Source organism: Chenopodium quinoa, unplaced genomic scaffold, assembly GCF_001683475.1.
Source record: "Chenopodium quinoa cultivar QQ74 unplaced genomic scaffold, ASM168347v1, whole genome shotgun sequence".
NCBI classification, from domain to species: Eukaryota; Viridiplantae; Streptophyta; class Magnoliopsida; order Caryophyllales; family Amaranthaceae; genus Chenopodium; species Chenopodium quinoa.
Window position 1 is genome coordinate 4,135,594 of NW_018742651.1, and position 62,513 is coordinate 4,198,106.

Sequence of the window (62,513 nt, forward strand, 5' to 3'; positions counted from 1 at the left end):
GGTAAGGAAGGTACCGGAGTTAATTATGGAGGAAGGGCCTCGTTTTGGGTTACATCTAAATGTAGAAAAAACTGAAGTTTTCTAGCCTTTAGAGGACCCTCGAAGTAGGCTTGTGGGTATCTTTCCACCTCATATTGCTCGACATTCACATGGTGTTAAGTTGCTTGGTGGTCTCGCTAGTTCGGATCTCGGTTTTGGAGGTGACCTTCTGATGTAGAGGGTGACCAAGACCATTTCTCTAACGGATAGGGTTCTAGAGGCGTCGCTCAAAGTGCGCCTACGTTAAAGCATGTGTGAATATGCTTGGAAATCATAGGAAGTGGGAATTGACATTACGATTAGGGACAAAGCAAAGTAGGGAGCCGCCAAAAAGTTTTTTAAGGAGCTTGTAAACCGTTCACGGATCATAAAAGGCAACCTTGATAAAGGGACAACGAAGGCAACAACGATTGACCCGTGAAGGTTACACCCCATTCATAATCCATGAGATTACTAACTCCATATGGTTTGGAACCACAAAAGGAGGATCGGGGATGATGGTACGAAGTGAGTCATGGAGTCACATTCGCCCGTATTGGCCTCTATTCGATTCTTATAGTGAAAAATGATTCCTGCGATCTCAAAGGCATACAAACAAAGATTCAATTTGCTCCAAACTATTATTAGGCTAAATTGGTTGAATATTAATGCAACACATAATGCTAAAATATTGTGATCACTTGAATTAATAACAAGATTAAAAAGGAACCTAAACCGGTTGTCCAAATTATCTTATTAGGCGTGATTTTCAATTACATATTCCCTTTAACATGCAATATGGTGATCAATAAAAAATATAATAGAATTATTAGTAATATTGGAAGCAATTTAACAATAAATAGCGTTAGTCAAATCAAATATAAATAATAACCCTAATCATGATACTAGCAATATAAAAATAAAATAAGAGTAATTAAATTAATTAATTACTCACATTCCGCGCGTTTCTTTAAATTGCTACATCATGAATAAATTGTTAGTAACTTCAATAAAAAAATATAAAGCAAATGAAAATTAAACTAAATAAAAGTAGAGTTAATTTGGTCCAAACCCTCAGTTATTTGTACCTTTCACGCCTTGGTTTAAGGACGGAATCTCGGGTTAAGTACGGACTCCTTGGAGCGCTTAGGGGAATTATTATGGAAGAATAAGGAGGCTAGAAATTAGGTTAAAGAGGGAGAAGAGAATGATTTTTGGTGTAAGGTGAGAGAGAATGATTATTGGTGCCAAAGAGAGAAGAGAGAAGGATTTGATGCCCCCGAACTGCAAAAAGGGGGGTCCTATTTATAGGGAAAATGAGTAGAGGGAACACAACGGAACCCTAAAAAGATAAAAACCCTAAAAAATAACACCGCAACACGGCAGAGAACACCGTGACACGGTGTCAGGCACCGTCAGACGGGGGAAGGCACTGTCATTCGGGGGAAAATCCCGTGACGCGGTGGACAACTAGAGTGACGCGGGAAATATTTGACCTACGGGAAGTGAAAACGCGTGAAGGATTTACGCGGAAAAGACACGAGAAAATTCCGTGACACGGCAATTTCCACCGTGGCACAGTACAGTACACCATGTCAAGGTATGGGAAAACGCGGAAATTACACGGAAAAAGCACCGTGACACGGTGGGAAATACCGTGTCACAACAGCGGGTACCGTGTCACGGCAATAGGTACCGTGCCACGGTGGAATTTGACGCGAAAGAGCTTCAAAAATGGAACCGTGACACGATGTGCAGTACCGTGTCACGGAACAAGGCACCGTCGGACGGGGGAAGGCACCGTCAGACGGGGCAAACTCCCGTCTGCGCGGTGATTCCAGTTTTTTCCCGTTTTTAAAATCATTATAACTTTTGATCCGTAAATTGGAATAAGGCATATAATATATAATTGGAAAGCTTATCAAGTCTACTTTCCAACCCAATTAGAATCAGGTAAAAATGATTTGTATATTTTAATATATGGCCGTTTTAGTGGAAGGTTGTTGGTTTTAGGCCGAGTTTAGTGTTTTGCTCATATCTTTTTCGTTATAGCTCGAAATTGGGATTATGATATATGGTTGGAAAGCTTATTTAAATTCCTATGCAATAAAATAATAATTTGATCAAGATTTTATAGCCATAAAATCAGTTTCTCTCGGTTTTGTGATGTGGACACGAAAAGTGGAAAATAGGTTATGGTTTAGGGAAATGAGCTAGAAATTGGATTGGTTCATGAAATATATTGGATAGAACATGGATTTAAGCACTCCAAAGATTAAATACTAAACCCGATCAATAACGGCGGTGAAAGGTGTTTATCAACGGGTTTGGTTTTGGAGAGACATTTTTAGGTGTCTACAGGTTCCTAAACTCGACGATCCCCAGTGTGAGTTGTTGTTGTTGAGGGCATATACCGGAGTTTCTAAACTCTACTTTGCTTGCGTACTTGTCCTACTAGTACTTTTGAGGTGGCTCAGCGCACTTTTAATGAGGCTCTTTGTAGACACCTAAAAATGTCTCCCCAAAACCAAACTCGATGAGGAACAACCTTTCACCGCCATTATTGGTCGGGTTGAGTATCTAATATTTGGAGTGCTTAGATCCATATTAAATCCATGTACATTTCATAAACAACCCAATTCCTAGATCATTTCTCCAAACCATAACTTATTTTCCTCTTTTTGTGCCTTTAAATCTAAAATAATTCATTTCGTGTCCTTTAAAATCATTCATTTTGTTTCCTTTTTATAAAAACATTAGTTCAGTTTATTTTGGTCTATAATCTGGGTCCAATGATTGAATAGTTGGACGAGGCTTGAAAAGAACTTTCCAATGATATATTATAAGCCCAAATCCGAGTTATAACGAATAAGTTGTGGCCAAAATAATAAATTGAGCCCAAACCGAACCTATGATCATGCAGAGGGTCCAAAAGCTTTAATCTCATTCCTAAACTAATTAGGATTAATTGGAAGCTTCTATAAGTTTCTACAATATCTTAATTATCCGTTTTGAAAAGATAAGATTAAAGAGTTTGAAATTGAATAAAACTTTTCCTTTTGAAAGTCCTAAATCTATTCTAATTGAAAGATTTTCAAAGATAGTCATATATTATTTTCGTGTATGTAGACACCCATTTGTGTCTCCCCAAAACCAAACCCGGTGACGAATACCTTTCGCGTCGAATCATAATCGAATGAAGTGAAAGTGTGGAGAGTCTAATGTTGTGGTTAGTTTTTATTTAAAATCTCTCTTTCTGTTTTCGAAAACCTACTCTATTTTATGAAAATAGCCAACCTAGTTTATTTTGGTCCATGATAAGGGTCCAATAATGGTATAATTGGGTAGGCTCGAAAAGAGATTTCCAACGATATATTATAAGCCCAATTTCGATGAATAATGAGGAAGTTATGGCCAAATTACTAAACTGGGCTCGGTTTCGTTTTTATATGCGGCCCAATGATCTAGAGGAGGGCCTATTATGAATTATCATTCCTAATGCAATTAGGATTGATTAGAGTCTTCTAGAATCTTCTAGAAGGTTCTTTTGAATCCTAATCCCATTAGGATTGATAATTATGTTTTATGAGTTTTATTTGGAATAAAAGAAGTGTTTTAAAAGAAATTACGATTTTACCCTTCGTACAGACTTTACGACTTGATTTTATCAAAAAATAGATTATGCGTTGAAAACGCGTGGAAAACCTTCTGCATCGCCAAACGACAGGTTGCGACAAGCTCTGTCGTTGGCGACAGAAGGATGTTTTATTCCTTTTCAAACTCTGATTCGTTTTTATCGATTTCGGAATATTTTCTTAGAAATAGGGTCTCTGGACCTCCGTTTTTTATCAACTCTCAACCAGAATTCTCTAATTCTACTCTTCTCTCTCTTAAGCAATATAGCTTATTCTCTCTCTCCCTCTTTATAAGCCAAGCCTTTTACAAACACAATTCCTCATACATTAGCAATCGACACACCTAGCCAAGTTCGAAGTTGCCTTCGCCCTAGACTTGAAAGAAAGAGAACGAGGCATCCAAGTAAGTACTTTAATTGTTTAATTGATCTTTTGATGTAGAAATTATGCTTAGATTATTATTTTGATTCCTAGTATCATGTTAGGATGTTTTATTGCTTCCTAGTATCATGTTTAGGGTAATAACTAAAATTTCTAATATCAATTAAGATTTCTATGATGCTTCCTATTTTCTTTCCTAACATCATGTTAGTATCATGTTAGGGCTAAAGCTTTGATTTTTATTACTTGGTGACATGCTAGGGTTTGTTATTAATCTTGTTAGTATCATGCATAGGATCTTGCTAATATTATTATGCTTTAACATGATTATTATTATGATTTTGATTATCATGTTGCTTGATTATATTTATTGTTATTGCTTGATCACGCCTTTTATGCATGTTTAAAGGGAATTGGCACTACTAAAATTCGTCCAAATTACGACCGCCTCTAACGGTCGCAAAAAATAGCAAAAACGGCCGCTAAGAATGATTGCGACCGTCAACGTTCGTAAAGGGGTGTTGTTATTTACTTGGTTGCAAAAAAGTCAAAATTGCGGTCGTAATTTACTTGGAATAGCAAAATTTACCATTTGCGATGGCTTAAGGCGGTCGCAAAAATTAAAAAAAATAGTCGAAACACCCAGCAAATCGAGCAGGCAGCAGCACCCTCAAGCCTCAACCACCTGTAACACCCATCGAAACCCAGCATACATTCACACCCTAAACCCCCTGTACCACCACCGCTGCCAACCGCCTTCCCTAAACCCCGTCAAACCGCCACCAACGCCAACTGCCTTCCCTAAACCCCGTCAACTCGCCACCACCGCCAACCGCCTTAATCCAAAATACACCAAAAAATTAATCCCACAAATTAAACCCAAATTACCAAAAATTAAACACCAGAAAAAAAAAAAAAAAAAAAAAAAAAAAAAAAACCCATAAAAAAATATAACCCACAAAATTAAACCCAAAATAAAAGAAAATTAAACCCATAAAAAATATAACCCACAAAAATATATCCACAAAATTAGTCACAAAAAACGAACCACAATACAAACCCAAATTCAAAACGAAAATCAAACCCAAACATGACAAATATCAAACCCAAAAATTTTTTTTAAAAAAAAAAAAAGAAATCGAAAATCAATCCCAAAACGAACAAAATCAAACAAAAAAAAAATCAACATTCGTGGAAATTCGAACAAGAAATGCAAAAAAAATTCGGAAAAAAAAAAAATCAAACAAATTAGTATAAACACGATAATATACCTTAAACCCCAAATAGACTTCGAATTTCATCTCAAAGTTGGTTTAGAAGGCCAAATTGGACCATAAAAAGTCTAGATCTAGGCTTTGTATGGTCCAATTTGAGCTTAAAAACCGTTAACATGTTAAACCATAAGATTATGAAGGTGGAGATCGGGGTGGTGGGCTAGTGATTGTAACGGTGGAGGTCGTGGTAGTGACGCGGTTGAAGGTCAAGGTGGCTTAATGAAGAAAGGAGATGAAGAGATGAGAAAGAAAGAGGAGATGAAGAGAAAGGAGGGCGTGAGAATGGAGAAGGAAAGAGAAGATGGAGAAAGTAAGGAGAGAGAAAATAATAGGTTGGGGGTGAGAAAAACGGCTGCTTCCAACTAAGAATAGGGTTAGGGTGGGTTATGCACCACTTTTATACTCCATTTTATTTAAAAAAATCATAACTTTATTACGACCGCTTTTTAGCGGTCGCAAATGGTCGCACATTGTGACCGTTTCAATAACGATCGTAATGGTCGCAATTTGCGACCGTTTTTGGCGGTCGCAAATGGTCTCAAATTGCGGTTGTTTCTATAACAGTCGTAATGGTCGCAATTTGCGACCGTTTTTGACGGTCGCAATAGAATTATTTTTATTTAGAATTATTTTAACATGTGTATTATTTTTAAATACTTTTCCGACCGTTAAATAGCCTAAAAACGGTCGCAAATCTGCAACCGCCTTAAAACGGTCGCAAATCTGCGACCGCCTTAAAAACGGTCGCAAATATTATATTTTGCAACCGTTTTAATGTCGTAAAAAAACAGTCGTAATTTGACCGAATTTTAGTAGTGTGGTACTTGTAATCATGCTTAATAAGATAATTAATAATCTTGTTTAGGGTTAATATGATTATAAATCAAGTGATCGCCAATAATAGATTTATTTGTGCATCAATATTCAACCAACATAGATTAAACAAGTTTAGGGTAAACCTAATGATTGCATGTTAGTCAGATTGCGCACATGAATACGAGTAGAATAAAGTAGAGACCTATTATTAGGGCGAGTTCTTTCTCTTTTAGATTGGATTTTGTACCTTTATCCCCGAACTTCCAGTCTTGGTTCCAGAACTATTGGAGTTAACAATCTCATGGATCGTTAAGGGGTGTAACCTTCACCCTGTGAACGGTTTACAAGTTCCTAAAATTTGTTGGCGACTCTTTTGCTCTAGCTTCCTTCCCTTTGGACGCCACCATGCTTTAGTGTATGATCACAGTGGGGTTCAAGTTTGGGATAATGCTTGAAATATTCCCTACAGTACCTCATATTTTTTTTATCCAAATATTATATGGTTGGATAGCCCTTGAAACTTTCTTTCCAATGATATATTATAATACTAATTCCGAGGTATAACGAAAAAGATATGATTGAAATACCAAACTCTATCCAAAACTGACACCGTTTCACTATTTCGGCCATATCTTTTATTATAAAAAATATTTTAATTGGGTTAAAAATTAGACTTCAACATCTTTCCAATGACATATTATTTATCCTATTCCGATTTTTATTTATCAAAAGATATGATAAAAAACAAAAACCGCAAAAACTACTATCTATCGGGTTTTATTCTGATTCGAATTCAATCTTTATCTTAATTCTTCATCCCTTCTTTTTTCAGTATAAATAGAGGTCATATCACCCCTTTTTCAATCATCATCAAGCTTGATCATCAAATCATTCTCTTTTCCCTCTTTAGCCTAAACATTAGCCTCTCTATTCTTCCATAATACTTACCCTAAGCACTCCAAGGAGTCCATACCTAACCCGAGGTTCCGTCCTTAAACCAAGGCGTGAAAGGTATAATTAACTGAGGATTTGGACCAAATCAATTCTACTTTTTATTTAATTTAATTGTTTCAATTCGATTTATATTTTTATTGAACTTACTAACAGCTTATTCATGAAGTAGCAATTCAAGGAAATGCGGAAAGTGAGTAATTAATCACTTAATTACTCTTATTTTTATTCTTGTTGCTAGTATCATGATTAGGTTTATTCTTATTTGATTTGACTAACGATATTATGGTTGAATTGCTTCCAATATTAATGTTTATTCTATTATTATTTTTTATCACTATATTGCATGTTTAAAGAGAATATGTAATTGAAAATCACGCCTAATAAGATAATTTGGACGAACAGTTTAGGTTCCTTTTTAAATCTTGCTGTTTAATCAAGTGATCACGATATTTTAGAATTATATATTGCATTAATATTTAACCAATTTAGTCTAATGATAGTTTGGAGCAAATTGAATCTTTGTTTGCATGCCTTTGAGATCGCAGGAATCACTTTTCACTATAAGAATCGAGTAGAGGCCAATACGGACGAATGTGACTCCATGACTCATTTCGTACCATCATCCTCAATCCTCCTTTCGTGGTTCCAAACCATATGGAGTTAGTGATCTCATGGATTATGAATGGGGTGTAACCTTCACGGGTCAATTGTTGTTGCCTATTGTTGTCCCTTTATTCGTGGTTGCCTTTTATGATCCGTAAACGGTTTACAAGTTCCTTCAAAACTTGTTGGCGGCTCCCTACTTTCCTTTTCTCTAATAGTATTATGTCAATTCCCACTTCCTATGTGTGCCAAGCATATTCACACATGCTTTTACGTAGACGCACTTCAAACGACGCCTACACTCTTCAATCTTCCTTGGAGCGTATCGCTACTGCTTTGGGGCTTGGGTTTGGCGATTGGTAGTGGAGGCTTGCCACCTTACCATTTGCATTTTGCAGACTTGGTGTTTATTTAGCAGGCGATGCTTGTCATTATGCCTTTCTTGCCTCTTGGTTATAGCCTGTTGGGTTGCAGACAAAGCTTCTATGGCATGCTGACGTTATTGGCTTTGGTCGAGCCTTCGCGGATGCGTTGTTTCTGTATAATGGAACGGTTGAGTCTGACATTTTGAGTAATCCTAGTGAGGTCGCTGCCCCTAAACTCATGAAGAAATTGGCATATATGTACTTCACCAAGGTTACTGCTTCTGTAGAATCCACCTTCTCTTTATCTCCTCGACAATCAGCATTGTGGAAATTGCAGCAGGGAGATCACACCTTCGCTTGGCTTCGAGGCAGTTCCTATTTCAGGGTTGTATGAGATGATGAGCGCAAAGATTTACCGATGTGTGTTATGCTACCGATTGGGTGTTCCATTGTTCTTTGTCTTGACGTCGTGCTCTACTTGTTCGAGGGTTTTCACATGGGAAATTTTCGGTGATCACACGGTGTCGTGTGATGGTATGTGTAGGGAATTATAGGTACTACGCAGCAGAAAAACATGAATCATATTCATACGGTACCTAATCCCAAGATCTAATGCATAACACATAAAGAACATATAATCGTACCTTTGAAGCGTGATTCCACGTGCGATCGAGCAAGAACAATGGGAGATAAAGAACCTCAAGCGTGATTCCTCTACTTGGTCCACAGGAATAGATTAAGTCCTCCACTAATGCTAGTTAGTTGCAATCAAACACTTCAATTGACCTTCTATGGAGTAGAACGAGCAACGAACAAATCACGAACCACCACGAAGGGAGGGGATAGGCGTGTGGTACAGAGAGAGAGAGGTTTTGGATGACTGGTTGCTTGGTGCACAATTAACTGTTAATTGTGTTGTCTCATACAACCCTAGACATGGACTTTATTTATAGATCTCATCTCTAAATAAGAGTCCATGACAAAGCCCAAATCCTAACTCTAATCTAACTATACTAGCCCAATCCAATTCATGATTGGTTACTTGTTCATGAGGCCCATAAATAGGCCTCTAACTTGCTTAACCCAATACCTTTGTTGTGTGACCTCATAGGATCCATTCTAGTGGGCTTTGGACTATTTGACTAGCCCAAAGATCAATGATCATAGTCTAGCAACAGAGAATGACGACCCAAAAGAACGAACTTTTTATCTCCATAATAGTGATCCTTTATATATCTAGTAATTGCACTTATCGAAGACAAAACTCCTTCAATCTCCCACTTTTCTGAGACAAGTGCACAATATTCAAATTCCTTAAGTCAATGTGTGTCGATTTGATAATATCATTGCATCTCATGTCGTGATCATATTAGTCTACAAATCTTTTCTTGAAAAACTGAGTTAGATTCACAGAACAAATGATTACTATGTAATGCATTTGAGCACAGACATGCATTTTCTGAATTCTCCCTCTTCAAGGGGCCAAGTCACATTCCTAATTAAATAGGTAGACTCTATCCAATCTTGTGTTAACCAATATTGCATAAGGATCATCACTCAAAACCTTAATTTCATCAACCTTTCTCAAAGTATTGAATCATTAAGTAATGTGCCATGTTACATGGGATTGAAACTCCTTTAAATATAATGTTGAACCTTATAAGAATCTTATCAATTTAAGCTTCTTAACCAAACTCAAACATCCTTCGAGACCTATCTCTATAGATCTTGAATCCCAAATGTACTCATCATCCTCTTCAAGGTTTTTCATACAAAATGCACTACCCATCACTTGACTCTTCAAGCAGTGAATAATTTTCTCTTTATACTAGACCAAGAAGACTTCATAGCTCCCACTAAAAATCTTGTATACACAAGGACTTTTCTTCATTTTATGAGAACATCATACGATTTGATTAACTCATAAAATCAAGAGCAACAACTCCATGATGCTTACTTCCATCCATTAATGAATCTTTTATGCATTCTTAGGATTATTGGATTCTCTTATTATATCACATATAAATCTTATTTCATGAACAATTTCAAGAAAGTGTTTTGAAATCCATCTACTAAATCTCATAAGGTAGTAATCACTAAAATATCTGTAATAGATCTTTGCAACATGACTAATGTAAAGTTTTCGTCGTAGTCATAGTCATACTATGAATTAGTTGAATCATTTAACAAGTCTTTGCTTACTTAGAAAACATGTTTCTTTCTTGTCTGTTTTTCTTATAATGGGTCTCACCCAATTAGGCAAATTATTCAAGTGTCATACACTTGCTTACAGATTTAGAATCTATTTCAGATTTCCTGGTTTTTAAACCACTTGGAGTTATAACTTGTCAAATCATCTTTGATACTTGCATAATCATCATGTTCCAAAATAAATATTTTAGAACTCTTAGTCAATATGAAATCATATTTCTTTGGCTAAGTTTTACATATGCTAGTCATCATTGTGGGTTTTTGTGGAACAATTGAAACTCATACAACAACTTTGTTTAGCTTTCAATGAGAAACGACAATAGAGGATGTGCACTTGGAATGTACTACCTTCGACACATGGTTACTATTCCCATTACACTTAATGAGACCACGCGTTGTCATTTGTAACATGAGGTGAATCATGCTCATATTGTTGCTTTGATTCGATTACTTCTTAAATTTCTTCAAGATTTTCGAAATCACTTTTCTTGAACTCTTTCAAGGCTCTCAAACTCTTCGAGATTCTTATACTCCCACTTGCCTTTTTGAGGAGGCATATTTAGCATAGGGTGAACCAACCATGGTTTAAGCCATGTTCGTTTGTTGCTTTTTCTCGAACTCTTTCGAGATTTATACTACTCCCACTTGACCTTTTGGAACAATTTCCATCAGGGCACCTAGTTGAGCAACAAACATTTTGTGCTAAGTATGATTTGTGTAGTAGTGCCCCGTGCTCTGTATAAGAATTGATCGTGCATTAAACGATTTAATACAACATTTATTCCTTGCTTTGTAGAAAGATTTAATAAGAACTTTTCTTATCCATATCACATATGAAGCCTTTGCTACATTTTGATTTGACCTATTGTGGGGAATAATTTCAAGCGTTAACCCCTAGCTTGAACCCCACTGTGATCATACACTAAAGTACAGTGGCGTCCAAAAGGGAAGAAGATAGAGTAAAAGAGTCGCCAATTAGTTTTAGGAACTTGTAAACCGTTCACGAGGTGAAGGTTACACCCCTTAACGATCCAAGAGATCGTCAACTCCATAAGGTCTAGAACCAAATAAGGGTTCGAGGATGAAGGTACAAATCCAACCTAAAAGAGATTGAACCTGCCCTAATAATAGGCCTCTACTTTATTCTGATCGTATTCATGTGCGCTTTCTGACTAACATGCAATCAATAGGATTAAACCCTAAACCTGTTTATCTATGTTGGTTGAATTTAATGCACAAATAAAACTATTATTGGCGATCACTTGAATTATAATCACATTAACCCTAAACAAGATTATTAAATATCTTATTAAGCGCGATTACAAATACAAATTCCCTTTAAACATGCAATAAAAGGCGTGATCAAGCAATAAATAATAAAACATCAAGCAACATAATATTAAATCATGATAATAACAATCATATTAATCATCATAATAATCATGATAATAAAATTATAACAATCAAAATAATAATAATAATGATCATCACAATAACAATTATAATAAATATTATAATCATAAAATCATAATCATAGCAATCATAATTAATAATAATTATAATAATCATAATAATAATTATAATAATATTCATGTTAAAGCATAATAAAATAGCAAGACCCTAGGCATGATACTAACAAGATTAATAACAAACCCTAACATGTCACTAAGCAACAAAAATCAAAGCTTTAGCCCTAACATGATACTAACATGAATAAACATTAGGAAGAAAATAGGAAGCATCATAACAATCATATTTAATATTAAAATTACCCTAGACATGATACTAGGAATATCATAATCACAATATAAACATGATATCTACATCATAACATCAATAAAAACCATTAAAGTACTTACTTTGATGCCTCGTACCTCTTTCTAATAACAAAATACACACGTTAGTAACTTCAAGGAAAATAATAAACAAACAATTAAATTAAATAATTGAAATAAAGATTTGGGACCAAACTCTCATAAATTAAACCTTTCACGTCTAGGGCGAAGGCAACTTCGAATATGGCTAGGTATTTCTTGGTCTTGTGAATGCAGAATTTTTTTTTGAAAATCAATTTTAGAGAAAGATGAATTGATTAAGGAAATCTTGATGAGAATTAGCGAATGAAAACTGATTGTAGGTGAATCTAATTGAAAAGCTGGTTGTTGACGAATGAAAACGGAGTTTTTAATACGTTATTTATAGAGAAATCAGCCAAAAAGATAAAATTAACAAAATAGAGTCTGGCGCACGCGAAACAGAGCTGGCGCCAACCCTGGCTAACTGGCGCCAGGCACCAACACTAGCGTCAGGCGCCAATGGCTAGCGCCAGGCGCCAATGCCTGGAGTTAGGCGCCAGGCCTGTTTTTGACGCGTTTTCGAAAATCAGATAAATTTGCTGCACTGGAGGATAAAATCGTATATTTTCCTCGAAAATGCTTTTTGATTTTAATTAAAACTCTGAAAAGTCAACAAAAGTCAATTTATCAATGCTAATTGAATTAGGAATGAAAAAGAACCTTCTAAAAGAATCTAGAAGACTAAAATCATTCCTAATTGCATTAGGAATGATAAATCATATTAGGCCCTCCCCTAGATCATTGGGCCGCACATAAGGCTCAAACCGGCCCAGTTTGGTAAATTGGCCATAACTTCCTCAATATTCATCGGAATTGGGCTTATAATATATCGTTGGAAAGCTCTTGTCAAGCCCCATCCAACTAAACTATTATTGGTCCCATATCATGGACCAACAAAACTGGATTGGCTGTTTTCTTAAAATAAGTTTTCAAAAACAGAGAGAAGAGAAAAGAAATTAAAACTATCCGCAACACTAAACTTTCCACACTTTCGCTTCATTAGATTATGATTCGACGTGAAAGGTACTCATCACTGGGTTTGGTTTTGGGGAGACACAAATGGGTGTCTACACCTATGTAGTTTGTTTAGTTTTATAGCTTATCTTAAAAGTATATCCCCTGAATAATGGTTGGAAGATAGGTAATTTTCATCCATTATCAAACTATATCTTATATAGATTGATAGCTCCCTTCATAAACACTTCACAAGGTTTTCTTTCGGAGTTTGTCGTAAAACGATTTTACAACTCTTGGATGTTTATCAAGGTCTTGGCTTAAATTCTCATTATTACGATCATATCGCAATACTTTGAATGTGTTGCCATGTATATGTCTTGACTTAAATTTTCACAATTACAATCATATTGTAATGTAATTATTATCTTGTCAAGTTGATATTGAACTTCATACTGAACATTTTGAACTTTTTCAAAATTTTCACTCTTATGCTTCAACTAAGCACAAGTAGTGACTGTATCACAAATGAAGTTTCATTGTTCGTCTCTAGCCTTTGAACCTTTGGTTTTCTTACATCGATATGTATTCGACCTTGAGTTCTCATTATGATTTCTCTAAATGGTGACTTTGTCAATAATTTCAAATTAGAATGACATTTACATATATCAATGGATTCATAATCCAATGCTATTGAAAGTCCATCCCTTTGGATCTTCCGCATGCAATGTTCATTTTCATTCGAATTTTTGACATTTTAGAGACAATTTATATATATATAGAAATGGTTTAATTATTTCTATCATATAGAACTTTGAACCTATTTAGCAATCTCAAAACACATTATAACTCAATGAAGCATAGAATAACATTTATTCCACGTTTTTTAATCTTCGATGCTTAGTCATTACTAACATTGAATGGTGTTTTGATAATGGCAAGAGAGAATAACCTTTATTTAATTCTATCCAATAACAAGGTAAGGTGAAATGTAGGCTCTACTTGTAAAGTTGCAACTTTTGCTTCCAGACTCGTAGACTCTACTTGTGAAGTAGCAACATTTGCTTCTAAACTTGTAGATTTATTTCTCCTTTAGCCATACTTCTTCATTTAGTTCAACCTCATTCTCAATGAGAGAACTAATCATATGTCCACGAAGTATCAATGTGCTAAATCAATTTCTATAATATACTTCTTAAATTGGAACATTTTCATTCTTTTACCTTCCAATTATATGAGGTAGTTTCTAATCAAATGGAATTAGTCCATTTAATTTGAAACATTTGTTGTTCATAACAACTTTTAGCATGTAAGTAGTTCTAGGTTTGAGAAGTAGCAACTTGTTTGCATTTCTTGGCCTATACCTTCTTAATGCGATCCTCATATTTTCTTAAACCTTTCCCATTTGAGCCACTTAGAACACTTCTCTTAGGTTCAAAATGATGCTTTGCTTAACTACTTTAAGCACATTTCATGATTTTGCTAAGTCTATTCCATCATTATTCATATCAGAGTTTAATCAACTATTTAACTCTTATATAAAGTGGATGAAGAATAGCGTCATTTGATCAACTTTTGATCATAGAGATTTCCAATCACTTTCTTATATTCAATCATATTGAAGATAGATATTTTATTGGATTTCTATACTTGTCTTTTAGAGGGTTTGTACCTCCCATCTCATTATATCCCTTGAAACACTTTTCAAAAGGAAGATGTGTTGGCATTTTACTCAAACATTTTGAATCAAACCAACCTTAGACATGTGACATGGATTTCTAATACTTGCCTTTTAGAACCATTTTAGCAAAATTGGAATATAGGTTTATGGATTATCTTTTAAACTTTTGAGAATGTTTCTCAACTTTATTTTCAATCGAGGAGATTATATATAATAATAAAATTAGAACGACATGTTACTTATAAGTAAACGCAAAATTCAATTATGTTTAATAAAATTTAAAGTACCATAAGCGAATTAATTTTGGCAACTTTAAAACGTTTATTCAATTTTAATTGATCCCTATTGAATAAAAAGATTCCAAGATCCTTTATTTGTACAATAATTGACCGGACTTTATCCCTACCATCAACCATTACATGTTCAAGGTGAGTAAACTCTTTACTGATTACAACTCTTTGTAATTCTTGGTTGAATAATTAGCCATCACATGTTTAATTATTACCCTTAGCTCCAAGGTTCTAAACTCTTTAGGTAACCTTGTTGAGTATAACCAATCAAAAGTGTAAAATTTGTTTTACCCCCACTCCCCTAAGATATAATATGACACCCAGCTTTAGCATGACCCATCATAAATATCGAAGGTTTCATCGGGTTTTTGATTGGAAAAGATACCTCAATATTACTGGGACCTAGATTTATTATGTTGTGATTATTTACTGAACTCTAACGCATCATCACAAAACATCAATAAAATATAACATGCATAATAAACTGAATGCATAAACAAGACATAGCATGGCCCCTAATCCTAAGAAACTAATAAAGCAAAAAACTCCCACTTGAACCTTCATGGATCTCATCCACCTTGCTCCTTTGGGCCTTGACTTTATGGGCTTCTTGGATTAACTGCAACCTGTAATTTTACTCTATTCTATCTATTACTTAAATAAAATGAAATAAAATTACAAAAATACTTTATCGGTACGTAGACCGTACTAAGATTACAAAAATACATCACGATGCGCAGATCATATTTAGTAATCTACTGGGCCATACTAGTCATTATATAGCAGTAAATAATATCATATATTATAAAGTGCCACATAATAAATCACTCATCATGCTTTCCTAAACTACAACATCGAATGATCATGATTAAGGAAACATGGCATCTAAATATCACATATTTTGATTAATGCAATTAGATAATATCATATATTATTCATGACCATCAATAAAATATCATATATTCTAAATTAGTCATGAGATAGAATCAAATCTTATTTTAATCTTAAAAGATAAATCATATTTATCCTCAAAGATTATCCTAACAATGTTAGGAAATTCTATCCTAATTACTAGCCAATCACAAAAATTTTAAATCAATTATTATCCAAAAATAATTATGGGATAATCACATTATTTAAATCAATTATTATCCTTTTGGAATATGCTCAAAATATCCTAACAAATCTTATCCAAAATTAACCACTTTAATTATGGATAATTACCAATTTAACAACTTTAAATATGGATAATATCAAATATAACAACTTTTGAAAGATTTGAATTTATCCTAAAATAAAAGATTTTATCCAAATAAAACCAATTTTATCTTTTAAAATAAAAGATCATATTTTTAAAATATTTTATCTTATCTAAAATAAAACTGATTTTATCCCAAAATAATTCATAATTATTTTGAAATAATTTTCAAAAAAGTTTTTTTTTTTTTGAAATTCGTGCACCACCACACCGGCCACCGTGGTTGGCCAGCCGAAGCTAGCCAAGTGGTTGGCTGCCAACAACAGCCACTTCCGCAAGGGCAGCACTGGTAGCCGTGGCAGCAGTCGTGCAACGCTTGCACGCTACTGCCCACAGCCACCTTGGACCGTCGCCCTCCCCTCCCTCCCTCTTGGACTGCCACCAGGTCGGCAGCCGCCGTGGCTGCGCCACCCAGCCGCGGCTGCCGGCCTCAAAACTATTTTTTTTTCAATTTAATTAAAATAACATGTATTACAATTAAATCAAATCAGTCCAAAAATTAAAATTAAATCAACATTCAATCTTAAAATTAGGGTTCATCATAAAATTAATCCCAATTTAATTTTAACTTTTAAAATTAAATCGATGATCATACACAAAACTTTTTTATGCATAAATCAATTCGATTAAAATTATGAAACATAAAACAAATCGAATTAAATCAAAATCAAGCACAAAAATCACATTTTAGGCTAGGAATTTTCGAAATAATTCGAAATTAGTTTAGGGTTTTCGAAAATCCGAAACTAGGGTTCTAGGATTCGAAATTTTCAAATGGTTTAGGGCTTAATTAGGTCCTCTTCATGGCTATTTTGAGCATAATTAAATCACATTTAATTAATTCCAAAAGTTTAATCACATTAAATATAACAATTGAACCATAATTAAATTAATCTCCCTCTTAATTGAATTAAAATTGTGGACTATCAAAGAATTATAGTCAATATGCGTAAATGCAATAGGCTAACTGATACCACTGTAGGGAATTATAGGTACTACGCAGCGGAAAAACATGAATCATATTCATACATTACCTAATCCCAAGATCTAATGCATAACACATAAAGAACATATAATCGTTCCTTTGAAGCGTGATTCCACGTGCGATCGAGCAATAACAATGGGAGATAAAGAACCTCAAGCGTGATTCCTCTACTTGGTCCACAGGCACAGATTAAGTCCTCCACTAATGCTAGTTAGTTTCAATCGAACACTTCAATTGACCTTCTATGGAGTAGAACGAGCAACGAACAAATCACGAACCACCACGAAGGGAGGGGATAGGCGTGTGGTACAGAGAGAGAGAGGTTTTGGATGACTGGTTGCTTGGTGCACAATTAACTGTTAATTGTGTTGTCTCATACAACCCTAGACATGGACTTTATTTATAGATCTCATCTCTAAATAAGAGTCCATGACAAAGCCCAAATCCTAACTCTAATCTAACTATACTAGCCCAATCCAATTCATGATTGGTTACTTGTTCATGAGGCTCATAAATAGGCCTCTAACTTGCTTAACCCAATACCTTTGTTGTGTGACCTCATAGGATCCATTCTAGTGGGCTTTGGACTATTTGACTAGCCCAAAGATCAATGATCATAGTTTAGCAACAGATAATGACGACCCAAAAGAACGAACTTATTATCTCCATAACAGTAATCCTTGATATATCTAGTAATTGCACTTATCGAAGACAGAACTCCTTCAGTATGGTGGGTATTAAACATCGGCACAATGTTGTTCGGGATACCCTTGTTGATGTTTGCTATCGGTGAGGGATTTCAGCTAGAAATGTGGTGGACATTGGGTAATCTGGAGGGAACGACAGAGCTCGAGATGTGTTACTTTATTCATGGGATCGTGGTCGCAATGTCTGTATTGACTTGACAGTGTCTTCTCCATTGACTACACAGTCTGGGCAAGGGCGGAATCAAGGGGGGCTAGGGTAGGCCACGGCCGCCCCCTTGATTATGTTATAAAATTAAAGTCTTACACAAGATATTAATGTTTTGTCGTTAGCGTAGTTAATTTAGTTAAAATAAGTAGGTGTTGTGTTTATATGTGGTTTCAAGTTCAAATCTTGCTAGCTACATTCTAAATTTTTTTGTAAGTTCTTTGGAAAAATTAATCCCAAATTGTATTAAGTTTCACATGCTTTATTAATCAATCTTGGCCCCCCCTAACATAAATTTTCTAGTTACGCCACTGAGTCTGGGCTTTCTAACTTTGTTCCTGGACGGGTAGTGACTGATGCAGCCAACCGGAAGCTGATCAAGTACAAAACCTTGTTGTCGAGCAATTGGATATGGCTTCCTTCCATTCTCTTTCTCTTCTCTTGGGGAGTTAGAAAAGGAGGTTGTTGCATTGCGGAAGCGGATCCAGAAGTTCTCGAAGACTCAGGACATTGGGTCGCGTGCTGCAACTCATATCTTTACTAGGATCGGCTTTTCTATAGCTAGATTGTATCTCGGCTTTCCACTAATTTTCTATTGGTTGTATAGCTTTGTATGTTATTGAGATATAATAATAATAATAATAATAATAATAATAATAATAATAATAATAATAATAATAATAATAATAATAATAATAATAATAATAATAATAATAATAATAATTCTCCTCAAAAAAAATATAAATATTAATAATAATAAGTATCTAATGTGAACTTATCTGATATGATCTTGACTTTTTTTCATATATGACCTTATCAGTTATTATTTTTTCTGATCAAATGTTATCTGAAATTATTATTTCCTATCTGATTTGATATGAATTATTATTTCTTATCTGATATAGTTTGAACTTACTTTTTTCCTAATTTGATCTGATTTAAACTTATTTTTTCTGAAATAAGTAAAATAAGTAAATCAAATTGAACTTAAAAAGTACTTATTTGGTAAGGAGCAACCAACATTTTATTATTTCTCTCTCCAACTAACCTCTTTACACTACTTTTTTTTTTTATTATTTTTTCTCTCCTACTAATTTCTCTCTTACTAATAATTAAATATATCTTCATTAACTATACGTTGCATTATAAATCCTTTTGGTTCTCACCCTATAACAGAGGTGATCAATATTGGCTTGGCCCGCTAGCCCGGCCCGATCCGATCCGAAAATAGGGCGGGTTTGGGTAAGCATATAAACACATTTTTAGTTAAAAGCCCGCAGCCGGCCCCAAAAAAAGCCCAAAAAAAACCCATTAGTGTTTTGAGGGTTTAGACACAAGGAATTATGTTAAGGCCCAGCCCAACCTGATTATTTATCACCTCCTCTACAGTTATTCTTAAACTTTGTGTCTTCTTTAGAATTGTGATTATTACGGAACAGAGGGAGTAATTCATTTTATCCCGCTGTATTATTTTCCAAAAACTTTAGTGTAACATTTACTATTGCGATTATTCTGGGGTTGTACGCTTTATCCATTATTTTGGCCTAATTGAAATTACAATAACAAATTGAGTAATATACACTTTAAATCATTGTGTTGCTGGTGTGGCCTATGTGGTAAGCCATGTCTGCAGTGAAATGACACTAGGTGAAAAAGTTGGGGGTTTCATGTAAGAAAAGAAGTCAAAGTGGTTGACAATATGATATCAACCCATAAAAGTTGTTTTGGATGTATGCATGTACAGTGAAACTTCCACTACAATGTAGGGTTTAGCTTCATCCCACTTCCGCTAAAAGCCCTTAAGCTACTTGCTCGTTATTTTACATACATTTTAGGCAATTATGAAAACGACATACACTAACTTCACGTTTTGGACGGAATTACTCAACTGCGAGGGCTAGTGGGCTACGATTACTACTCATTAGTCATATTTTAGTGAATATAAGTTTAGTTTAGTTCAATTCTTAATTTTACAGAATTTTACTGAACTAAACTTATTTTACTGAATTGAAACTTATTTTACTGAACTGAACTTATTTTTAATGAAATGAAATTATTTTTATTTAATACTACCTTCGTTACAGGTTATGTGTAACGATTTGACATAAAGCAGAGAGGGAAAATGCCTAATTGTTGCACATAACCTGTATCGGAGGTAGTATTATTTTTTTAAGTTGAAGTGAACATGCCTTAAATTCAGTTCAGTTTAGTTCCAACCAATTCATTTTAGTTCAACTCCAATCAATTCAGTTCAGCTCCTAATTTTCTTCTCTCATAAAATATTTATTTAAGCTCACAGTTCAGCTCCAATCAGTTTAGTTCAGTTTAGTTTAGCTCAATTCACTAAATATGAACAGGCCCTTAGTGTAATGCTCCCTTCATTTTAGATTAACTGCAAATCTGCAATCCTTACTTTCTAGTGCTATTTTTTCTCTCAAAAATTCCCCCTTTCTTTCTAGCAAAAATGTTTTATTTTGGAATATTTGTACAAAACTAAATATAATAATATCCCCGATGAACCTTGTGCAATGTACAATTTGTATTCATTTTTTAAAACAATTTTTTCATTTATATATTTATGTCATAAAAGTTGTTAATTTTTAGGAAACTTTTGTTATTTTATTTTTTATATATAGTGTATCATTTAATAGTTTATTTTAAATAAATGTGTATAGAAGAATTATGAACTCCAAATAAAAAGGAATATTTTTTTCAAGATATTATAAAAGATTTGGAATGACAATATTATAATTGTACTCCGTAGCAATTAAATATTAAAAAAATGGTTTAAAAAGGAAGAGGAGTTTTAAAAAGAAAAAAGATGTGACACATGTCATCACTCTCGATATCTATTTTAGTATTAAGTTATATATATATACAAGATTAGACTCGTGCGTTGCACGATTTAATAATTTTGGTATTATGCATATGAAATAATTTTGTTATCATGCATACAAAATTAATTTTATCATTTGTGTAAAAATGAGTGGAAATTTTTTATTATTCAAAAATGTATAGTGTAGATTAAAATAATAATTGTTTAAAAAAATTAAAATAATAATAATAATTGATGACATCGTCAATAGAATTGGACGGAAACTTTTTAATGTGAGAATGACACGTAAGATAATTTAAGGGATGTTTATGTCAGCAATGTTTTGTTTTAGTAATAGTTAATATATATATATATATATATATATATATATATATATATATATACACACACATATATACATATATATATACACATATATACATATATATATACATATATACATATATATATACATATATACATATATATATATACATATATACATATATATGTACATATATATATATATGTATATATATATATATATAACCCCATTATATGAAATAGAAATACACTGATATATTCTCTATCAATCTCTCTTATATTTCTCTTTATTTTACAACAGAATAACAATTTTTAAATTGAAAAACCATTGATAGTGAAATGAAACTTTTTTTAATGAAGGAGAGAGGGAATATAGACAATAATCTCTTTAATTTATACCCAAAGGATTGCCCCATTATATTTTGAAATTAGAGTTGTGCTGTGAATATATATATATATATATATACAAACAATATAACTAGGGTTTGCTTAGATAATAATATTTATATTCTCTTGGAACCGATCATATACAACCTAGACTTCAGGCATAGTGATTCAATTACAATTGGCAAGATTTTATCTCAATGTATACACATAATTAATATGACCAAAATGTATCTTCAACGCTATGCAACTGAATACAAATCAAATCATAAATGTGCAACATATCTTGATAATGTATATACAAAAGTTGGCATATATATAACTTTTCAAACTACCATTATAGGGATAATATATATTCTTTATTTATTTATTTATTTCGATTTTCCCAACTTTTGCTATTTCTTCTCCCCCTAAGTTGGTAATATATCACTTTTATAGGGGCGTCTAATTCTATACCAACTTAGTACATAAATTTGCATTAAAATTCATTTCATTGGGAGGATCACAATCAAAATCTATCTCTTCTGGAGAACAATTTTGATGAAGAATCATTTATTCATTAACTTTATATTTCATGTGTATTTATTATTAAATTTTCAATAATATTTTCTCTTCTGGAGATCAATGTCAATGGGGAGACATATCTTGTACAGTTGTACATTTTTTCTTTCTTCTTCAATTTAATATGTGCTGACATATAATAGCCTCAATCAAAAGAATTGTTATACAAGCATAAATCACTTGCTCGTAATTCTAGTAGGTGATGATCTTCTGGATCGTTAAAGACTTAAATGGTGTATTTGGTGAGCTTCTGATCACTTAATTGATAATTGACAATAATATATAAGTTATTTTGGTGAACTTCTGGTCAGTCATTACTCCTTTATCAGCCATTACTCTTATATATATATATAAGCAAAACATATTAAATCTTAAATTTTTCATCAATACAAATTATTATAACTCACAATCCAAATATAACTCAATCTCAATATTACGTCTTTCCATTCAATTCATTTTATATATTTAACATTGAGAAAGCGTCAGCACATTATCAAATGAAACTTCAGGTTTCCATAACGGGTAATTATTAAACCCGGATGACCTAATTTAATTATCACACCCAATCACTTCTCTAAATTTGAACTCTAGTCAGTTTTCAACACTAGTGATCACTTTATTAAACTTACTATGTGCATGGCCATGAATGTGATGTGATTTTAGAACACCAACATGTGTTTATATCCATCTTCAGGATGGTATCATTTCAAAATATTTAATGAACATGTGGTCACTTCTATTAAATAAATCGTTGATATTTAAGTTATTGTATGGATCAAACTGACTATCAATCTATTTTATTATTTTGATCAATCATTAGACAAAAAAAACATGCAACTTTGGGTTAGTTTTAATAACAAACAAAGGTCCACAGGTTGCCTAATATATAAACCAAATTCAAAAGGGTCTATTTAATTTAAAGTCAATATCAATACCTTTCTCATCGTTTTAGTTATACAAACATTAAATTACAAAATTCATTTTGATTAAATACTTCGTATTTCGTGTTTTAAAGTAATTCCTAATTTCTAAATCGTGAAGTTGTCTCCATAGTAACACTTATATACAGACTGGTTTTATAAAATAGATAAAAATTGAATTTATAATTCAACTACTACTTCCGTTTTATTATCTGCAATTTTGAAATTTTTTATATCTCACAAATAATACCTCAAAATTACAGATAATCATTAATGGAGGTAGTATTTTATTTTGTGCACTAGTTCTTTGCCCGAGCAACGCTCGGATATTAACAAGAAAAAAAATTATATTTATATATTACTTTGTACTATTTATAGATTAGGAATATATTTTAATATTTTTATTATTTAAAGAAGTTGTTATTGCTCTACAATTTAGGTAGTGTATAGTTATTCTCCTTTAATTTTCTTTTTAAATCAATCATCTTATTATTGTTGAAGGAAAAAAAAATTTAAAAAAATTTATTTTGGCGGAAAATTATTAATGTGAGCGCGGCACGCGTACTTTGGAGGATAATGCTGGTGATTACTTTAGTATATAGTACTGATACTTTCCTTTTACGGCCTTTTTTTTTTATGTTATAAGCATCACTTTTTTTATTTAGACATCTCTTGTTTTTAATTACAACTCTATCCTAATATGGTCCTCACTCTTATTTTATTTTTTAATTATTATTACGTTTCCTCTCACCGTCTTTACATTTAAATAGTGTAAACTAGATGAAACCCGTGCGATGCACGGTTTGTTTGAATTTTTTACAAATAATTTTTTTACATATACATTTATGTGCTAAAATTTGTTATATATTTAGATAAAACTAGTTTTGGCCCCATACAATGCACAGATTTATAAAGAATGATATAATACTAGTCAATTGAAAGTGACTGACTTGTGTAACACTTTTATTAAAAAAAATGAATTTATTAATGTCTGTCATTTAAATTTTTTAATAGAATTTATATAAAAAAAAAATAGAGCATTTTGGAGGGAAATTTTTTAACAAAATCATGCCAAGTGTCCCCTCTGATGATTACTTTAGAATATAGTATATATCCTGATATCAGAAGATAATATTTATATTTAATTAATTTAAACTGGAAAATCTCATTCGCCAATTTTGCTTACATGTCATTTAAATTATTTAATTCTAAAAGAAATTAATAATCTTGTATTTAATTGACTAGCACTAAAATTTATTATCCTACGTGGACGTGCTGAAAAAATTAAATCCCCCGGCTCTCTAAAAACTGGGTTATATATATATAAGCCACAATCTCTATTTTATAATCCTTCATTATTTTATTATTTGTTCTATTTTTTCAAACACGGGATTTTATAAGAAATATAATATAAAGTATTAATTTATGATTACACTAGGATTGGTTGAAGAATTTTAAAAAAGAAAATGATATACATATTCATAAGGGCTACATATAAGAAGTCAATGCTACTGTTTCAAAAAAAAAAAAAAAGAGATAATGCTTAAAAAATTAATGAAAATATAACATATATTACACTGTTTTGTGCCTGATTTTTTCATGAATTGCTAAATTAATATCAAATTAGAAAATATATTTAATATTTATTTGTATCCCTAAGAGTCACGTATAGCATTATCCTTTAATAAATTCAAAAAATCAAAAGTGAGTGCAACTGAGGAGGAGAAAAAACATGAAATGTATTTCTTATATTTGATCTGATTTTTTGAAGCAAACGTACCTTTTGTCAAAAAAAGGGGAACAAAGAAGTTTTACTCACAACTAGAGATTAGACCATCTTTAAGTTCGACCACTTTCAAGATTGTGATAATAACCAATCCAAATCAAGCTCTTTAGATGATGAGGAAGATGAGATTTGTTCTAGTCACTAGTTTAGGAATAGATAGGATGAGCAAAAATAAATGAATTCAATCCATCCTTATCATCACCTTAGACAATGCAAATAAACAAGTTATGGGTTATGACTCGAGAAAAGATTTGAGGAGTGGCAACATTTGCACTTGTCCTCTACCCTACGACATTATTGCTCCATGATAATAAGTATAACCACTTGTTTACACTAAGATTATCAAATTCGCAATCCACAAAAGTATACTAAATTTGTCCATAATCATAAAAACAACTCTTAAAATTTTAAAATTTTAAAATGAAAGAGTTTGTGCTTCCGTTAAAGCAAAACTGCACGATTTATACTGATAACAGCCTAAATAAACCAAAAAGTTAAACTGATGGTTAAAATTCCATTGTTAGCTAACACGTTGAAGTCCTATCTAACGTAGTAACGTCTATGGCGCCCTGCAAGTGCGCGCAACAGATAAAAGAGCGGTTTGGACTAAGAGCGGTTTGGACTATACATTAACAGATTAGTGATTATTCGTTTGTCGAATAAGACTATGTGAAAGACACGGGCAAAATCAGTATAAATAATTTACCAATTATACTTTGGAAATTGGGGGTCCATTGAAAAGAAACTTTGCCTGGTTTGTCAGTTTGAAGAGACACCATACGATCGCAAATTATTAGCCCAGGACAAGTTATATTTTTGTAGATTTATGAAATATTACAATCATATCACAAGTAAAGGATAAAGAAGTATTTCATATCTATTAGGCTGGCATATGTTGTGAATGTGTTCGTTGTTTGATGATATGGTAAAATATGGGACCATCATTTAACTGTAGCCATGTTTCTTGAAGTGTGATTGTGTGATTCATGAACTCACATGAATACATATAAGTATACAATCGTAACTTTTGAAGATATTATATTCCCTCCGTTTAAAATTAATTGTTGTATTAATTATTTGATTACTCTTTTATATTAAAGTAACTCTCTTATCATCTAATCTCAACATTGGTTTTTTTAGTAGAAGTAGATATAATAAAAACACTCAATGGATCACAATAACAAATTAACAAAGCTCTTCAAAATTTCTAACCTAGCTTAATGCAAATTAGCATTCTATATAATTGAGGAAAAACAATATTTGTATGATCCTTTAAAATTAGCCATAAATATCTATAAGTAAACTAAAAATTTTATGGAAAATCATACGGATTAATGTTTTGCATTTTAGCGAATATTTACTCCAACACTCCACCACTTTAAACTAGATTTAAACAGTAATTGATTTAAAATGTTTTCACAACGTTCTAAGTAACGATCTTCGCAATCACAGTCCCCTCCAAAATAACTTAATTTTCTCATTGATTTATAGATTCCACAAATAATTAACAAAAAAAAATGTCGATGGTCACGTGGTGCACCCGTATATGGTATCCGCATTGGTACTGTATATATGTCGCCTGGTATCATAAAATTGGATATTTTCACCGTTGAAAAGCCAGTGCTTACGCATGTGATTCACCCTTCACCTGCACCTGCTAGGCTGCTACTCTTCCTTGAATTTTGCGCCTTTGAATTTTTTTGCTTTGATTTCCGCAAAATTCCCTTCGATAAATCCCCACTATTATTTCATTATTAATTATTTCCCCATCTCTTGACTTCTATTACTTGTACTCTTTTTTTATTTTATCAATTTTTGTACTTAATTATCATTTTAATTCATTTAGTCATAGGTCTATTCCTCAGTTCCCATATTCAAAAAGAATAAAACAACTAATCAAGGACTGTAATTCTGTACTAGACTTACTTATAACGAGAAAGTTATTGTTTATTAGGGTGTTACTAAATAAATAATGCTTGTCTCAAGTTTAGCTCTCCTTCCTTTAATAGTGTTGGCACGTAACTAGGTTCGTTTTGAATGTCGTGAACTCGTGATAAATATAATATTTGGGTGCGTAAAAGTATAAAAATGTACATTATTGTTGTAGTGATGAAAGAATTCAACTTAACCAGGTGAGCATTTGGCACTTAAAAATATACTCCATTCTTTAAAATTGAAGTTGTTTTAAATCTAAAATTGGCTCCAATTCCTCGAATTATACGCAATCACTATTTAATACTTTGTAATTGATGATTTATTTTGTTAATCTATGTATATACTTCTATATCTATACTTAGTATTTAAAAACACAAACCACAATTTTTTTATATGACACATGGCATCACAAGTCACTCAATACCCCATATGACACATGTCACCTCCTTAATATTTATATTCAAGTAAGAAAATGAAGTGTTCCATTTCCACCATGATAAAATAAAGTTCAATTAATTAGTACTCATTACATAAACATATGAATTATAATAAAAAAATAATCTTTTCATCTCCTAAACTTTAAATATAATTTAAACTAATATATCTTTTCATATTTCACTATCTTCATGTATATATATCTAAATAAATTCCTTCATCTTTTTTCACAGTATTAATCCAAGTAACAACCCGTGCATTGAACGGGCCAAAAAGCTAGTTAAGGTGAAAAGACTCCCAAACTTATGAGCAGACAATTTAGGATGAAATAACAAGAGACTTGTAACTAAAGTTAAAAAAAACCCATCAAATTGATCTTAAAGTTTGGTTGTTTAAAGTACTTTTTGACTTGAATCACTTGTATCCACCCAATACAAGATGAGACATTAGGTTGAAATAGGAAGAAAAAAAAAAACACATCCAACACCCTTAATTGATATAACTATTATTAGCACCCTTAACTGTATGCCCTCAAGTCATTTTTTACTTTGTTAGTCCGTATTAAGTTATGATTGAATGGAGTTGATAAGAAAAAATAAATTAGTAGGACAAAATATAATACATTCACTGTACTCGTATTTAATAGTCACAATAACATTCTACATACTTCATGTTTCACTTGCTAATATGTTATTTCAATCACTTATATAGCTATAAATATGTTAGAATTATAAAAACAGTGATGTTATTATGAAAGTTTAAATTGATACAAATTTAATAAGGCTCTACAACAAAAAAATAAAATCGTTAAAATATAAGTCACTAAAGAGAATTAGAGTATACTTCTCAAAAAAAACAAGAGAATTAGAGTATGTTCACTTCAGCTTAATTTCAGTTCACTTCAGTTTCCAATTTCCTTCTCTTATAAAATATTTAATTCAGTTCAACTCCAATAAGTTCAATTCAGTTCAGCTCAGTTTATTAAATCAAAACAGGCCCTTAGAACAACTAAAATATATAAACAATACAAAAGTCAAATAGTTGCAACACAAAGGGAAAATATACTTCCTCTGTTCTTTTTTACTTGACCTGTTTCTTTTATCACGCTTGCCAATGCAAAACTTTAACGATCAATAACTTAAATTCTCCATAAGTAAAAATTATAAAAGTTATATATTATGATAGTACTTATTGAGACGAATCCCAAAAGATCATACATGAATATATTTTTCCTTACATATTATTCACAAAAGACGGTCAAAGGAGGGATGGTGAATAGTGTAAAAGTCAAAACGGGTCAAGTAATAAAGAACGGAGGAAGTAGGAGATTATTTAAAACGGCCAAAAATGAAAGATAAGTAAAGACATCGGATACAGTAAAATGGAGTAACCAAAGAAGTGAAAGACAAAAAAATTTTAACGACACAAAACCCAACCCAAAATTGCCGAAAGGCCTAATGCCAGTCCCCAAGAGCCCAACCCAAAATTGCCTTTGCCAGTCCCCAAGTGCCCAACCCAAAATTGCCGAAAGGCTTGATGCCCCCAAATCCTAAACCCAAAACAAGCAGTTTGCTGGGCATTGTGTTTGGTATGGCTTAAGATGTGACGGTATACAACAATACTTCAAATGTTGGTAATTTAGGACTTTGTGTAATGAATTAATGATTGCCTCAAGTCATCAAGTAAGCAATTTGATATCACTTAAAGAACTTTTCAAGTTCGAGGTTCAACGCATGTAGAAATGTTTTGTTGGGAAACTCACTCACCATAACTCAAGTGTACAATTCGGGTCGGATCTGGATGCTCATCGATTACTATAAATATGCAATTTAAGAAATTGTTGGTAAAAATGTAATTGGCTTAAAATAAGTAATAGAGAGAACCTAAAAAGGTGGATTTTTGTAAGTGTTTACCGATTACTACAAATATGCAATTTAAGAAATTGTTGATAAAAATGTAATTGGAGTTAATATAAAGTAATAGAGGGAACCTAAGAAGGTGGATTTTTGTAAGAAGAAGTAAAAAAAAAAAAAAAGTAAACCACATAGTATAGAAAGATGTGAGGAAATTTTGTGTAGAAACACCCTAAAGATAGGGTCATTTGTGAACAACTACCCATTTTTTTTATTTGTTTAGAACTACCCGCAAGTTTGGAAAAGTTTGAGTAGCACTAGCCACTAACGTTTTTTGTCCAATTAAAACGTTATTTTGGCCCAATTTTTCACTTTTTTCAATTACAATGGCCAATTAATGCTAAAATAAGCAAAAACCCCAATTCAATTAAACCCAAAAACCTTAGAAATTAAAATCCCCAAATAATATTACACCTATTTACCCTAAAATGAATTATGATTAAAACCCTAATTAGGTTAATTAAAGTATATTAAAACCTTTATACAAATTGGGAGAGTTAGTTGGGTAGCAAAAGTGAAAAAAATAAGCTCCAATAACGTCTTAATTGGACGGAAAATGTTATCTTTAGGGTTTTTCTACACAAAATTTCCAAGATATAATTGTTGAGGGGTTGAAAGAATAAGATGGTAAAAGAGCTATACCATAATAGTATACAAGTATAAGCAATTCCTTAAGCACATTTATCTTGAGGAGCCTAGTTTCTCAAGAGAAACTTGATATGTTTCTCAAAATGACATATTGATACAGGTGAAATAAGAAGAAAAGATATTTTAGTTGATTTTAGTGGGTAATTCTGCTTATTAGAAAACTGGTTATTTTCATCATTTGTCCTTTTGTGCTTAGTTTTATGATAACTGGATTAGAGAGAATCTTTCTGTTAGGGTCATGCCTTATTAATGCACCTTAGGTTGTAATTGGAATTAAGAAATGAATTAACAATCCTATCTCTATCTCTCTCTTCTCTAATCTTCTCCTCTATTCTCTCTCGCTCTAAACTCCTTCTTCCTCACGTTTCCCCTTTTCTTCTATTCTCCCATGTTCTTCTGGTATTATCAGCAACCACCAAGAAAACCTCCCTTATCAGTGGTATCAGAGCCAACCGTTGCCCTCCTCGTTTGTCTTTCGTCGCCTTCCATGGCGGAGCATTGTGGGATTCTCTGGGTAGACGAACGTTGTCAAAATCTAATGAAAAAGGTGGATGATCAGAAAACGAGGTTCAATCAAAGGTGTGATGAATTGATGAATTTGATGCGTTCTATCCTAGCTGATATGCGCAATTGTTCGGATTCTTCACCTAATTTGGCTCCCCCATCTTCGATTTATGATGTCGAATCAACTCCTAACGTGACCTTAGGTATGAAACTCGAACTCCAAATCCCTAAATTTGATGGTTCTAATCCTAGATTGTGGATTAAGAAATGTTGCGAATATTTTACTCTCTATAAGATTCCAGATGATCAGAAGGTTACTGTGGCTTCCCTTAGTATGATGGATAAAGTTGCATATTGGGTTTCTAGTTATTTGTCTATTCGTGCTGTTGTGGATTGGAACGATTTTATTATAGATTTGTATGACAGGTTTCAAGAATTTAATGTGGTTGAGGATTTTAATAAACTTCAACATACTAGTAATATTGAGTCCTACATTGATGAATTTGAGAATGTTGATAAGTTCACACACCTTGATTCTGATTTTGATGATACTTCTAATCTGATTGTAGTTGAGAAAATTGATAGAGTGAATCACCTTGATTCGGTTGTGAGTGATTATGATGATAATTCTGGGAATTTGCAGACTTTTATGTTAGATAACAATGTTCATCTTTTGGGGAATTTTATGGAAGGAATGAAATCAGTTGTGTCGCTATTTGTGAAGGATGTTATGCTACCTACTAGTGCAGCTTCAATTGAATTTGCAAAACCACACAAGCATTTTCTACACCCTTTGAATGAGGCCTTTGAACCTGATATAGATCATTCTTCTTCGACTACCCCTAAACTAATTACACAGCCCACACTCTTGATGTCTTTCACCAAGGCACCCCTGCTCCCTACACCTACTATACACCCAACCAAATTTCCCTTGGCCACAATTCTGCTAGTAGGCTTCTCTAAGTCTGTAGGGAGGAGTCTTGTTGCAGATTTCAATAGAGGCATGTTTGGAAAGAGTTATTGGTTGCTACTCTCAAGTCTCGGTTGGTAATTGCTCAACCTCGAAGTGAGGCTATTAGACACAGGTCTGAACGAGTTTTTCGAGTCGGTAAGGGAATATGGTTACAATTATTACAGAAACTAGATGGCCTCTATGCTTCTCTTGCTGTCAACACTTTTGGTAACAATTACCTGCTTGTGTATTCTCTTATGATGGCTGGGAATTGGCCACAAAGTTCATATGTGTATTTTCTATACACTATCTATGGTCTTCGTCAGGGAGACAGTTGGCAGTGTTTCATTGCCATTTCCTTTCTGTTTTTGGCCTTCGAGTCGTGGCTTGTTGCTAAGCACACTAGGAAGAGATTTTGGCAGCAGTGTCTGGTTGATAATTTTGTGTTAAGTGTTGTTGATGCTTTTGTTTCTGCGGAGAAAATGGTGTTGCTAGGTGGATTACAGTCTTTGTTTGAAGCGTTCTTGTTGGCCTCATTGTTGGGATGCTTCCCTACATCACAGGCGCTCGCTTGTTCTGCCGCAGTTGTGAGCTATACGCAAACTAACTTTACCTTATCTCTTGCCTCACTCATGCTCCCAATTGTGACTAGTTTCCTGGTAGCACTATCCTTGACACATTCACTTCGGGTTGATGATGCATTGAATGTGGCTATCACTGAGTTTCAGAAAAACTTAGTCCCTTACCCTCGTATTCATTTCATGCTTCCTTCTTATACTCTTGTTATGTCTGATGATAACGCCTTCCATGAGCAACTATCAGTTGAGATCAATGACAGTACATTTGAGCCTAGTGCTAAGATGGCCAAATGTGATTCCCACCACGAAAGGTACATGGCTTGTTGTGTGGTGCGCGGAGGAGATGTGGTACCCAAAGATGTAAATGCCACTGTTTTCACATTCAAAACAACGAGATCCAGACAGTTTGTGAACTGGTGTCCTACTAGATTCAAGTGTGGTAGTACCTACCAGCCTCTAATGGTGGTGCCAGGAAAAGATTTGGCCAAAATTCAAAGGGTTATGGGTATGATTTCTAACTCAGTCAGTGTTGCTGAAGTGTCCTAGAGAATCGACCACAAGTTCGACCTTATGTCTGCCAAGCGAGCTTTCATGCTATTATTTTCTCTAGACTTGACGACAAGTCTTTTTGAAGGGGAAGGGTATGATACAGGAGAAATAAGAAGAAAAGATATTTTAGTTGGTTTTAGTGGGTAATTTTGCTTATTAGCAAAGTGGTTATTTTCATCATTTGTCCTTTTGTGCTTAGTTTTATGATAACTGGATTAGAGAGAATCTTTCTGTTCGGGTCATGCCTTATTAATGCACCTTAGGTTGTAATTGGAATTAAGAAATGAATTAACAATCCTATCTCTATCTCTCTCTTCTCTAATCTTCTCCTTTATTCTCTCTCTAAACTCCTTCTTCTTCCTCACGTTTCCCCTTTTTTTCTAATCTCCCCTGTTCTTATGGTATTATTAGCAACCACCAAGAAAACCTCCCTTATCACATATTTGTAAATAAGAGAAACTAGATGAAGTGTAACACCCCAATAATTCTCCCTTTAAACATGTGTGTACCTTGAACAAAATCCAAGAGAATTATTATCGTGCTAGCGCCACGTGTTCAAACGTTAAGCCTATATCAGAAATTAGCAGCGGAAAAACTAATTCAATTATAAATAAGTTTCAAAACTAATAAACTAAACCAAATTAAGTCTTACAACTTGGAACCATTAAGGCATGTATTCAAAACCCAAACTAGTGAAAGTACCGAGTTTAAACAAATTCAAAAGTAAGTAGCAAGATAAATTGTGGAAAGCAACCAACACTCCACTCAAAATCCCACCACCTAGATGTGAAAGTTGCATGTGTAAGAACTTGTGATTAATCTGCTCCCCAATATTACAAGTGTAAAAATTGGATCGTCACTGGGTCATTGAAAGGCGAAGGCCATGACCAAACAAAGACACATAAAGCACGCAATCAGCAAAGCTGAGTACATACAAGCTGCGAAATATAATAAGAAATCCCTAGCATGCTACTAATAACCAATCATCACGCAACATTGAATTATAGACTCAACACACGACTCAACTGTCAGTTTTACTAAGACTTCACTAGTTAATAATAGTTAAATCATTCCATTTTATTAATTGGATTAAGCAATAGATAAGGTTTTCCATCCCATGCTCCACTTGGAACATCAATAAAAGAAAAACCCCATGCCTCCTTTCGGAAACATAAATAAAACATCCAACAACCATGGGCGCGACTCCGTGATCGTAGCTAGTATGAGTCTCATCTAACTCCTAGTTTTTGAAAAGTATTTGAAATAAGTGACTCGTAGATCACCCTAGTTTAAATTTCATTTTGTACCCGGTTGAACTAATTTCAAGTCCGGATCCGATTTAGACCCGGTTCCAACCAATTCCAAGTCCGGGTCCTAAAACTTTGACCAGGTACCCGGTTTGGTCACCCCTAATTATACATATATGCTTCGTATTATTTTGCATTATTACATTCCATTAAGGTTCTATTCACCTTTACTAAATTGAACTGAATTGAACGGATTGAAGCTGAACTGAACTGAATGGAGCTGAAATGAATATTTTATGAGAGAAGGAAATTAGGAGCTAAACTGAACTGAACTGATTGGAGCTGAACTGAACTGAACTGAAATTAAGCTGAAGTAAACATGCCCTAAGATGATTGTGTTACAAACTACATGTGTAAACATAATTAAATGTTACAAACCCAGAAGATTAAAGGCTCCCAAGTCAAACTTAGAGACACATACATAGCTAGCACTAGAGAACATCGATCTTTACTTACAATTAGTAGACTTAATAAGTTTAAGTTTAATAGAGGACTACTACTTTAAGGCGGCAGTAGAAAAATAAGCTCTCGTGTATCACAAGCTCCCTCCTTGAGTTTTGGGAATCGATTGGTGTGGCTAATGTTGAAGGTCTCGAGTGGAGAGCTGAAGACAATGGCTACTCTAATGTGGGCGGCTTGGGTACACAAATATATAATTAGAATAGGACGCGTCCAACATTGTTCATGGAATTAAGAGGAATGCAGGGGTTTTAATCCCGTGTCAATGATGATTGATGATATTTGTTCTGTCTCTCAGTTTTTTGTTGCTTAATCCGCGTCTCATGTTAAGAGTGCGATTGATACTTTGGCTCACCATGTACCTAGTGGGATTTAGAGGTTATAATGAATTTATCTATTTAGGTCTATTCCCCCCAAAGTCTTTTAACTTTGGCGGAAACTAACCTCTTTTAATGATAAGCCGCACGTGTTTCTTCAAAAGCTAACCTCTTTTAATGTCAAAACGAGTAAAGCACAAATACACACCCCCTAAACTATTGTATTTGTGCATTTTTTATTCCTCAACTTTTGTATGTGCTCCTTTGGTCCCTCAACCATCTAAAGTGGTGTTTCAGACCAAATAATTTAGTAATTTTGCCTAATCAGTAATAATTTAAGGACCTAAATTTATTGTTTGTCATTTTTTTTCTTCTTTTTTTTCACGCAATTGACTTTTTATCAGCAAAAGTGCACATACAAAAATTGCGGGAATAAAAGTGCACAAATACAATAGTTATAGACTGTATTTGTACTTTAATCAAAAGAAGACACTCTAATTCACTTGATTTTCCCTTATTATTTAAAAGGGGTTAATAAATGTAGGAATAATTTTTCCTAAAAAAAAAAAAAAAAAACTTATATTCTGTTTTGCCCTTGTTTTAATTTAAACATTTTCATTCCTAACTATATAAAATGTAATCATCTCTACCGTTTTATTTACAAGTATATTTTAACGTAGTCAACCTCACATGAACAATAATAAAATGCACTACAACGATTTTTGTAAGGTATGAATAATATGTGATGTAATTTTTTTTTTTGGTCCCGCAAAATCTAATTTATAGATGAACAATCAAACTCATCTTGTACGAAATGTCAGGGTGTCGGTTTGTGTTTCCGGGGGTCAACAATACCTATTGGATTTAATTTCCGTGGTTCAACAATAACTATCGGATTTATGATTTCTGGGGGTCAAAAGTATCCCTCGGATATGATTTTTGAGGGTCAACAATACCCCCGGATATGATTTTCGGGGGTCGACATACCCTAGAATATGATTTCCGAGGATTAACATTTAACCTTAGACCGGATGGTATATGAACGGTGAATGACTTCTTCGTCTCTACGGCTTCGATTGAAGAATTTTGAGAGATTAGGGATCCAAGAGGTAGAAATGGAAATGAATTGAAAAAATAAATTGGAAAAAAAAGGTTTCTGGAAGTGAAATAACGAAACAATATATTGAGTCTTTTTTTTTGGGAAAAGGGGTATTTCAATCTTTTTATTCTATTAATATCATTAATTCATTTCTGCATTTAGGTTATTTTGTACATCATTTAGGACCTGTTTCGATTTACTAAAAACAACTGAGGTGAACTGAACTGAAATGAACTGAACTGGTTGATCCTGAACTAAGGACTTGTTCTCTTCACCTGAAACAAGTAGATCTGGTTTGAATTTTTTAAGGTCTGATCTGAATTTTTCTGATTTGGTCTGGTCTGATCTGATTTAACAATTTGATTAAACTTTGACCGCATTTTAATACTAATCTATAAAGAAAAATATTATCAAAATGGATCTTGTTAGATTCGTCTCATTATGAACTTTTTAAATATGTAATTTTAATAAAAAAAATTTAACACGCAATTAACGATATTTAACAATAAGTAAATGATAATAAAAAAGTTCTGATCTGTTCTGATCTGAATCTTTCTGATCTGGTCTGAATTTATTAAAAAATAAGTAATCAGTATTTGAAATAAGTTAAAGAGAACAAGTCTTTAAATGAAATAAATAGAGCTAAAGTGAATTGTTAATGAGAGAAGGAAATTAGGAAATGAAATGAAATTTAGCTGAATAAAATGGACCTCGTACCTCTGTTTTTTTTATTAAAAAAAAAAAAACTAAATCCAACAGCATCCCTCGCCCCCAATTTCGTAGCTCTGCTGTATCTCTCTCATCCGTACACCTTGTCCACCGAACTCCCTCCCATCATTTCTCTCTCCTCCCCAACACCCAACGCCGACCACGCGAACAACCAGCAACTGACTGTGTCGCTTCCTCTCTTTTCTTCCATTTCTTGTTCAATTAAGGTATGCAATTGCATATCTTGTCTTTCACTGGTTCTTCGAGTTGCCGTATCTCTTCTTGCTCGCAGCTCTCATGTTTAAAAGTAACAATCTTGTTGCTAGATTGTTTGAACGCCAGACTCGTGCTTCTACTCCTGGCACCAATGTATGTTTTTCTCACTTTTTTTTAATTTATTTTTTATTTTCTTACATTTTATACCATTTTAGTTTCAATTTCTGTTTTTCTTGTTTTAGGGATTATCTTGAATTGCTTATTACTGACTTACTGAGTAATTTAGTTTAATCATGTTATTCTTTTTTATAATGGATATGGGATTGTGTGACTACCCATGTTTTACACTTGGCCTTTGAGTGAGAAATTGTGTGTTTTTGGTAAATTGGTACTTATTGAATTGTCAATTGTTCATGTCTCAGTGTCGTGGAGTGTGATCTATAAGAATTTGAGTGACATAGGATTTAATTGATGATGAGCTAAGTGAATTTTTTTATGTGGGTATGTAACGCGTGAGACTTCAAATTGAATTGTGGAAGTGAATCAGAGGTTGGAGTTCTTTGGGTTAGTGTTTGAGAGAATAACCCATTTGTGAGTTTGGATTAATTTCCCGCGTCAATGAATAACTCATAAGACTGGTGGGCTACTCCACTTATAATAACTGACGGTCTTGATAGCTTGTATATGATCACGTAGACATGCCTTTGATCCCCTTAATATTTGATAGGTAGCCTTGTCTTTGATATTTGTTATTATAGAGCTAGGAGTTTGGTCATATGTTAGCTGCAATTTGTTGTATTGAATCATTTCGATTTTTGTTTTTTGAAACTAACTGTAACTTTATTTATCCAGATTCATCGTGCTAGGCAGCTTTATGAGAATATTGTGCCAAGTTATACCATATATGACGTTGATTGCCCCGATTATTCTTTCCGTAAATTCACTGAAGATGGTCAGTACCTGATCAGCTTTAGTAAAAATTACCAGGAGCTAATTGTTTATAGACCATCATGGCTATCATTTTCATATTTTGGAGAAGAGTGTGATGCTCATTATCTCCCTTCGAGAGCAAACAAGTTTGACAGCTTCTTCACTCAGTTATATTGCGTATCACTTGCATCAACTGATGAAGTTATTTGCAAAGACTTTTTTATTTACAAGGAAAGTAACCAATTTGGACTCTTTGCAACTTCTACTTCACAACTTAACAATGCCGTGTCCACAGAAGGTGCTGTTCAAGGTGTTCCATCTATAGAAAAGATTACATTTCACCTACTGAGGTGTGCAGTTTGATCTTGGGTTTTTCAATAGTTTTGGTCTTGTATTGGTTAGTACTTTAGTCTGACATTCGTATTGACCAAATAAGCTTCTTTTTTTTTTTTTTTTCCCTCCCCTCCCTATGTGATTACTAGGAGCTGGCTTTATTTAACTGTCATCTATTGATCTTTTAGATTGGAAGACGGCATTATGTTGGACAAGAGGATCTTTCACAATGATTTCATTAACTTAACACATAATGTGGGTGTATATCTATATGATGATCTGCTCGCTGTTGTCTCACTCCGCTATCAGATTATACATATACTCCAAGTTAGGGAATCTGGAAATCTTGTTGATGTGCGTGCCATTGGAGAATTTTGTCGAGAAGATGATGAACTCTTCCTGCATTCAAGTGCTCAAGTAAGTCATTCTCTTGAAAGCTGTATTTCTTAATCAGATTTTGTTGATCGCCGTGATTCAGGGAAATTGTGCATTGATACAAATGACATGTGAGATAATGTGATTACCCTTGTATAGTTGTATTATCAATCTTAGGGAATTGCTTTTCTGCAGTTTTTTTTTTTCCTTTTTGATTGGTAAAATTAACTGAAGTCTACCCCTCTGGATAGGACCAACCTAACACACTACACATCCTTGCAGTTGATAGTTGAAATCAGCTGTCAAAGATGGGCAGTTGTGCCAATAATTGGCTAAAATCACGAGCAGTGCATAAAAAGGCGCGCCTAGGCGTTAGGTGATTAGGGTAGAGGGCCTTTTTTCTCTAGGCAAGGTGCACCTAAGATACACTTGAGGCACACCTAGGCAAATTTCTTTAATTGTTTTATATTGTGCGCCTCACTTCAAAGATGCAAACCAAGGCCCGGCTAGGCGCAGCAGGACTCATCGCCTCGTTGCGCCTTTTTATATATTGATCACGGGTAGCGTCCCTAAAGCAATTGGAAATTAAATAATCATTGAATATATGATGATTTAAACAACAATCATTATTAGTAATATTGAATAGTTACAGGACATTAAAGATTAAAGCCCTTTTGGGTCCCAATACACAAAATATTATCTCCTTGTATAACTAAACAAATATTCTCTTAGGAATAGTTGAATTGATAGTTTGTCTTGACGCCAATGCTTCTGCTTTGCCCATTACTTTAGCCCTTCCATGACTAATTTTTCTCTCCAGTCTATACTGACAAAGCCTATTGCAGCTTTCACAATAGAATATTTAGAACCATCAAAATTTATGTTAAAAAAGCCTAGGAGAGGTTTTTACCACTCAATATGGGTATGTAATGGAACTAGCTTTTGATTTGTGAGGCATCATCCCTAGATGGGTGGTTTTCATTAATGAATCTCTTGAGTATTACTGTTCCTTCTAGCTTTAAGGGATTTGCCAATCAACCAACAATGTAGTAAAAAAGCTGCATTGTTGATTATAATCATGATTCTAACAAACATCTCATACGCCTAATTAAAATAATTTTCCCAAACCATATTTTTGACCTCATCAAGTTTCTTTGTGCGTGGAGGTATTTTGTCCATATATTTTTATTTCCAAACTAATTTATCCAACAAGCTCAAAGGATCTGAAATATAAGTTTAAAAATTCTTTATTTCATTGCAATGTTACTAGCATTTGCTTTCTTTTTTTCTAGACCACCATAGGACTTTGGTTGAAAATTCTTATAAGTGTTTTAATAAGTAATTAAACTAGATTTTGGAGGGTTTTTCTTTTAATTCAAAATAAATCCGAAATCCAAGTGACCTTGTTCAACACCACCCTCAAGTCCTCAACCCCCAAGATTAATATAACTAGGAACTTTGAATGCCTATATAAAAAATTAACTCTTATGTGAATAATCGGACATTCTAAATATTTTCTTAAAGGGAGTTAACTCTGATTTCCTATTATCCTTCTAAAGGCTTTCCTATCGTTATTAGTGACATTTGTTGTTCTTTCTGCAAAAGAATTATGGGATTTGAGTTGTGGAGGAGCTTGCTCGTCTAGTCAAACCAAGTCCTGCAAAACAAAGTCAAGCAACTGCTTGGGCATTGTTCCCGAGCAGATCCCTCTAACGGTCAAACGTGTTTAGAGAGAGGATTTGTAGAGAGAGACTGGAGAAAATTAATTACTTGGCAAATCTGTGTAAATTAGTATTTATAGGAGGGGATAAATTGACTTATTGGGGTTCAGATTAGGGTTTTCGGTCGTTTCGGCCGTATTAGGCATTGTTGGGCCGTGTTAGGATTTACAATTTCGGAATATTCCTGTTCTAGGGTTTAAATGAGGGTATTTTGGTAATTTTCGTATTTCATGAATGTGGGCCCACACAGAGTCCAAACATTTGCCCCCACGACAAATTCATGAAGCGCGCTCCGTGGTTCTTAAGTTTGTTGGAAAAATTTAATTGAATGAAATCAACTGTCTTGGAAATATGAAGTGTGCTCGAGTCACGTGAACAACTCATTTTTTTTTATTCTTCTTTCTTTTTTTACTGTTAGTCATCGAGTGCACAAAGGCGCAGCCAGATCCTAGTGCTAGGGCGACCTGGGCTATGTTGTGTTACATAACTGTTGCTGGGCGAGCTTGCTTGGTTGGTGCGAGCAGCGGGTGATGCCTGGAAAGCATAACTTGTTGTTCGGCAAGCTTGCCTAGCGGGTGCGCCTTTGATGATATGCTATGCACTAGCGCGTACCCGCACACACCACTTATACACTGCAACCCCTTGGTCTTCTTGGCGATGACTTGCCCCTCATGCCAGTGGCAAATCCGGGGGGTACATAGAGTTACAGCTGTACCTAGACCTAGCAATCCTGACCCGACCCGACCTGATTGACCCGACCCGTAACCCGAAAGTTGACCCGAAATCTTTAACCCGAAAATGACTAGAACTCGAACTAACCCGACTCAACCCGAACCCGACCCGAAATAGAGTTGACCCGAACATGACCTGAAGACCCGAAGTGACCCGACCCGAAAGACCTGACCCGAAATGGACCCGAAACCCGAACGTGACCCAAAACCCGAAGTGACCCAAAACCCGAAGTGACCCGACCCGATTTTAACCCGTAGTGACTCGAATCGGCCCGACCCGACCCGTAGTGACCTGACCTGAATTGACCCGAATCCTAAGTGAGTAGGGTGAAATAGTGAATTACTTAGTTTAGGGTTTCTTTATTTCCTACGTAATAGGTACTCATGTTTTTTTTTTTTTTTTTTTTTTTTTTTATTTAAAATTTTATTTTTAACGATTTTACTTTATTTTTCCAACTATTTTTTTTAAGTGAATTTATTTTGGTAACCCGACACAAGCTTGACCCGAATAGACCTGACCCGATCCGAATTGACCCGACCCAAAATTGACTCAAAAATTGATCTTAAAAATTGATCCGACCCAAATTGACCTGACCCGACCCGAACTTGACCCGAAGTGCTGACCCAAATCGACCCGAACATTTGCTGACCCGAACTTGACCCGACCTGAATGACCTATTTGCCAGTACCCCATTCCGCGGGAAAAAAAAACCTGATAACAAAAATATGTGTAAAATTTGCTGCAAAAATATGTAAAATATGTATACATTTGCTGCAAAAATAGGCGGTCTCTTAGGTACCGCTATGTAGTTCGCCGCAACAATTAATGGCCCGCCTTTTTTGTGTAAAATTCAAAAAGACCACCTATTTGAATAGGGGGTCTCTTAGGTGGGTTTTATTATTTTTCACGCCAAACTACTACTTTATCATATAGACCTAATGGTACAAATAACAGGTCTCTTAGGCGATATTGTTTATTTTTTCCACCAAAAATTAGTACTTTTGATCAAAGAGACCTTGTTACAAATAACAATTCTCTTAGATAATCTCTTTTTTTTACTAAAAAAAAATATTTTTTAAAGGAAATACTCCAAACATATATTTTTTAAAGGAAATACTCCAAACATATTTAGTTACTCAATTATAAGCCTTGTTGTATAGTGTACGCAAATACTAATACACTAAGCAAAATTATTAAACTCCACATTTTGTAAATTTTTTTTTAACTTAATTCTGTACCCCCATTCTCTAAATCCTGCATCCGCCACTGCCTCATGCGATGACTCGGCCAATGGCTTCGGACCTTTTTAATCGTGTTTAAACGTCCATATGACTTAAACAAAGGTGTTTTTGACACTCATGTGTCCTATGGGCGATGGCCTTTTTGATCGCATTTAAACGTCCTTATAAATTGGAAACTAAGGTGTATTTGACACTCATGTGTCTTGTGGGCGATGAAATATCATGGGCACTTTCCTTTACTATCAAGAATGCTATAAAATGATCCAATTCATCTTTTGTTAGATGCAATCTCGCTCGTTGCTTAATAAATTTTGACAAGAACTTCGGGAGGTCATAACTAGGCCCTCGGGTGTCCGAATCAAGCAATATTTTTTTTTATCAACTTGTGTATTTTTTTTTGAACTCTACGCGGCTTCGATTACACGTATAGGATTCGACCCAACAAAATTGCGAAAAAGGCCTCTAGCATGATGAAAATGCCATTTTTCTGATTACAGTCTAACTATAAGGCATAGAATTGGAGGGTGATGTGTATGGGTCGTCCCTTAATGAGCCTGTGGGATGGGTGATGATATGTTTGGTGCCCCTTGGATGGGCGATGATTTTTCTTAAAGAGCCCCTTGGATGAGCGATGATATGTATAAGAAATTAAAAACCCCTTGGGCATGCAATGAAAAGAGTTTTACGTTATGTCGTTATGTATACAATTTCGTATAATTATACGTGTTCTCCGTACTCTTTTGCATGAGTGATAAGTGTGACACACTCTTTCTACATGTGTGACAAGTGTCTTGTGGCTCACTTTTCGAATTTTCGAAGCGAATATTTCTTTATTTATGGCCAACTTCTTATCATTTCTCACTCACAATTTCAATCTTAAAATATTTGTAGTGAGAAAGTAGTGAGAGAAAGTGTTTGTAAGGCAAGGTGGTAGAAGAAGGCTAGCAAGCAGCATTAGCGGGAGCTCACTTTAGTTGGAAAATACTATCTTTTAAGGAACGCCTTTGTCTCTTTTAACTTTCTTTCTTGCTTGTTAATGGCTTCATCTTCAAGTTCTTCTAGTATTAGACTGCCAAGGTAGGCCTCCTTAAGCGAGATCACCGTGGAAGTAGTGTAAGATTGCTGAGTTACTTTCGACATTCCTTACGCAAACGTGTTGTCAAATTTCTTGGCTAGTCTCCATACTCATATTATGAGGAGGATTGGATCCCCGCCAAATGATGTAACTATGGCCTTCTCTCATGAATACAATTTATTTAATAGGTACTGTTACCTTGCAAATGGTGTAGTTAAAAACTTACAATAATGTTGCAGAAGACCGGGGTAGATCAAGGCAACGAAGGCCAACATCACGGAGGAGGCCTACCGGTTATGGGTTAAGGGTAGGGTTCAGAATCAACGAAGGAAAAGTTAGCCTATGCAGTTTTTCCATTGATATCAATTCTAATACAAGCTACAAGCTTACATAAAAAACATAGAGATACAAGAATGTAAAGATGACAACAAAACAAGGAAACTAAGCATGGTGCGATAGGCATCCTTCTTATAGCCAGTGCCTAGTTGTCCGTCATCAATGAGAAACCGGTCACCGCGCACTTGCCCATGATCACCGAGGTCATGGTCGCCAATCGTAACATTTCGCCAATCATAACTTGATGAGCTCTCTTTAACAGACCTCCTCGTATTTGTCAAAGATATAGGGTGAACAATTTTAGGGGAAGACGACGAACGCCTATAACCTGTCCCAATTTGTTGGCCTTGACACTCTTGTCGACAAGATGGGCCTTTCCGTTTGGCTTCTGGAGCCATGCCTCCGCCATCTCTTGCTTAGTTGACTCGGTCAGAGCTTACTCCAACTTTTCTTTTGGCAGCCAACCTTATGCTCTTTTCTGACCCACACAACTTCGAAGCATCCCTTTCCTAAAGGCCCCTTGCCTTTTTGAGCTTGGACTCCATGTCGGCAATCTGATGTCTCTTGCAAATGCGGTAAACAAAGGCATGTCACTCATAACACAAAAGGAAGACAACATAAAAGAAAAAGAGCCACTAACCTCAGCCCACGATTGTTGCATAGCTTTGAATTCATTCTCGTGATCTGGAACCTAGAATTAGTCAGCATCAACACTCGAATAAAGGTGACTCAACGCCATTCGACACGGGCCGCTCTACCTCAACTCTCAAGATCCCAAAAGGGGGCCCTACTAGATGATCTACTGTCGTCATCGTGCCTCTTTAACTTAAGACTTGGCGGGCATTGATAGAATGGTATCGGCACCGAGCGGTCATAACCTCTTGCATCGTGAGAGGAATTTAAGTTTGTGTAAACTTCTGGTCTTCATGAACCACGGGCCGAGTAGCTAATGTCCTTTAGGTCTTCTGTAAAAAAAATCAAGTAGTGTGATTCAGGACACAAGATGCATTCAAAATCAACTAAGAAAACTTACCTTGCTTAGTTTCTTCTTTCAGCTTCTTTCTCACCGTGGCGGCTTGTAAGGCCAGGACATTGTAGTTCTTTAGTGCTTCCGAATTCATGTATTTGGGGATTGTATACAAGTTAGAAGAAATTTAAAAGTCAACAAAGGTAAATACAATAATTTATGTGGAAAAAAAAAGCAGCATCATACGATGTAGGCAGCATAAGTTAAGGCTGACCTTACCCTGTAGGTAGCAGAAGTTAAGGCCGACTTTACAGAGCTTCCTCTCATCCTCTAGAAAGGCCCAATTGGGTATTCTGGTCAAGGACAGTGCATGTGGGTCGCCCTTAATCATGCGACCCTCGGTCTAGACAAAGAGCAACTACAGCCTCCTCCTAGAATGTCATAGTTTTATCTCAAGTTGGGTTCGCTCAAAGTTCGGAACCAATGGGATGTCCCAATTACGATAATGAACATATATAAATTAACCTCGCCAATTTTTCACGTTCAAAGGTTCCTTCATCACCACTCTGAAACTCGGATGGACGTAATCAACTTGGTCCAAAATTATCCTTAAAGGCGATTAACGTGAACAAGTTTCTCCAAAGTCTTAGACTCGGACCCATCATAGAGCACGCCACATTAAAAAAAAAAGTACACTTTGAGCCAAGAGTTAGGCATTAAGTTGCAAATGGCTAGGTTGTACTCATGTAGTGAAGTCCTCATAAATGGATGGAGAAGGAAGTGCATTCCTTTCTTTAATACTTCCTCCATTTCTATTTAGGTGACGCGTTTGATTTAGGCACATGTATTAAGGAGACGAGAGAGAGAGAGAGAATGAAAAAGCAAGTGGGGTATCTTGTAAATGCAAGGTAAAAAAGTTACCCTAAAAGGAATCGTGTCAACTAAAAAAAAAAACTTCTTAAAAAGGAATACGTGTCAACTAAAAAGAAACGGAGGTAGTATGAACCAATATACAAAGGAGTGGAGTTGTAGGATTGTGCGTTCATCGGGGCATACCCCATATATTGGCTAGTTACTCCATATTTAACGGCCATTGATTGTTGATAATGGTCTAAGTGGCGTCTAAACACTTCCCTTAACCCATAAGCCGATAGTCTAATATTAGAAGAACTAGAAGATGAAGCCAATAATAAGAAAGAAACCAGAGAGGAACAAAGGCGTACCTTAAAAGATAACGTCTTCCAACTAAAGTGAGCTTTCGCTAATGCTGAATCACGAGCACCACTTTGTCTACCCCTCCGGACAAGATCTTGCTAGCCTTCTTTTACCATCTCATCTTACAAACACTTTCTCTCACTATAAATCTTTGACGATTTAAATTGTGAATGACAAATGAATAAAAAGTTGGCCATATATAAAGAAATATTTGCTTCGAAAAGTGAGCCATAAGACACTTATCACTTGTGTAGGAAAAGTGTTACATACACTTGTCACTCATGCAAAAGAGTACGGAGAATACATATAATTATACAAAATTGTATACATAAAGTATAACTCTTTTCGTCGCTTATCCAAGGGGTTCTTATCCCCAATAGGCATCACACATGTAATCACCCATCCAAGGGGCTCTTAGCCCCAAGGGGCGCTAATCATATCATCTCCCATCCTAGGGGCTCGTTAAGAGGTGACCCGAGCACATCACCCTCCAATTCCATGCCTTAAAGTAAGATTGTAATTTCAAAAAAATTGCTTAATTCGGACTCCCGAGGGCCAAGTTATGATCTCCCGAAGTTTTTGTCAAAATTTACTTAGCAACGGGCGAGGTTGCTTCTAACAAAAGACGAAGTGGGTCATTTTTAAGCATTTTTGATAGTAAAGAAAGTGCCCATGACACTTCATTTCCCAAAAGACACATGAGTGCCAAAAACACCTCTGTTTCCAAGTTATAAGAACGTTTAAACGCAATAAAAAAGTATGAAGCCATTGGTTGAGGGGCAAGTCATCGCCTAGGAGGCCAAGGGGCTGCAATGCATAACATGTCATCGGCCAAGAGACCAAGGGGCTGCATTGCATAGCGGTGCGTAAGGGCTAGTGTGCGCTAGTGCATAGCATATCACCGCCCAGCATGCAACACATCATCGCCCTGCTGGCACGCAACACAACATTGCCTAGCAGAGGCATAGATCCTTGTTGGCGCGCAGCATGCCTAGGCATCACCCAGCATCATCGCCTAGCAGCTCGCCACGCAAGTTCACCCAGCAGAGGCATGCAGTGCGAGCCTTGGCATATCTTCGGCTAGGCACATCACATGATCGCCATGCCCGCATCGCGAGCACCTCGACGACTAATAATAATAATAATAATAATAATAATAATAAGGAATAAAAACTAAAAAATGTGTTATTGAGGCGACTTGAGCACACTTCATATTTCCAAGACTGTTGATCTATATTCAATCAATATATTTCTGACAAACTCCCGAACCGCAAAGCGTGCTTCACGAATTTGTCGTGGGGCTAATGTTTGGACCCCCTGTGCTTGTGGGCCCACATTCATTTAATACGAAAATCACCCAAATACCCTCATTTAAACCATAGAACAGTAATATTCTGAAATCGTGCGCAGCACATATCTTGAGAAACCCTAACACGGCTCAACAATGCCTAAGCCTAATATGGCCAGAAACCCTAATCAATTAATTGATCCTCTTCTATAAATCTTGATCTACACAGATTAGTGGGTAAATATTTTCTCCACTCTCTCTAAACACATTTGACTGACCGTCGGAGGGGCTTTCTCGGGAACACCCCCAAGGCTGTTGACTTTCTTTGTTTTGCAGGTTTTAGTTTGACCAAACGAGCAGGCTCCCCCACAACTCAAATCTCTGGACCCCTTGTGGGCCCACAATTGTGCGTTTAAAAACTCATTTACGAAAGTTCACCAGTTGACCAAACATTATACAATACTGCTCTAAAAGAGCTTAAAAAAGACACATATGTGGTTTACGGTGGAGAACCTTCATTGTTCATAGTGCATTATCTATTGCTTACTAGCTGACCACACATTGAGCAATAATTATTTGAAATAGCTTTAGTAGTAGATTGAGGTGTAGGCTTTTGGCTGAAAATCTCTGCTATCTCAAAATTTATATTTCCTAACTCTAGTAAAAAAAAAAGTATTTCCTAACTTATATTTTACGAACTTATCTTGTTTGAAATGAGATGAATACGATAAAATAAGTTGTAATAAACGGGCTCTTAAGTCTTAACATCTCGCAACTCAAGCTAAATCGAGGAAATAGGCCAAGACCCAAAACAGATGGGACAAATAAAAAGATTGAATTATATACGTCTTCTTCTCATAGATGTAGGGCAAACTTGAGAGATCTTTTAGCCTAACTTGATAGACTTTTGGGATTTTTTCTTTTCTCATTGGAGCTTGGGGATTATCACTTTTCTGAAACTAGTAAACAAATAGCTAAATAAGGGGGCAGGATCACATAACTCAATATCTTTGATTACTCTTGTCTCTAATGAAGCTTAACAACGTATCTAGAGCTATCGAGTAAAACCTGATTAAACTTTGAAGACCTTGAAATTTGGATGAATGGTTTTCAGAGATCTGATGATCAAGAAAAAAAAATAAGGGTTTGCTGAGATGCAGCAATCTTGACCTAGGGTTTTGTCAAGCTTTTTACTTCTATTTATATCTCTTACTCTCTAGCATCTTCTTAAAAATGCATTTCTATTGCAATTGATGCTTCTGTGCAGTTGAAAGTTATTATCTAACTTCCAAGAGTTGCTTTCTACAGTATGGAACAATAAACGACAATAATAACCAGAGACAAGCTCTTGCGAACAACAATGAAGGTGTTCCCAGCAGTGAGCATTCTATGCTAAGTGGCATTAAACAACGGTTACTTTCATTCATATTTAGAGGGATATGGAATGAAGAAGCAGATGAAGCAAATGTGAGTCATTTTACTTGTTTAAATTTCTCATCAATGATGTTTTAAAAAAAGTAGTTGATGCAGCTATTAAATCACGGATGGATTATAATGTCATATCAATGTAATATAGTATATGCATTGTTATTCAATATTTACCATTTATTCTATTTTATTTTCCTATTATTTATTTGCATTTCATCTCTTCTTAGAAAGAAGCTTGTTTATTCCTCTTTTCGTATTGTATTCAGAGGGTCCAACGGTTGAAAAAGAAATTCTATTGTTATTTTCAATATTACGTCGACTTGATAATGTGGAAGGTAAATTGATTTGTTAGAGAATTCTCAATGTTATTCTTTAGTTATCCTCGCAAAAATGCAAAATCTAAATGCAAACTCTTTTGTTGCCTAGGTTCAATTCTTGGACAGACATCACTTGTTGATCAAATTTGGTAGTGTTGATGGAGGGGTAAGGCTATCCCCCCCCCCCCCTTTTTTTTTCCCTTACAGGATTAATATGATATGCAGAAAGGGGATTTCTGTAATCTTGAGAAACATCTATCTGCCTTCGTCTAAGTAAGATTTTGATAGAACATGAGTTGATGATTGAAATATAATTACAGGTCTCCCGAAATGCTGACCACCATCCAGCCTTCTTTGCTATATATAGCATGGAGGCTGCGGAATTTGTAGCATTTTACCAGGTCTGTCTTTACCAGGTCTGTCTTTGCTCAACAGTTTTCCCCACTATGATTGTTACTCAGAAAATTACATACTTTTGACGTGACTGTTATTTGCTTATCACTTGTCGTCTTGTCCCCATGATTCAGAATTCAGCAGATGAGCTTTATTTTTTGCTCGAGAAGTTTGCTGACCATTTCCACATATCTCCAAACAATTCATTGCATATGAAATTTATCTCATCTCATTCAAATAACCACCACGCCTTTGAACAATTGATTTGCTTGAAAAATAAGTCTGGCAGCTTTTCACAGGCAAGTTTTTTTTTGTCCATTTTCTGGGTTTTTTGGCTGTGTTAGTTATGACTTTACATATGCTTGGAAATGTTAGCATTCTTCTTAACATTTGGCTAGTAATTGCAGTTTGTGAAGAAAACATTGGGATCTTTACCTTTCACTTGTCAGTCACAGAGTCCATCACCCTATTTTGATCAGTCGCTCTTTCGGTTTGATGAGAAGGTTTGTCTCTTATCCTTTGCCTAACAAGTGTGATAGTATTAGCTGTTAAAGCAGGATTTGACCTTGCCTGGAGTTGCTTTCTGTGGTTTACTGACTATTATCGTTGTCAAAATCTACTTTAACTAATAGATTATTGAAACTTGCTTCAACCATAACAAATTTTATCAGAAACTTGCTGTATGGAAAATTAAGATGTATAACATAAGATCATGCATGCAATCACCTAAAGAAGTTTGTTGATGCATGTGCCTTGCTGAGGAAACAATTTGGGTTTAACTCTTCTGATTGTTTACTTTAAAACTGAAAATTAATTAAAAATAAATAAATAAATTATGTATTAAAACAAGATACCTGGTGCATGATTAATGCAAGATGTTGAACCAAATGAAATGTCTCTGACCTTTCCATCAATCAAAATACCTTTTGGAACTTTCGAACCTAATTACTATGTTCATTGCAAGGGTATCTTTTCTAGTAAGATAAAAGGATTATTTACAAGAATTACAACGAAGGGAGGGAACACAGTGATTACCACGGTTTTATTTAATTCTATTTGAATTCTGAAAAGAGAAAAGTGTTTCTTCCACCCATTTTCTATAACTAAAATGTCCAAAATGACCATAAGAAGGATTACTATTGAACCAACATCAAGATATAAAGAGGGTTGACCAAGAGCTAAAAAAAGCATGCTAGAGAAGTAGTACGATAATCCTCATTCAATAGCTTGATGATCAGTTCCGACTGTCCAAGTGAATGTTCAAGTTCAATAGCAGGCTTTTTATAGTCTTGTTGATCATCGTACGAGGAGGGTTGACCAAGAGTCTTGTTGATGATCAGTTCCGACTGTCCAAGTGAATGGTTTTTTTTATGCTTCATGCCATATTCATTCAATAGTTAACATCTGCTACAAAATCTGTTATTGCAATGAAAAATATTATGTCAATTTATAGATTGCTTTCAAGTAGGAACACTGTTTGAAAAGGTGCAAGGTGACGGGATAAGTGCTTAATTTGGTCTGGACAAGGCGTGTTTGGTTAGGCGCATGAGGTGTACCCGCCCGAAGCAGACTTCAGTCAGAGGTTTTAACTGTTCATATAGTGTGCCTCACTTGGCACGCCTTAGGTTCACCTAGGCACAGCAGAACCCCTTTCGCTTCAACGTGCCTTGAACTTTTTATACATTGAGCAGTAAAACTTTAATATGCGTGGTTAAATTTTCTATCGGTTTTGTCTTATTTTAGAACTAGTTTGATTGTTTAAATGATTAATTATTTGGATGGATTGTGCTAGATTTGGCTTTTATGCCTTTGCTAACACACTTTAGGTATTGGAATAAATTTTCAGTTTCAGTGTTTCATCATATTAGTTTTTAACGTGATTGGTAGTACAACCTTATTTCTTACCTTTTCTAATTATATGTCACTAATACAGCTGATTATTTCTTACTTTTCTAATAGTGTCACTAATACCGCTGATTATTTCTTACCTTTTCTTATCAAATGTTGCTATTACAACTGATTATTTCTTACCTTTTCTAATTAAATGTCACTAATACAGCTGATTTCGGCTACTGATCGGCATAGACAATCCACGGACCATCCCATTAAATTTACCTCAAGGAGGCAACCCAAAATTCCAAAGTTCAAGATTAAACCAGGTATGCGTCCTGTGTGATTATTGGATAATCAAACATCCTCCTTAAATTTTGGTGTCCGATGGACCACTATACTTGTCATGATTTTGATTTAGTATGAAATTTAGTAATTGTAACAAACAATGCTTACTTGTATCATAGGCCCTGAAGCTGGGAATTCAGATGCTCGGGCAAAGAAGATATCCTCGTTCTTGTTCCATCCAATTCTACCTCTTGTCATTTCCGTTCAACAAACTATGTTCTCACAGTCTTCCGTTGTGAATATTCACTTTAGGAAATGATAATAATTTTTGTTGGATGTATCTCTAAACATTCTATTTTAGGAGTGTATTATTTAGCATTTAACAATTTTGGCGGGAAAATTATGTGTCCAAGAGCTGAATTTTGTATCTATGGTTCTTCCTCAATTCTCTTTTGTGTGTTTTTATCTGCATAAGAATTGACAGAACCTCTCTGATGTACATGTTTTGAAACAACTAATCCACCAATTATTCTAATATCTAATATTTTTTTTAAAAAAAAAAATGGTTTTGACAATCGCAACTTTGAATAAGCCATTATAAATACTCTAACCTTTTTATTATCTTTACAATGGGCCAAACTTTGGGAGAGCTCTTTTTGAAACAGTCTCTAAACTATTGTGACCATTTAATAGGTTAATTGAGAGGGGGATAAACTCTCTTGTTTGGGTAAAGGATTGATGGAAAGAAGGGAAAGGAGAAGCAGAATGAGGGATCCCTCTCTTTAGTAAGTATAATCCCTCCAAAATTAGAGAAATTTGCTATGTATTGTGTTTTCATTTAATAGGTTAAAAAAAACCTCCATCACCCTCCTCCCCCCTCCATCTCCTCCTTACTTCTTTTCACCATGCACTCTCGTAAATAAACCACCACATTCTCTCTTGCTTTCTCCCAACAAACAAACCACCGCCTCTCGTAAATAAACTATAACGACCATCACCATCTTCTCTTAATCTCTCTTCTTTTTCCCTTTATCCTATGAACTATAACTTGTGGATGGCAGTGAACTCGAAAAGGGTTTGGGTTTGGCATTGGAGGTGGGTAGGTGACTGCGAGTCTAGATTTCATCAATGTGACAAACAGGTTAGGGTGTTGATTATGGTGAACTTGCATTGAAGGAGCTTTAGGGGGTCTGGTTGTGGTGAAGGAGGGCCCCCTAGATGGCGCTAGTAAAGGGAGAAAGTGGTCGTGGTTAATATGGTCTAACTTGTAGTTTTATATACTCGTTGGTCTAAGCGACTCTTCGTTATAGTTCATGTTTTATTTAATTATTAATGCAAAATAAGAAGATATTTGTAATAAACATGTTATAGTTGTATTTTATCTTCGAAGTATGTTATTTTTAATACTTTTTTTTTTTTATTAAATATAGTGAAATTACCATGGTATGGCGCATTGGCGCGAGACCTAATCTAGTGAGTAACTATTATAGAATTGATTTAATTATAAATATAAATTTCTAATATCTATTTTCTATATAAATGCATAAAAAAAGAAATAAATGTTCGAAATAATCCAATCGTTGCCTCATCTGCCCATAATAATCCCAATAGTCCCAAGTGACTAGTCACTTATTGACTAGGTAATGTTTGGATTTAAAGTACACGCGTCACCATATAATTTGTATAATTTTAAATTAAAAAAAAAATTGAATTTCAAAATTAAAAATAAATTGGCAGCCACCTAGCCACCCCCTCCCCAGCCCCAATCATCGCAATACTCGCCAAATTGCAGCAATTATGAGATCAGAGTTCGTTGGGTTTGGACAACTAAAATTAGTGCAAGGGAAGGTGAGGGAGGCCAAATTGGGGTGGGGGAGGATGAGGGATGCCGAAACAGGATGGCCGACGAGGGAGGGTGGGGAAGGTCGGAATCCAGACGGGGGAAAAGGAGAGGTGCTGGAATCAGGACGGGGAAGAGGAGGGGGTCAAGATTGGAACGGAGAAAGGGTTTCGAGGGTGGGGAGATGATCTAAGTGGGTTTTTGTGGCAGAGGGAGGGTGGTTGGTGGTTCAAGAGAGGGGGGTGCTGACACTAGGGGGAAGGGGTTTGGGTGGCCGGCGTTGCAGGGAAAAGAGTTCAGCAGGAAAAGGCCCCGGGGGGGTGTGGCGTGGGTCGATGGGGTGCTTTTTAAATAGTTGAATAGTTTTTTATTTATTTTTACTTAAAAAAATTAAAAATTTTATACTCTTTTTGACCAATAACAAACAGACGTGTGTTAGGTAACTTGTTATTAAGTTAGATAACCAATTGAGATCATTGAGAGCGGATTGTGTATAAAAATTGGATTATTAAAAATTAATTGAAAGGTGGGATTATTTTGGCCGGTTGAGAAAAGAGTTGGATTATTCTGCACAATTTTTTCCAATAAATAAATATATATATATATATATATATATATTAAAATTGAGTCAACAATTCATACACAAAGGTTAAGCTTGTGTTAGTAAGGTGGTAATTAAGTTCGTTTTGTCGAATGGTGGAGCCAAGATTTAAAAATCGAGAGATAAATGGACATTGTTTAGTTTGACAAAACTGTTAAAACACACAAATATTTTAATAGTTAAGGTTTTACATTTTACATTTCCAAAATACAAAGTATTTAGTAAAAAAAACAAACAAAAAAAAATGTAAATGACTATAGCAATCTGTTTAATTAATATGGTATATTTAAAAAATTATAACGTAAAAAATAACGTAAAAAATTTTGTATTTGAACATATTTTTTAAAAAGTGGGAGATAGTTGTCCACTAGTGGAGGTGTTTAGATAAAATATCAAGAAATTGAAGATAAAATATCAAGAAATTGAAGATAAAATATGAACGCATGCCAAAGTTTAATAGTTTCAAATGTAATTCAACACTTTTACATTTTTCATAAATTACAAATCTAATCATATAACTAATATATAAAGCTAAACTTTTAGCTAGATCACGAGACATCGACACTTGGCGTTCCAATTTTTCGCCAAGTGTCGCACCACGTTGGATAAATGTAAATAAACGAGGTCACATGGCTTTTAACTTTTCGCCAAGTATCGCGCCACGTTGGATAGATTTAAATAGACTTCCTAAGATAAAAAAAAAAAATTAGTTTAGAATTCTATTTGGATAGAATCTTAGAATGAAATTATTAGTCTAGAGTTTTATTTTCGATAAAATACCAATAAATCAGACGTACAAATCATGTATATCATATAACTAATATATAAAGCTAAACTTTTAGCTAGACTACGAGAAAGTGACACTTGGCATTTCAATTCTAAATATAGGCAACGATTAATTATTTCATGCCATGTTGGAGTTATTCGGATATATTTTTATGGATAAAAAAGTTATATTTTTTTTATAAAGATAAAAATTGGATAGATTTATTGGATAAAAAAGTTAGTATAGAGTTTTATTTTCAACTAGGTTAAGTCTCGTGCCATGTACGGTCATAAAAATTTTACAATAAATAAATAATAAATATGATGTTAATTCAACGATAATTTATCCAAAAAATTTATTTGTCACAAAATAACTTAAATTAAATGTAAAGATTATTGAATTGGATTATATATATATATATATATATATATATATAAAATAGTAATAGAAACTTAGATGATATAAGGTTTTATATAAGAAAATTAAATTATTTGCTTAGGTAGTTAGGTTAGTACCCATATACGAACTCATATCCAATTGTCCTTAAATTTTTGACACAGTTTGATCGGCATAATATGAAAATTTATTTGAGTTCATTTTACTTTAGGATAATTAGTATTCCGCAATCAACTTTTTAAATATATTTTTAGTGAGTAGTAGGTTTTTCTAAAATAAAATAAAATAATCACATAAATGTTTAGAACAATTAGATTTAATTTTCCAATATATGTTATGTACGAAGTATACTATAATAAAATTATTTTGTTCTTATACGTTATGTATAGTTTAAAGATTAATACTCCGTACAAAGTATGCTATCAAAATGATTTTTCTTTAAAATTGATATTGATAATATTATAGTAATCTTGGAAAACAATATATTCCAATACCTTATTTTTTTAAATTTTAATCTATGTTAGTATTTTTGTAATTAAAAGTTTCCTAGTATATATAGAATATATGTAAAAATTTTAATTGAGTAATATTGGATTAAATGTGTTGTCAAAATGGAAATAACTATTATTATAGGTTATAAAATATATAGATGTCATTAAAATATGGCAAAAAAATTAAAAAGGAAAGGGAAAAAAAAGGTGGGAAAATTTTCAACCAGGAAATGACAAGTGTCATTCATGGCTTCGCATTTAGTATATGTTTATTGATAAAATTTGGATAAATTTATAAGATAAAATGGTCGATTTAGAGTTTAATTTCCAATAAAAATTATAAGTTTAGCCAAACCACGAGACATTAACACTTGATGTCTTACATTTTCACCAAATGTGCGCCACGTAAACAACAATTAAATAATTTATCATATAAATTTATTTTTTATATTATAATTTTTTTTGAATTGAAGGAAATATATAGTTCAGAACGTAAAAAATTCATTTATGATCTATATATATATATAAATTGGTCTTAAAATTCAATAAACAACCCGGACATCGCACGGGGTACCAAACTAGTATAAATATATAACGAGGAGTTTTTTCCCGAATTTTTAGAGAGCTACGTAGGATTAATTTTTTCAGCGTGCCATGTTGGATAAAATTTTTTAGTGGTAGCCAATTAAATACGAGATTATTAATTTCTTTTAGAATTAAATCATTTAAATGACACGTAAGCAAAATTGACGAATGAGATTTTAAAGTTTGAATTAAATATATATAAAATATTATCTTATGATATCAGGAATTTTATCTTAATATATAACAAGTTTTAGCGCGCGCGCGACACACACACACATATCTATAACTTTATACTAAAGGCGAAATCAGGAATGACACATGTCATCTCCTGGTTAAAATTTTTCCCTCCAAAAGTTTTTTTTTTATTTTTTTTTATTTTTTTGCCAAAGCTTCTTAGAAAAGTTTTTAATACAAATATATGCAATAATATTTCATTTCCTATTTGATAAGTATATTCTATTTGTACACATTCAAACAAAGATATTATTTTCTTATCTATCTATAACTTTATACTAAATGCGAAATCAGGAATGACACATGTCATCTCCTGGTTAAAATTTTTCCCTCCAAAAGTTTTTTTTTTTTAATTTTTTTGGCCAAAGCTTCTTAGAAAAGTTTTTAATACAAATATATGCAATAATATTTCATTTCCTATTTGATAAGTATATTCTATTTGTACACATCCAAACAAAGATATTATTTTTTTATACAATAATATGCAATAATAGTTTGCTATCTATAACTTTGTAATGTAATTCATAGTTATTTTTATTAGTCGTGCATAAATTATTCTCTCTGTTTTCTTTAGTGTGATAAATTTTTTCTAAAAAATTATAATTACAGAGCTTTCATCCTATTTTGCAATTATGGTTTTGATTGTAAAAGTTATGATATTTTCTCTAAATCTGTGGTTTACAAATCCTTATTATTGTAGATGCCGTATGGCTTTTATTTAATGATATTATTCTTTCCGTTCAAAAAAAAAAAAAAAATTACTGTGCCTGGCACGGGACTTAACCTAGTATATATATATATATATATATATATATATATATATATATATATATATATATATATATATATATATATATATATATATATATAGGAAGGTTCATGTAAGAACCCTCCTCTATATAAGAACCAATCTGGATCGTGGATTATAATTGATCTGACCGCTCAAAATGTATAGGTTAGTAATGACACTTTTGTAATTTTTGCTACACACTTTTCCCTTTCTTTCTCCTTTCTTTCTCTCTCTAGACTCATACAACTCTCTCTCCTCTCATAATTTTGGGTGAAAATTCCTTCAAGAAATTAAGGTTTGTTATTCAATTATTATCATGCAATCTTTCTATTCATTCTATTCTATTATTTTCTCATGATTTTTGCTTCGATTTATTGAGCATTTTTTATGCACTTTTTCTCAATTTTTTAGCGATTTTTTGGCTGCGATTTTGATGTGTTTTTTCTCAATTTTTTACTTGATTTTTGCTATTCATATGCTCAATTTTGTTCGTTTATGTTTGATTTATGTTCGATTTTTGATTTTTGCGATTTATATGCGTTTTTATTTTCGGCTTAATTTTTTGAATTTGAGATCGATTTTTTCGGCTTTATTTTTTCTCAATTGTGTTTGATTTTTTCATTCTAAGTTTATCAGTTTGTGCCCGATTTTTTCGGCTAGTTTATCACTTTGAGTTCGGTTTTCTATTTTATCATCAAATTTTCTAAAATTTGTGTTTCTGTTCGATAATTTTGGTGATATTTTTCTAATTTTGCTGCATTTTATTGATGTATTTTAGTTCTGATTGTCAGAAATGTGATTTCCGTGCTTTTGTATTGCCGTAGAAATTGTTTATATATACTACCTATAATTATGGTAGTTTTGCAATGAGTTATAAGTTGGATTTCATTTTTAGTTGAATAGTTGATCAGTAGCCATATACGAAGTTCTAAGATAATTGTTGGTTGTCAGATTCTTAGTAAGAATATACTTAGGAAACTTGTTTATTCAAATATAAAGTTCTAACTTGTTTAGGAAACTTTCCTTGCAATGAGTGACTATTTCATAAACCCTCAAATTTAGCACTATGGTTAAAGCATGACAGTTGTATGAGCACTATGTATATTAGTGCCTAATTTTGGTATGAGCCAGGTTATAGAGATGACAATGTATCATATTAGCATGGACACATGGCATAATGTATACCATAAAGTGTTGTGTTATAAGTTTTGGTCTGTGTAGAGGTCAATGGTTTTAGTAGCAAATTAGATAATGTTTTATAAACATTAGCCTACTAATTCAAATGGTAGAGCAGTGTGCAAAAGCACAAAGATGTGGGTTTGAATCCCACGTAGGTTAATTTGTGTAATGTTGAAAAGAGAATTATATTAGATCTGTTTGTCACAAAGTTTTCAGACTTTCATTAATGATTTCAAGCCAATTTTTTGTTTATAGAACTTAACACTATTTGATTTACTTTGAGTTATTCTAGATTATTTATAAAATATTTTGGTCTACTTTTGTTATTTTAAGTTATTTTGAAAGATAACCTATGTAGAAATTGAACCTACATCCCCTATGCATTTGCATAATGCTCTACCACTTGAGCTAATAGGTTTTAGCAATCAGCATACCTAACAATAACCTTATGTTCTAAATCATTTTTCCTATGTTCTAAATTCTTTTGTCAATGTTCTAAAGTTTTCTTCATATGTTCAAAAGTAGTTAAAGTAATCTGCTTATGTTCTAAATTAGTTTTCTAATGCTCTAAAGTTTTCTGCCTATGTTCTAAATTATTTATCCTATGTTCTAATTTTTTTTTCTTATGTTTTTTTTCCTCATGTTTTAAATTTTTTTTCCTATATTCTAAAGCTCTATGCCTATTTCAAATTTATGTTTCCTATATTCTAATTTTTCCCACTAGGTTATAAACACGTGTTCTAAATTTTTTTATCTGCTCTAAATTTTTTTCTTATGTTCTAAGATTTTAATTTTATTTTTTTTACCTATGTTCTTTTTTTTTTTTTTTTTTTTTTTTTTTTTTTTTGCATATGTTCTAAATTTTTCTCTTATGTTCTAAACTTTTTTGCCTAAGTTATGACTTTTTACATATGTTCTAAATTTTTTTTCATATGTTCTAAAATTTTCTACATATGTTCTATTTTTTTTTTCCTATATGTTCTAAAGTTTTTTTTTCCTATGTTCTATAGTTTTTATGCCTATATTCGTTCTAAGTTTTTCTTTATGTTCTATTTTTTTCCCAGTTGCTTATGTTCTAAATTCAAACAATGTATAGACGAAAACAACGATTTCTAACGAAATTGAAGGAATATGTACCTGAAGTTCAAAATTCCGGAATCTAGGGTTTTATGTTCTTAATGTATGTTCTAAATATTTTCTATGTTCTAAAATTTTCTCTTATGTTCTTAATGTATGTTCTAAATATTTTTGGCTATATTCTAAATTTTTTTTATGTTCTAATTTTTTTTTCCTATGTTCTAAACTTTATTTTCTATGTTCTAAAATTTTTTCCTATGTTCTAATTTTTTTTTTTTGCCTATGATCTAATTTTTTTTGTTCATATTCTAAATTTTTTTCTTATGTTCTAAATTTTTTTTCCTATGTTCTAAACTTTATTTTCAATGTTCTAAAATTTTTTCCTATGTTCTAACTTTTTTTTTTTTTGCCTATGATCTAATTTTTTTTGTTCATGTTCTAAATTTTTATTCTTATGTTCTAAATTTTTATTCTTGTGTTCTAAACTTTTTTTTTTCCTCTATGTTCTAAACTTTTATCTATCCCATGTTCTAAACTCTTATACCTATATTCTAAACTTTTATACCTATGTTCTAAACTTTTCTATATTAATCTAAATATATGTTCTAAAATTTTGCCTATTATCTAAACATTTTTTTCTATGTTTTAAATTTTTTTTACTTACGTTCTAATTTTTTTTCTATTTTTCTTTCCTTTGTTCTAAATCTATATTATTCTAAATTTAAATAAGATTAGTTTTCCTCACTTTTTCGTGCAGTACTACTTTTGCAATAACTAAGCAAAATTTGTGGCTTAACCAAGATAACTAGAAATAATTAACTAAAAATAATGAGCATAAGCATATAGTTGTTGCCCCTCCACCTAACACTATGACACTACCCACGCACCTTCTCCCTCACCTCGCCAAATCACCCAACACCTTACACCACAAACAACTAACAAATATATTGAATTAGAACAACAAAAATAATTAATTCAAACAACGAATTCGAACATTTAATAAACATAAGTAATGAACATCTAACGAATTAAAAAACAAAAATCATACCCGTATCTAAGAATTGCGTCAATCTAGGGCTTGGCGAAAACTGAAATTGCTCAATCATACATGTTTAGTGCAAGTTTCTAAGTAACGATCATTGATTAGGACGGAAAATTTGAGCGAAATCTGTGATGATAAAAGCTTGAATTTGGTCTTTTAATGGAGGTTTTGTAGAGTATATTTGTGGTTTTATGGGTAGGGGAGAGAATGTTCTTATTTTTAGATTAAGCAATAGAGGTTGCGGTTTATATTTACAACAGTGCCATTACTCTCCTTCCTTTAATCAGATCTGTTTTGGGTATTTTTGTCCCTCGGGAGAGTTACAACACGAAGACTGATCCTGGGTGAGCTGTACCTGCAAAACAAACGGAGACACCAGTTGGGTGGTGCTCTGCCTCCGACGCACAAGTTAGAAACTTGAAGGGAGGAAAAGGTGCGGAAATTTAGGTGGGGATCCGCTCGGATTCCAAGCTCAGGATGTCTCTATCAAAGAGTAAATTGTGTAATAAATGGTAAAAACCGTGTCCTCAAAATGAGGGACATCTCCCTATTTATAGGGTCTTTGGGAATTGTGCCCCTGATTAGGTTACTGAACCCTAATCATTGGTGGGCTGCGCCGTTTGGCGGCATTCTCGGGATTTGGGCCTGAAGGCCTCCTTTTCCCTTGATTTCGGGAATGTCACGTGTCGAGCAGGGATTGGTCCATTTTAGACCAATCTGGGGCTGACACGTGTCACCTTCTGATTGGGCCACGTGGCAGGGTAGAATTACCCTAAACATTTGCCCCTCACAGATGTGACGTGGCATCTGTGACACATGTCACGCTCTGGCTAGCGGTAATTTTACCGTTATAGAGTAATCGTTCATCTTCCGGGTAAATTACGGAAATGCCCCCAAATTTACCCTCTATATATAGCCGTTTTACCCTCATAATTTTGTACGTTTACAAAAATTTTCTAGAGAGAAAAACTTCGAGAGAGCAGAAGTCATCCGTTTGAGTCAGGCGCGAGCAAGAAACTTTGTTCTTCTGCAACCCAGCCGGACCCGCCTTCCTTCAGTTATCAAATCTAAAGGTACCGTCTCTGTCTCTCTAAGCTCTTTTCTTTTTTTCACCGCTTGTACATATTTCTTGCAATAAATGGATGCATCACCAACACACACGGCACAGCCTAGGTTAGAGTCCAGCCGGTCACCAGGGACGGCTGAGTCTAGGACTGGGAGTGCCGGCTCGGGGTGTTGGGACCACCCTTTGCCATGGATTCCGACCAGTTATGTGTCTGTGCATGACACCATGGCTCGGACAATGCAGACGACCACTGATCCGAATTATAGAAGTGGAGGCTCAGGCGGCTAAACGCCTGAGGGAGAATCGTCTGGTCAGGGAGACCAGACGACTCTGGAGAGATCCACTCCGCGCGCCCCTTCAACCCTTGCTGACTCTTTCTTGGAAGAGTGTGACCAAGGCGGCGACGAGGCCGCCTTTGCCCCCGTGGACTAAAGCGAGGGGGAGACGGAGAGCGACAGCTCCGCCTCTACCTTTGAGAGCAGCGATGACTTGCCCCCTCTTCCGGATAGCGAGGAGGAAGAAAGGAAAAAGTGGAGTGAGAAGGACGATCCCTTCAGCATCCGCGTCTCCTCCAAGGACCGAATCCAGATGGGGGAGAACTTAGAGAACTTTAAGAAAATGCACCCGCTTGGAGACGGGTATAAGATCCGGGTGCCGCCTGAGCTGGGCACCATCGCTTGGGGGGATGATCAAGAGAACGCCAACAACTATTTTGGCTGTTATGAGGCGGCGTTCAAAGCCGGCCTTCGCTTCCCTCTTCAGGCGGTGAAGGCAATTTTGAGAGGCTACGGCCTTGGGGTCTGGCAACTTACCCCCAACTCCTGGACCAACATTCTGGGGTATCTCAGCAGAAGCCCAGGCGGCTGGAGGGCGTGGTATACTCTAACCACACAGCCGCAATACATGATGACCTTGGACAAGGTCTCCAAGTTCGATGGCTGGAAGCACAGGTTCTACCTGATGTCAGCCCCAACCAGACGGGAAAATTATGAATTCCGTCTGTACAATAAGAAGCCCGACTTGTTGGGCAGGAAGTGCGCTCTTCCCCGGATCCCAGAGGAAGACTTTGACAAAATAATCGAGGCAGACTTTTTCGGCCTCACAGACGCAACTCTGTCAACCGGGGAAACAATAAAAGTCCCTAAGAATTGGATTCCCAAGAGCGCCTGGTTCAGGGATGAATGTTTCCTAGCCGCCTGCGGGCTAGGGCACATGTTTAATAAACGTATGCGCCTGGGTTCACACAGTCTGTAGTATTTTTCTATCGGAATTGATTTATGATTCTGATCAATTTCTTTCTTTTTTGCAGAAGAAGCGCTAAACATGTTGCAGTCGGAGAAAACTCCCAAGCGGTCTTCTGCGACCATCCGCAAA

The 62,513-nt window shown here is 34.3% G+C and overlaps 2 protein-coding genes across 3 annotated transcripts; both read left to right on the forward strand.

Moving 5' to 3' along the window:
• Positions 1-31,586: 31,586 nt before the first annotated feature.
• LOC110722145 (tubulin alpha-4 chain-like) lies at positions 31,587-32,803 on the forward strand. Its single transcript, XM_021901404.1, has one exon. The coding sequence runs from the start codon at positions 31,628-31,630 to the stop codon at positions 32,492-32,494; it is 867 nt and encodes a 288-aa protein (XP_021757096.1). The 5' UTR covers positions 31,587-31,627; the 3' UTR covers positions 32,495-32,803.
• A 3,392-nt stretch (positions 32,804-36,195) lies between these two features.
• LOC110722146 (light-mediated development protein DET1-like) lies at positions 36,196-51,501 on the forward strand. Of its 2 annotated transcripts, none has more exons than XM_021901406.1 (11): positions 36,196-36,756; positions 37,456-37,883; positions 38,055-38,283; positions 48,125-48,283; positions 48,511-48,579; positions 48,671-48,727; positions 48,882-48,962; positions 49,089-49,253; positions 49,362-49,457; positions 51,014-51,113; positions 51,252-51,501. In XM_021901406.1, the coding sequence occupies exons 1-11, from the start codon at positions 36,685-36,687 to the stop codon at positions 51,389-51,391; spliced, it is 1,596 nt and encodes a 531-aa protein (XP_021757098.1). In that variant the 5' UTR covers positions 36,196-36,684; the 3' UTR covers positions 51,392-51,501. The 2 variants fall into 2 exon arrangements, with proteins under 2 accessions (XP_021757098.1, XP_021757097.1); XM_021901405.1 differs by having other exon boundaries at positions 36,197-36,756; positions 48,882-48,977.
• The last annotated feature ends 11,012 nt before the right edge of the window (positions 51,502-62,513 follow it).

Bases quoted from the DNA above. Each gene is read 5' to 3' on its own strand.
- LOC110722146 (XM_021901405.1), top strand. From the start codon at position 36,685: ATGTTTAAAAGTAACAATCTTGTTGCTAGATTGTTTGAACGCCAGACT. The intron at 37,884-38,054 runs GTGTGCAGTTTG...TTGATCTTTTAG, and splicing joins ATTACATTTCACCTACTGAG to ATTGGAAGACGGCATTATGT. The intron at 48,284-48,510 runs GTGAGTCATTTT...TATTGTATTCAG, and splicing joins AAGAAGCAGATGAAGCAAAT to AGGGTCCAACGGTTGAAAAA.
- LOC110722145 (XM_021901404.1), top strand. From the start codon at position 31,628: ATGATGGCTGGGAATTGGCCACAAAGTTCATATGTGTATTTTCTATAC.